Below are 72089 nucleotides of genomic sequence, written 5' to 3'. Positions count from 1 at the left end.
ATAAGCACTCGCTATTACTTGGATTTAGAGCCCAACCCACCCTTTCCCCAGCACTCCGTATCAGGCAACCAAACAGGGTAGACAAGTTAAGCGATTTTATAAGAACCAAGGCCCTGCTCTCAGTTGGAGGAGGCTGCCCACTCTCAGGATAACTGTGCAAGTGTTCGTGTGTGTGCTGGATGTGTGGAAACAGACTCCACGGATCTTTATGGGGGCACAGGTGTTCCCAGGTTAGGGATGTAGTTTAAACACCTCCACAAACCATAGAGAGGTCATCGCAAATACTTGGTTTCGGAGCCCTAACCACACTTTCCCCCGCACTCCTGCCTAGGCTTTCCATCAGGGAAGACAAGCAAAGGGATTCAATTAGAACCCAGGCGCTGCTGTCAGTTGGAGGAACTTCCCTGCACTCAGAATTCCAGAACACATTCTTAGGTGTGGGAGAGATGTGCAGCCCCATTGCACCCAGATGAATGGAGGAAAATATGTTCCGTTTAGGGAGAAGTCCTCTAAGTACTTCCTCAATGGATCAGGGGGCACTCACTGCTACGTGGCCTCCAAGCCCAATCCCCAGCTTTCCCTCATGGCCTGGCCTAAAGGAACACTCAGGGAACAGAAGCTAAGTGATACTAATAGAACCCAGATGCTGCTGTGTGTTTGAGGAACCTCCCCACACTCAGAATACCAGAACACTACTTCGCGTGTGTGCTGGACGTAGGGAAACAGTCAAAGCATCTTTCAGGTGGCACATTTATTCCATGGTTGTGAGTTGTAGGTTAAAAACCCACATCCCATCGATAGGCTCTCGCTAATACTTGGTTTAAAGCCCAACCCCCACTTTCCCCCACTGTCCAGCCTAGGCATGCCATCAGGGAAGACAAGCTAAGGGATTCTTTTAGAACCCAGGCGCTGCTGTCATTTGGATCAGCCTCCCCACAATCAGGATACCTGAGCACGTCTCCGTGTGTGTGCTGGAGGTGGGGAAACAGATTCCACGCATCTTTATGGGGCACAGGTGTTCCAAGGTTGGGGAAGTAGTTTAAAACCCTCCACTACCCACAGAGATGCACTCGCTAATACTTGGCTTTAGAGCCCATCCCCCACCATCGCTTACTGCTAGGCCTAGGAAAACACTTAGAGAAGTCAAGCTAAGGGATTCTATTAAAACCCAGGTACTGCTGTCTGTTGCAGGAACCTCCCCACACTCAGAACCCCAGAACACTTCTTCCTGTGTGTGCTGGACGTGGGGAAACATAGCACACGCATTTTTCAGGGGGCACAGTCATTCCATGGTTGTGGGTTGTAGGTCAAACACCCACATCCCATGGATAGGCTCTCGCTAGTACTTGGTTTAGACCCAAATCCCAACTTTCCCCCGCACACCGGCCTTTTCAATCAATCATGGAAGACAAGTTAACGTATTGTATTAGAACCCAGGCGCTGCTGTTAGCGGGAAAAACCTCCCCACACTCAAGACAACTGAACCCAATGCCGTGTGTGTGCTGGAGGAGGGAAGCAGATTCCACGCATCTTTCTGGGGTCACAGGTGTTCCCAGGTTGGGGATGTAGTTAAACACTTCCACTGCTCATAGATAGGCACTCGTTATTACTTTGGTTTAGTGTCCAACCACACTTTCGCTCACAGCTCGGCCTATGGAAACACTCAGGGACGTCAAGCCAAGTGATTCTATTAGATGTCAGGTGCTGCTGTCATTTGGAGGAGCCTCCCCACACTCAGGATACCAGAAAATTTCTTCATGTGTGTCCTGGAGGTGGGGAAAAAAAGTCCACGTTTATTTATTGGATCACAGGTGTTCCCAGGTTGGGGATGTAGGTAAACACTTCCACTGCTCATAGAGAGGCACTCGCTATTACTTTGGTTTAGTGTCCAACACCACCTTAACTCACATCGCGGCCAAAGGAAACAATCAGGGATATCAATCCAAGAGATTCTATTAGATCCCAGTTGCTGCCATCAGTTTGAGGAGCCTCCCCAAATTTAGGATAGTCGAATAGTTATTTGTGTGTGTGCTGGAGTTGGGGAAACAGATCTACACATCTTGCAAGGGGCACAGGTATTCACAGGTTGGATTGCAGTTTAAAGACCTCCACATCCCGTGGAGAGGCACTCGATTGTACTTGTTTGTCGAGGCTGAACCCCACATTCCCCCGCACTCTGGCATAGACAAGTCATCAGGGAAGGCAAACTTAGGGATTGTATTAGAACCCAGTCGGTGTTGTCAGCTGGAGAATCTTCCCCACACTCAGGATCCGGAATCCAGCCTTTAGTGTGGGGGATGTGTGAAGACCCACCCCACGCAGAAGAATGGGGGCACAGGTGTTCCACTTTAGGGAGAATTCCTCAAAATATTTCCTCAGTCCATTGGAGACACTCGATGCTACTTGGCCTCCAATCCCAACCCCCAACTTTCCCTAGCAGTCCGGCGTACGGAAACACACAGGAAATACAAGCTAATGGGTTTTATTGGAACCCAGGCACTGCTGTCATTTGGGAGATCATCCAAAATCTCAGGATACCTGAACACACTTTCGTGTGTGTGCTGGAGGTGGTGAAAGAGTGTCCACGCATCTTCATGAGGGCACAGGAGTTCCCAGGTTTGGATGTAGTTTAAACACCTCCACAGAACATAGAGAGGCACACGCTAATACTTGGCTTTAGAGCCCAACCCCCACCTAGGCTCAGAGCCCGGCCTAGGAAAACACTGAAGCATGGGAAACATAGGGATTATATTAGATCCCAGGCGCTGCTGTCAGTTGGAGGAACCTCCCCACACTCAGAACCCCAGAACACTTCTTCCTGTGTGTGCTCTGCGTGGGTAAACAGCACACGCATTTTTCAGGGGTCACAGTAATTCCCAAGTTGTGGGTTGTAATTTAAACATCTCCACTGCCCATGAGGAGGCACACGCTAATACTTACTTTTAGATCCCAAATCCCACTTTCAACCACACACTGGCCTAGGCAAACCATCAGGGAAGACAAGCAAAGGGATTCTATTATAACCAAGACGCTGATGTCAGTTGGAGGAACTACCCCACCCTCAGGATACTGGAACCCAACCTTGTGTGGTGGGGAGATTTGAAGCCCCACTCCACGCCGATGAATGGGTGCTCAGATGTTTCCCTTTATGGAGAATTCATCTAAATACTTCCTCAGTCCATCGGGGACACTCGCTACTATTTGGCCTCAAAGCCCAACCCCCAGGTTTCTCTCAGAGTCAGTCCTAGGGAAACACTCAGGGATTACAAGCTAAGGGATTCTATTAGAACCCAGCCGCTTCTGTCACCTGAAATTGCCAGCCCACACTCAGGATAGCAGAAAACTTCTTCATGTGTGTTCTGGCGGTGGGGATACAGAGTCCACGCTTTTTTCAAGGAGCACAGGTATTCCCATGTTGTGGGCTTTTGGTTAATAACCTCCAAATCCCATGGAGAAGCACTCGCTATTACTTGGATTTAGAGCCCAACCCACCCTTTCCCCAGCACTCCGTATCAGGCAACCAAACAGGGTAGACAAGTTAAGCGATTTTATAAGAACCAAGGCCCTGCTCTCAGTTGGAGGAGGCTGCCCACTCTCAGGATAACTGTGCAAGTGTTCGTGTGTGTGCTGGATGTGTGGAAACAGACTCCACGGATCTTTATGGGGGCACAGGTGTTCCCAGGTTAGGGATGTAGTTTAAACACCTCCACAAACCATAGAGAGGTCATCGCAAATACTTGGTTTCGGAGCCCTAACCACACTTTCCCCCGCACTCCTGCCTAGGCTTTCCATCAGGGAAGACAAGCAAAGGGATTCAATTAGAACCCAGGCGCTGCTGTCAGTTGGAGGAACTTCCCTGCACTCAGAATTCCAGAACACATTCTTAGGTGTGGGAGAGATGTGCAGCCCCATTGCACCCAGATGAATGGAGGAAAATATGTTCCGTTTAGGGAGAAGTCCTCTAAGTACTTCCTCAATGGATCAGGGGGCACTCACTGCTACGTGGCCTCCAAGCCCAATCCCCAGCTTTCCCTCATGGCCTGGCCTAAAGGAACACTCAGGGAACAGAAGCTAAGTGATACTAATAGAACCCAGATGCTGCTGTGTGTTTGAGGAACCTCCCCACACTCAGAATACCAGAACACTACTTCGCGTGTGTGCTGGACGTAGGGAAACAGTCAAAGCATCTTTCAGGTGGCACATTTATTCCATGGTTGTGAGTTGTAGGTTAAAAACCCACATCCCATCGATAGGCTCTCGCTAATACTTGGTTTAAAGCCCAACCCCCACTTTCCCCCACTGTCCAGCCTAGGCATGCCATCAGGGAAGACAAGCTAAGGGATTCTTTTAGAACCCAGGCGCTGCTGTCATTTGGATCAGCCTCCCCACAATCAGGATACCTGAGCACGTCTCCGTGTGTGTGCTGGAGGTGGGGAAACAGATTCCACGCATCTTTATGGGGCACAGGTGTTCCAAGGTTGGGGAAGTAGTTTAAAACCCTCCACTACCCACAGAGATGCACTCGCTAATACTTGGCTTTAGAGCCCATCCCCCACCATCGCTTACTGCTAGGCCTAGGAAAACACTTAGAGAAGTCAAGCTAAGGGATTCTATTAAAACCCAGGTACTGCTGTCTGTTGGAGGAACCTCCCCACACTCAGAACCCCAGAACACTTCTTCCTGTGTGTGCTGGACGTGGGGAAACATAGCACACGCATTTTTCAGGGGGCACAGTCATTCCATGGTTGTGGGTTGTAGGTCAAACACCCACATCCCATGGATAGGCTCTCGCTAGTACTTGGTTTAGAGCCAAATCCCAACTTTCCCCCGCACACCGGCCTTTTCAATCAATCATGGAAGACAAGTTAACGTATTGTATTAGAACCCAGGCGCTGCTGTTAGCGGGAAAAACCTCCCCACACTCAAGACAACTGAACCCAATGCCGTGTGTGTGCTGGAGGAGGGAAGCAGATTCCACGCATCTTTCTGGGGTCACAGGTGTTCCCAGGTTGGGGATGTAGTTAAACACTTCCACTGCTCATAGATAGGCACTCGTTATTACTTTGGTTTAGTGTCCAACCACACTTTCGCTCACAGCTCGGCCTATGGAAACACTCAGGGACGTCAAGCCAAGTGATTCTATTAGATGTCAGGTGCTGCTGTCATTTGGAGGAGCCTCCCCACACTCAGGATACCAGAAAATTTCTTCATGTGTGTCCTGGAGGTGGGGAAAAAAAGTCCACGTTTATTTATTGGATCACAGGTGTTCCCAGGTTGGGGATGTAGGTAAACACTTCCACTGCTCATAGAGAGGCACTCGCTATTACTTTGGTTTAGTGTCCAACACCACCTTAACTCACATCGCGGCCAAAGGAAACAATCAGGGATATCAATCCAAGAGATTCTATTAGATCCCAGTTGCTGCCATCAGTTTGAGGAGCCTCCCCAAATTTAGGATAGTCGAATAGTTTTTTGTGTGTGTGCTGGAGTTGGGGAAACAGATCTACACATCTTGCAAGGGGCACAGGTATTCACAGGTTGGATTGCAGTTTAAAGACCTCCACATCCCGTGGAGAGGCACTCGATTGTACTTGTTTGTCGAGGCTGAACCCCACATTCCCCCGCACTCTGGCATAGACAAGTCATCAGGGAAGGCAAACTTAGGGATTGTATTAGAACCCAGTCGGTGTTGTCAGCTGGAGAATCTTCCCCACACTCAGGATCCGGAATCCAGCCTTTAGTGTGGGGGATGTGTGAAGACCCACCCCACGCAGAAGAATGGGGGCACAGGTGTTCCACTTTAGGGAGAATTCCTCAAAATATTTCCTCAGTCCATTGGAGACACTCGATGCTACTTGGCCTCCAATCCCAACCCCCAACTTTCCCTAGCAGTCCGGCGTACGGAAACACACAGGAAATACAAGCTAATGGGTTTTATTGGAACCCAGGCACTGCTGTCATTTGGGAGATCATCCAAAATCTCAGGATACCTGAACACACTTTCGTGTGTGTGCTGGAGGTGGTGAAAGAGTGTCCACGCATCTTCATGAGGGCACAGGAGTTCCCAGGTTTGGATGTAGTTTAAACACCTCCACAGAACATAGAGAGGCACACGCTAATACTTGGCTTTAGAGCCCAACCCCCACCTAGGCTCAGAGCCCGGCCTAGGAAAACACTGAAGCATGGGAAACATAGGGATTATATTAGATCCCAGGCGCTGCTGTCAGTTGGAGGAACCTCCCCACACTCAGAACCCCAGAACACTTCTTCCTGTGTGTGCTCTGCGTGGGTAAACAGCACACGCATTTTTCAGGGGTCACAGTAATTCCCAAGTTGTGGGTTGTAATTTAAACATCTCCACTGCCCATGAGGAGGCACACGCTAATACTTACTTTTAGATCCCAAATCCCACTTTCAACCACACACTGGCCTAGGCAAACCATCAGGGAAGACAAGCAAAGGGATTCTATTATAACCAAGACGCTGATGTCAGTTGGAGGAACTACCCCACCCTCAGGATACTGGAACCCAACCTTGTGTGGTGGGGAGATTTGAAGCCCCACTCCACGCCGATGAATGGGTGCTCAGATGTTTCCCTTTATGGAGAATTCATCTAAATACTTCCTCAGTCCATCGGGGACACTCGCTACTATTTGGCCTCAAAGCCCAACCCCCAGGTTTCTCTCAGAGTCAGTCCTAGGGAAACACTCAGGGATTACAAGCTAAGGGATTCTATTAGAACCCAGCCGCTTCTGTCACCTGAAATTGCCAGCCCACACTCAGGATAGCAGAAAACTTCTTCATGTGTGTTCTGGCGGTGGGGATACAGAGTCCATGCTTTTTTCAAGGAGCACAGGTATTCCCATGTTGTGGGTTTTTGCTTAATAACCTCCAAATCCCATGGAGAAGCACTCGCTAATACTTGGATTTAGAGCCCAACCAACCCTTTCTCCAGCACTCCGTATCAGGCAACCAAACAGGGTAGACAAGTTAAGCGATTTTATAAGAACCAAGGCCCTGCTCTCAGTTGGAGGAGGCTGCCCACTCTCAGGATAACTGTGCAAGTGTTCGTGTGTGTGCTGGAGGTGTGGAAACAGACTCCACGGATCTTTATGGGGGCACAGGTGTTCCCAGGTTAGGGATGTAGTTTAAACACCTCCACAAACCATAGAGAGGTCATCGCAAATACTTGGTTTCGGAGCCCTAACCACACTTTCCCCCGCACTCCTGCCTAGGCTTTCCATCAGGGAAGACAAGCAAAGGGATTCAATTAGAACCCAGGCGCTGCTGTCAGTTGGAGGAACTTCCCTGCACTCAGAATTCCAGAACACATTCTTAGGTGTGGGAGAGATGTGCAGCCCCACTGCACCCAGATGAATGGAGGAAAATATGTTCCGTTTAGGGAGAAGTCCTCTAAGTACTTCCTCAATGGATCAGGGGGCACTCACTGCTACGTGGCCTCCAAGCCCAATCCCCAGCTTTCCCTCATGGCCTGGCCTAAAGGAACACTCAGGGAACAGAAGCTAAGTGATACTAATAGAACCCAGATGCTGCTGTGTGTTTGAGGAACCTCCCTACACTCAGAATACCAGAACACTACTTCGCGTGTGTGCTGGACGTAGGGAAACAGTCAAATCATCTTTCAGGTGGCACATTTATTCCATGGTTGTGAGTTGTAGGTTAAAAACCCACATCCCATCGATAGGCTCTCGCTAATACTTGGTTTAAAGCCCAACCCCCACTTTCCCCCACTGTCCAGCCTAGGCATGCCATCAGGGAAGACAAGCTAAGGGATTCTTTTAGAACCCAGGCGCTGCTGTCATTTGGATCAGCCTCCCCACAATCAGGATACCTGAGCACGTCTCCGTGTGTGTGCTGGAGGTGGGGAAACAGATTCCACGCATCTTTATGGGGCACAGGTGTTCCAAGGTTGGGGAAGTAGTTTAAAACCCTCCACTACCCACAGAGATGCACTCGCTAATACTTGGCTTTAGAGCCCATCCCCCACCATCGCTTACTGCTAGGCCTAGGAAAACACTTAGAGAAGTCAAGCTAAGGGATTCTATTAAAACCCAGGTACTGCTGTCTGTTGGAGGAACCTCCCCACACTCAGAACCCCAGAACACTTCTTCCTGTGTGTGCTGGACGTGGGGAAACATAGCACACGCATTTTTCAGGGGGCACAGTCATTCCATGGTTGTGGGTTGTAGGTCAAACACCCACATCCCATGGATAGGCTCTCGCTAGTACTTGGTTTAGAGCCAAATCCCAACTTTCCCCCGCACACCGGCCTTTTCAATCAATCATGGAAGACAAGTTAACGTATTGTATTAGAACCCAGGCGCTGCTGTTAGCGGGAAAAACCTCCCCACACTCAAGACAACTGAACCCAATGCCGTGTGTGTGCTGGAGGAGGGAAGCAGATTCCACGCATCTTTCTGGGGTCACAGGTGTTCCCAGGTTGGGGATGTAGTTAAACACTTCCACTGCTCATAGATAGGCACTCGTTATTACTTTGGTTTAGTGTCCAACCACACTTTCGCTCACAGCTCGGCCTATGGAAACACTCAGGGACGTCAAGCCAAGTGATTCTATTAGATGTCAGGTGCTGCTGTCATTTGGAGGAGCCTCCCCACACTCAGGATACCAGAAAATTTCTTCATGTGTGTCCTGGAGGTGGGGAAAAAAAGTCCACGTTTATTTATTGGATCACAGGTGTTCCCAGGTTGGGGATGTAGGTAAACACTTCCACTGCTCATAGAGAGGCACTCGCTATTACTTTGGTTTAGTGTCCAACACCACCTTAACTCACATCGCGGCCAAAGGAAACAATCAGGGATATCAATCCAAGAGATTCTATTAGATCCCAGTTGCTGCCATCAGTTTGAGGAGCCTCCCCATATTTAGGATAGTCGAATAGTTTTTTGTGTGTGTGCTGGAGTTGGGGAAACAGATCTACACATCTTGCAAGGGGCACAGGTATTCACAGGTTGGATTGCAGTTTAAAGACCTCCACATCCCGTGGAGAGGCACTCGATTGTACTTGTTTGTCGAGGCTGAACCCCACATTCCCCCGCACTCTGGCATAGACAAGTCATCAGGGAAGGCAAACTTAGGGATTGTATTAGAACCCAGTCGGTGTTGTCAGCTGGAGAATCTTCCCCACACTCAGGATCCGGAATCCAGCCTTTAGTGTGGGGGATGTGTGAAGACCCACCCCACGCAGAAGAATGGGGGCACAGGTGTTCCACTTTAGGGAGAATTCCTCAAAATATTTCCTCAGTCCATTGGAGACACTCGATGCTACTTGGCCTCCAATCCCAACCCCCAACTTTCCCTAGCAGTCCGGCGTACGGAAACACACAGGAAATACAAGCTAATGGGTTTTATTGGAACCCAGGCACTGCTGTCATTTGGGAGATCATCCAAAATCTCAGGATACCTGAACACACTTTCGTGTGTGTGCTGGAGGTGGTGAAAGAGTGTCCACGCATCTTCATGAGGGCACAGGAGTTCCCAGGTTTGGATGTAGTTTAAACACCTCCACAGAACATAGAGAGGCACACGCTAATACTTGGCTTTAGAGCCCAACCCCCACCTAGGCTCAGAGCCCGGCCTAGGAAAACACTGAAGCATGGGAAACATAGGGATTATATTAGATCCCAGGCGCTGCTGTCAGTTGGAGGAACCTCCCCACACTCAGAACCCCAGAACACTTCTTCCTGTGTGTGCTCTGCGTGGGTAAACAGCACACGCATTTTTCAGGGGTCACAGTAATTCCCAAGTTGTGGGTTGTAATTTAAACATCTCCACTGCCCATGAGGAGGCACACGCTAATACTTACTTTTAGATCCCAAATCCCACTTTCAACCACACACTGGCCTAGGCAAACCATCAGGGAAGACAAGCAAAGGGATTCTATTATAACCAAGACGCTGATGTCAGTTGGAGGAACTACCCCACCCACAGGATACTGGAACCCAACCTTGTGTGGTGGGGAGATTTGAAGCCCCACTCCACGCCGATGAATGGGTGCTCAGGTGTTTCCCTTTATGGAGAATTCATCTAAATACTTCCTCAGTCCATCGGGGACACTCGCTACTATTTGGCCTCAAAGCCCAACCCCCAGGTTTCTCTCAGAGTCAGTCCTAGGGAAACACTCAGGGATTACAAGCTAAGGGATTCTATTAGAACCCAGCCGCTTCTGTCACCTGAAATTGCCAGCCCACACTCAGGATAGCAGAAAACTTCTTCATGTGTGTTCTGGCGGTGGGGATACAGAGTCCATGCTTTTTTCAAGGAGCACAGGTATTCCCATGTTGTGGGTTTTTGCTTAATAACCTCCAAATCCCATGGAGAAGCACTCGCTAATACTTGGATTTAGAGCCCAACCAACCCTTTCTCCAGCACTCCGTATCAGGCAACCAAACAGGGTAGACAAGTTAAGCGATTTTATAAGAACCAAGGCCCTGCTCTCAGTTGGAGGAGGCTGCCCACTCTCAGGATAACTGTGCAAGTGTTCGTGTGTGTGCTGGAGGTGTGGAAACAGACTCCACGGATCTTTATGGGGGCACAGGTGTTCCCAGGTTAGGGATGTAGTTTAAACACCTCCACAAACCATAGAGAGGTCATCGCAAATACTTGGTTTCGGAGCCCTAACCACACTTTCCCCCGCACTCCTGCCTAGGCTTTCCATCAGGGAAGACAAGCAAAGGGATTCAATTAGAACCCAGGCGCTGCTGTCACTTGGAGGAACTTCCCTGCACTCAGAATTCCAGAACACATTCTAAGGTGTGGGAGAGATGTGCAGCCCCACTCCACCCAGATGAATGGAGGAAAAGGTGTTCCGTTTAGGGAGAAGTCCTCTAAGTACTTCCTCAGTGGATCAGGGGGCACTCACTGCTACGTGGCCTCCAAGCCCAACCCCCAGCTTTCCCTCATGGCCTGGCCTAAAGGAACACTCAGTTAACAGAAGCTAAGGGATACTAATAGAACCCAGGTTCTGCTGTCAGTTTGAGGAACCTCCCCACACTCAGAATACCAGAACACTTCTTTGCGTGTGTGCTGGAGGTAGGGAAACAGTCAAAGCATCTTTTAGGGGGCACATTTATTCCATGATTATGGGTTGTATGTTAAAACCCCATATCCCATGGATAGGCTCTCGCTAATACTTGGTTTAGAGCCCAACCCCCACTTTCCCCCACTCTCCAGCCTAGGCATGCCATCAGGGAAGACAAGCTAAGGGATTCTATTAGAACCCAGGCGCTGCTGTCATTTTTAGGAGCCTCCCGACTATCAGGATACCTGAGCACGTCTCCGTGTGTGTGCTGGAGGTGGGGAAACAGATTCCACGCATCTTTATGGGGCACAGGTGTTCCAAGGTTGGGGAAGTAGTTTAAAACCCTCCACTACCCACAGAGATGCACTCGCTAATACTTGGCTTTAGAGCCCATCCCCCACCATCGCTTACTGCTAGGCCTAGGAAAACACTTAGGGAAGTCAAGCTAAGGGATTCTATTAAAACCCAGGTGCTGCTGTCTGTTGGAGGAACCTCCCCACACTCAGAACCCCAGAACACTTCTTCCTGTGTGTGCTGGGCGTGGGGAAATAGCACACGCATTTTTCAGGGGTCACAGTAATTCCCAAGTTGTGGGTTGTAGTTTAAACATCTGCACTGCCCATGGGGAGGCACACGCTAATACTTAGTTTTAGATCCCAAATCCCACTTTCAACCACACACTGGGCTAGGCAAACCATCGGGAAGACAAGCAAAGGGATTCTATTAAAACCAAGACGCTGATGTCAGTTGGAGGAACTACCCCACCCTCAGGATACTGGAACCCAACCTTGTGTGGTGGGGAGATTTGAAGCCCCACTCCACGCAGATGAATGGGTGCTCAGGTGTTTCCCTTTATGGAGAATTCATCTAAATACTTCCTCAGTTCTTCGGGGACACTCGCTAATATTTGGCCTCAAAGCCCAACCCCCAGGTTTCTCTCAGAGTCAGTCCTAGGGAAACACTCAGGGATTACAAGCTAAGGGATTCTATTAGAACCCAGCCGCTTCTGTCACCTGAAATTGCCAGCCCACACTCAGGATAGCAGAAAACTTCTTCATGTGTGTTCTTGTGGTGGGGATACAGAGCCCATGCTTTTTTCAAGGAGCACAGGTATTCCCATGTTGTGGGGTTTTGGTTAAAAACCTCCAAACCCCATGGAGAAGCACTCGCTAATACTTGGATTTAGAGCCCAACCCACCCTTCTCCAGCACTCCGTATCAGGCAACCAAACAAGGGAGACAAGTTAAGCGATTTTATAAGAACCAAGGCCCTGCTCTCAGTTGGAGGAGGCTGCCCACCCTCAGGATAACTGTGCAAGTGTTCGTGTGTGTGCTGGAGGTGTGGAAACAGACTCCACGGATCTTTATGGGGGCACAGTTGTTCCCAGGTTAGGGATGTAGTTTAAACACCTCCACAAACCATAGAGAGGTCATCGCAAATACTTGGTTTCGGAGCCCTAACCACACTTTCCCCCGCACTCCTGCCTAGGCTTTCCATCAGGGAAGACAAGCAAAGGGATTCAATTAGAACCCAGGCGCTGCTGTCAGTTGGAGGAACTTCCCTGCACTCAGAATTCCAGAACACATTCTTAGGTGTGGGAGAGATGTGCAGCCCCACTGCACCCAGATGAATGGAGGAAAATATGTTCCGTTTAGGGAGAAGTCCTCTAAGTACTTCCTCAATGGATCAGGGGGCACTCACTGCTACGTGGCCTCCAAGCCCAATCCCCAGCTTTCCCTCATGGCCTGGCCTAAAGGAACACTCAGGGAACAGAAGCTAAGTGATACTAATAGAACCCAGATGCTGCTGTGTGTTTGAGGAACCTCCCCACACTCAGAATACCAGAACACTACTTCGCGTGTGTGCTGGACGTAGGGAAACAGTCAAATCATCTTTCAGGTGGCACATTTATTCCATGGTTGTGAGTTGTAGGTTAAAAACCCACATCCCATCGATAGGCTCTCGCTAATACTTGGTTTAAAGCCCAACCCCCACTTTCCCCCACTGTCCAGCCTAGGCATGCCATCAGGGAAGACAAGCTAAGGGATTCTTTTAGAACCCAGGCGCTGCTGTCATTTGGATCAGCCTCCCCACAATCAGGATACCTGAGCACGTCTCTGTGTGTGTGCTGGAGGTGGGGAAACAGATTCCACGCATCTTTATGGGGCACAGGTGTTCCAAGGTTGGGGAAGTAGTTTAAAACCCTCCACTACCCACAGAGATGCACTCGCTAATACTTGGCTTTAGAGCCCATCCCCCACCATCGCTTACTGCTAGGCCTAGGAAAACACTTAGAGAAGTCAAGCTAAGGGATTCTATTAAAACCCAGGTACTGCTGTCTGTTGGAGGAACCTCCCCACACTCAGAACCCCAGAACACTTCTTCCTGTGTGTGCTGGACGTGGGGAAACATAGCACACGCATTTTTCAGGGGGCACAGTCATTCCATGGTTGTGGGTTGTAGGTCAAACACCCACATCCCATGGATAGGCTCTCGCTAGTACTTGGTTTAGAGCCAAATCCCAACTTTCCCCCGCACACCGGCCTTTTCAATCAATCATGGAAGACAAGTTAACGTATTGTATTAGAACCCAGGCGCTGCTGTTAGCGGGAAAAACCTCCCCACACTCAAGACAACTGAACCCAATGCCGTGTGTGTGCTGGAGGAGGGAAGCAGATTCCACGCATCTTTCTGGGGTCACAGGTGTTCCCAGGTTGGGGATGTAGTTAAACACTTCCACTGCTCATAGATAGGCACTCGTTATTACTTTGGTTTAGTGTCCAACCACACTTTCGCTCACAGCTCGGCCTATGGAAACACTCAGGGACGTCAAGCCAAGTGATTCTATTAGATGTCAGGTGCTGCTGTCATTTGGAGGAGCCTCCCCACACTCAGGATACCAGAAAATTTCTTCATGTGTGTCCTGGAGGTGGGGAAAAAAAGTCCACGTTTATTTATTGGATCACAGGTGTTCCCAGGTTGGGGATGTAGGTAAACACTTCCACTGCTCATAGAGAGGCACTCGCTATTACTTTGGTTTAGTGTCCAACACCACCTTAACTCACATCGCGGCCAAAGGAAACAATCAGGGATATCAATCCAAGAGATTCTATTAGATCCCAGTTGCTGCCATCAGTTTGAGGAGCCTCCCCATATTTAGGATAGTCGAATAGTTTTTTGTGTGTGTGCTGGAGTTGGGGAAACAGATCTACACATCTTGCAAGGGGCACAGGTATTCACAGGTTGGATTGCAGTTTAAAGACCTCCACATCCCGTGGAGAGGCACTCGATTGTACTTGTTTGTCGAGGCTGAACCCCACATTCCCCCGCACTCTGGCATAGACAAGTCATCAGGGAAGGCAAACTTAGGGATTGTATTAGAACCCAGTCGGTGTTGTCAGCTGGAGAATCTTCCCCACACTCAGGATCCGGAATCCAGCCTTTAGTGTGGGGGATGTGTGAAGACCCACCCCACGCAGAAGAATGGGGGCACAGGTGTTCCACTTTAGGGAGAATTCCTCAAAATATTTCCTCAGTCCATTGGAGACACTCGATGCTACTTGGCCTCCAATCCCAACCCCCAACTTTCCCTAGCAGTCCGGCGTACGGAAACACACAGGAAATACAAGCTAATGGGTTTTATTGGAACCCAGGCACTGCTGTCATTTGGGAGATCATCCAAAATCTCAGGATACCTGAACACACTTTCGTGTGTGTGCTGGAGGTGGTGAAAGAGTGTCCACGCATCTTCATGAGGGCACAGGAGTTCCCAGGTTTGGATGTAGTTTAAACACCTCCACAGAACATAGAGAGGCACACGCTAATACTTGGCTTTAGAGCCCAACCCCCACCTAGGCTCAGAGCCCGGCCTAGGAAAACACTGAAGCATGGGAAACATAGGGATTATATTAGATCCCAGGCGCTGCTGTCAGTTGGAGGAACCTCCCCACACTCAGAACCCCAGAACACTTCTTCCTGTGTGTGCTCTGCGTGGGTAAACAGCACACGCATTTTTCAGGGGTCACAGTAATTCCCAAGTTGTGGGTTGTAATTTAAACATCTCCACTGCCCATGAGGAGGCACACGCTAATACTTACTTTTAGATCCCAAATCCCACTTTCAACCACACACTGGCCTAGGCAAACCATCAGGGAAGACAAGCAAAGGGATTCTATTATAACCAAGACGCTGATGTCAGTTGGAGGAACTACCCCACCCACAGGATACTGGAACCCAACCTTGTGTGGTGGGGAGATTTGAAGCCCCACTCCACGCCGATGAATGGGTGCTCAGGTGTTTCCCTTTATGGAGAATTCATCTAAATACTTCCTCAGTCCATCGGGGACACTCGCTACTATTTGGCCTCAAAGCCCAACCCCCAGGTTTCTCTCAGAGTCAGTCCTAGGGAAACACTCAGGGATTACAAGCTAAGGGATTCTATTAGAACCCAGCCGCTTCTGTCACCTGAAATTGCCAGCCCACACTCAGGATAGCAGAAAACTTCTTCATGTGTGTTCTGGCGGTGGGGATACAGAGTCCATGCTTTTTTCAAGGAGCACAGGTATTCCCATGTTGTGGGTTTTTGCTTAATAACCTCCAAATCCCATGGAGAAGCACTCGCTAATACTTGGATTTAGAGCCCAACCAACCCTTTCTCCAGCACTCCGTATCAGGCAACCAAACAGGGTAGACAAGTTAAGCGATTTTATAAGAACCAAGGCCCTGCTCTCAGTTGGAGGAGGCTGCCCACTCTCAGGATAACTGTGCAAGTGTTCGTGTGTGTGCTGGAGGTGTGGAAACAGACTCCACGGATCTTTATGGGGGCACAGGTGTTCCCAGGTTAGGGATGTAGTTTAAACACCTCCACAAACCATAGAGAGGTCATCGCAAATACTTGGTTTCGGAGCCCTAACCACACTTTCCCCCGCACTCCTGCCTAGGCTTTCCATCAGGGAAGACAAGCAAAGGGATTCAATTAGAACCCAGGCGCTGCTGTCACTTGGAGGAACTTCCCTGCACTCAGAATTCCAGAACACATTCTAAGGTGTGGGAGAGATGTGCAGCCCCACTCCACCCAGATGAATGGAGGAAAAGGTGTTCCGTTTAGGGAGAAGTCCTCTAAGTACTTCCTCAGTGGATCAGGGGGCACTCACTGCTACGTGGCCTCCAAGCCCAACCCCCAGCTTTCCCTCATGGCCTGGCCTAAAGGAACACTCAGTTAACAGAAGCTAAGGGATACTAATAGAACCCAGGTTCTGCTGTCAGTTTGAGGAACCTCCCCACACTCAGAATACCAGAACACTTCTTTGCGTGTGTGCTGGAGGTAGGGAAACAGTCAAAGCATCTTTTAGGGGGCACATTTATTCCATGATTATGGGTTGTATGTTAAAACCCCATATCCCATGGATAGGCTCTCGCTAATACTTGGTTTAGAGCCCAACCCCCACTTTCCCCCACTCTCCAGCCTAGGCATGCCATCAGGGAAGACAAGCTAAGGGATTCTATTAGAACCCAGGCGCTGCTGTCATTTTTAGGAGCCTCCCGACTATCAGGATACCTGAGCACGTCTCCGTGTGTGTGCTGGAGGTGGGGAAACAGATTCCACGCATCTTTATGGGGCACAGGTGTTCCAAGGTTGGGGAAGTAGTTTAAAACCCTCCACTACCCACAGAGATGCACTCGCTAATACTTGGCTTTAGAGCCCATCCCCCACCATCGCTTACTGCTAGGCCTAGGAAAACACTTAGGGAAGTCAAGCTAAGGGATTCTATTAAAACCCAGGTGCTGCTGTCTGTTGGAGGAACCTCCCCACACTCAGAACCCCAGAACACTTCTTCCTGTGTGTGCTGGGCGTGGGGAAATAGCACACGCATTTTTCAGGGGTCACAGTAATTCCCAAGTTGTGGGTTGTAGTTTAAACATCTGCACTGCCCATGGGGAGGCACACGCTAATACTTAGTTTTAGATCCCAAATCCCACTTTCAACCACACACTGGGCTAGGCAAACCATCGGGAAGACAAGCAAAGGGATTCTATTAAAACCAAGACGCTGATGTCAGTTGGAGGAACTACCCCACCCTCAGGATACTGGAACCCAACCTTGTGTGGTGGGGAGATTTGAAGCCCCACTCCACGCAGATGAATGGGTGCTCAGGTGTTTCCCTTTATGGAGAATTCATCTAAATACTTCCTCAGTTCTTCGGGGACACTCGCTAATATTTGGCCTCAAAGCCCAACCCCCAGGTTTCTCTCAGAGTCAGTCCTAGGGAAACACTCAGGGATTACAAGCTAAGGGATTCTATTAGAACCCAGCCGCTTCTGTCACCTGAAATTGCCAGCCCACACTCAGGATAGCAGAAAACTTCTTCATGTGTGTTCTTGTGGTGGGGATACAGAGCCCATGCTTTTTTCAAGGAGCACAGGTATTCCCATGTTGTGGGGTTTTGGTTAAAAACCTCCAAACCCCATGGAGAAGCACTCGCTAATACTTGGATTTAGAGCCCAACCCACCCTTCTCCAGCACTCCGTATCAGGCAACCAAACAAGGGAGACAAGTTAAGCGATTTTATAAGAACCAAGGCCCTGCTCTCAGTTGGAGGAGGCTGCCCACCCTCAGGATAACTGTGCAAGTGTTCGTGTGTGTGCTGGAGGTGTGGAAACAGACTCCACGGATCTTTATGGGGGCACAGTTGTTCCCAGGTTAGGGATGTAGTTTAAACACCTCCACAAACCATAGAGAGGTCATCGCAAATACTTGGTTTCGGAGCCCTAACCACACTTTCCCCCGCACTCCCGCCTAGGCTTTCCATCAGGGAAGACAAGCAAAGGGATTCAATTAGAACCCAGGCGCTGCTGTCACTTGGAGGATCTTCCCTGCACTCAGAATTCCAGAACACATTCTTAGGTGTGGGAGAGATGTGCAGCCCCACTGCACCCAGATGAATGGAGGAAAAGGTGTTCCGTTTAGGGAGAAGTCCTCTAAGTACTTCCTCAGTGGATCAGGGGGCACTCACTGCTTCTTGGCCTCCAAGCCCAACCCCCAGCTGTCCCTCATGGCCTGGCCTAAAGGAACACTCAGGGAACAGAAGCTAAGGGATACTAATAGAACCCAGGTGCTGCTGTCAGTTTGAGGAACCTCCCCACACTCAGAATACCAGAACACTTCTTCGCGTGTGTGCTGGATGTAGGGAAAAATTCAAAGCATCTTTCAGGGGGCACATTTATTCCATGGTTGTGGGTTGTAGGTTAAAAACCCACATCCCATGGATAGGCTCTCGCTAATACTTGGTTTAGAGCCCAACCCCCACTTTCCCCCACTCTCCAGCCTAGGCATGCCATCAGGGAAGACAAGCTAAGGGATTCCTTTAGAAGCCAGGCGCTGCTGTCATTTGGAGGAGCCTCCCCACAATCAGGATACCTGAGCACGTCTCCGTGTGTGTGCTGGAGGTGGGGAAACAGATTCCACGCATCTTTATGGGGCACAGGTGTTCCAAGGTTGGGGAAGTAGTTTAAAACCCTCCACTACCCACAGAGATGCACTCGCTAATACTTGGCTTTAGAGCCCATCCCCCACCATCGCTTACTGCTAGGCCTAGGAAAACACTTAGGGAAGTCAAGCTAAGGGATTCTATTAAAACCCAGGTGCTGCTGTCTGTTGGAGGAACCTCCCCACACTCAGAACCCCAGAACACTTCTTCCTGTGTGTGCTGGACGTGGGGAAACATAGCACACGCATTTTTCAGGAGTCACAGTAATTCCCAAGTTGTGGGTTGTAGTTTAAACATCTCCACTGCCCATGAGGAGGCACACGCTAATACTTAGTTTTAGATCCCAAATCCCACTTTCAACCACACACTGGCCTAGGCAAACCATCAGGGAAGACAAGCAAAGGGATTCTATTAAAACCAAGACGCTGATGTCAGTTGGAGGAACTACCCCTCCCTCAGGATACTGGAACCCAACCTTGTGTGGTGGGGAGATTTGAAGCCCCACTCCACGCAGATGAATGGGTGCTCAGGTGTTTCCCTTTATGGAGAATTCATCTAAATACTTCCTCAGTCCATCGGGGACACTCGCTACTATTTGGCCTCAAAGCCCAACCCCCAGGTTTCTCTCAGAGTCAGTCCTAGGGAAACACTCAGGGATTACAAGCTAAGGGATTCTATTAAAACCCAGCCGCTACTGTCACCTGAAATTGCCAGCCCACACTCAGGATAGCAGAAAACTTCTTCATGTGTGTTCTGGTGGTGGGGATACAGAGTCCATGCTTTTTTCAAGGAGCACAGGTATTCCCATGTTGTGGGGTTTTGGTTAATAACCTCCAAATCCCATGGAGAAGCACTCGCTAATACTTGGATTTAGAGCCCAACCCACCCTTTCTCCAGCACTCCGTATCAGGCAACCAAACAGGGTGGACAAGTTAAGCGATTTTATAAGAACCAAGGCCCTGCTCTCAGTTGGAGGAGGCTGCCCACTCTCAGGATAACTGTGCAAGTGTTCGTGTGTGTGCTGGAGGTGTGGAAACAGATTCCACGGATCTTTATGGGGGCACAGGTGTTCCCAGGTTAGGGATGTAGTTTAAACACCTCCACAAACCATAGAGAGGTCATCGCAAATACTTGGTTTCGGAGCCCTAACCACACTTTCCCCCGCACTCCCGCCTAGGCTTTCCATCAGGGAAGACAAGCAAAGGGATTCAATTAGAACCCAGGCGCTGCTGTCAGTTGGAGGAACTTCCCTGCACTCAGAATTCCAGAACACATTCTTAGGTGTGGGAGAGATGTGCAGCCCCACTCCACCCAGATGAATGGAGGAAAAGGTGTTCCGTTTAGGGAGAAGTCCTCTAAGTACTTCCTCAGTGGATCAGGGGGCACTCACTGCCACTTGGCTTCCAAGCCCAACCCCCAGCTTTCCCTCATGGCCTGGCCTAAAGGAACACTAAGGGAACAAATGCTAAGGGATAATAATAGAACCCAGGTGCTGCTGTCAGTTTGAGGAACCTCCCCACACTCAGAATACCAGAACACTTCTTCGCGTGTGTGCTGGATGTAGGGAAACAGTCAAAGCATCTTTCAGGGGGCACATTTATTCCATGGTTGTGGGTTGTAGGTTAAAAACCCACATCCCATGGATAGGCTCTCGCTAATACTTGGTTTAGAGCCCAACCCCCACTTTCCCCCACTCTCCAGCCTAGGCATGCCATCAGGGAAGACAAGCTAAGGGATTCTATTAGAACCCAGGCCCTGCTGTCATTTGGAGGAGCCTCCCGACTATCAGGATACCTGAGCACGTCTCCGTGTGTGTGCTGGAGGTGGGGAAACAGATTCCACGCATCTTTATGGGGCACAGGTGTTCCAAGGTTGGGGAAGTAGTTTAAAACCCTCCACTACCCACAGAGATGCACTCGCTAATACTTGGCTTTAGAGCCCATCCCCCACCATCGCTTACTGCTAGGCCTAGGAAAACACTTAGGGAAGTCAAGCTAAGGGATTCTATTACAACCCAGGTGCTGCTGTCTGTTGGAGGAACCTCCCCGCACTCAGAACCCCAGAACACTTCTTCCTGTGTGTGCTCTGTGTGGGGAAACAGCACACGCATTTTTCAGGGGTCACAGTATTTCCCAAGTTGTGGGTTGTAGTTTAAACATCTCCACTGCCCATGGGGAGGCACACGCTAATACTTAGTTTTAGATCCCAAATCCCACTTTCAACCACACACTGGCCTAGGCAAACCATCAGGGAAGACAAGCAAAGGGATTCTATTTAAACCAAGACGCTGATGTCAGTTGGAGGAACTACCCCACCCTCAGGATACTGGAACCCAACCTTGTGTGGTGGGGAGATTAGAAGCCCCACTCCACGCAGATGAATGAGGGCACAGGTGTTCCACATTAACGTGAAATCCTCTAAGTACTTCCTCAGTAAATCGGGGGGCACTCGTTGCTACTTGGACTTCAAACCCAACCCCCACTTTCCCCCATTCTCCAGCCTAGGCATGCCATCAAGTAAGACAAGCTAAGGGATTCTATTAGAACCCAGGCGCTGCTGTCAGTTGGAGGAGACTCCCCACACTCCGGATACATGAACAAGTCTTTGTGTGTGTGCTGTTGTTGGAGATACAGAGTCCACGCAACTTTATGGGGGCACAGGTGTTCCCAGGGAGGGAATGTACTTTAAAAACCTCCACTGCCCATAGAGAGGCACTCGCTATTACTTGGCTTTAGAGCCCAAACCCCATCTTCGCTCCCATCCCGTCCTTGGAAAACACTCAGGGAAGATAACCTAAGGGATCCTATTAGATCCCAGATGCTGCTGTCAGTGGGAGGTGCCTCCCCACATTCAGGATACTAGAATAATTCTTCATGTGTGTGCTGGAGGTGGGGAAACAGAGTCCACGCATTTTTCAAGGAGCACAGGTATTCCCAGGTTGTGGGATTTTGGTGAATAATTTGCTCTTCCCATGGAGAAGCACTCGCTAATACTTGGATTTAGAGCCCAACCAACCCTTTCTCCAGCACTCCGTATCAGGCAACCAAACAGGGTAGACAAGTTAAGCGATTATATAAGAACCAAGGCCCTGCTCTCAGTTGGAGGAGGCTGCCCACTCTCAGGATAACTGTGCAAGTGTTCGTGTGTGTGCTGGAGGTTTGGAAACAGACTCCACGGATCTTTATGGGGGCACAGGTGTTCCCAGGTTAGGGATGTAGTTTAAACACCTCCACAAACCATAGAGAGGTCATCGCAAATACTTGGTTTCGGAGCCCAAACCACACTGTCCCCCGCACTCCCGCCTAGGCTTTCCATCAGGGAAGACAAGCAAAGGGATTCAATTAGAACCCAGGCGCTGCTGTCAGTTGGAGGAACTTCCCTGCACTCAGAATTCCAGAACACATTCTTAGGTGTGGGAGAGATGTGCAGCCCCACTGCACCCAGATGAATGGAGGAAAAGGTGTTCCGTTTAGGGAGAAGTCCTCTAAGTACTTCCTCATTGGATCAGGGGGCACTCACTGCTACGTGGCCTCCAAGCCCAACCCCCAGCTTTCCCTCATGGCCTGGCCTAAAGGAACACTCAGGGAACAGAAGCTAAGGGATACTAATAGAACCCAGGTGCTGCTGTCTGTTAGAGGAACCTCCCCACACTCAGAACCCCAGAACACTTCTTCCTGTGTGTGCTGGACGTGGGGAAACATAGCACATGCATTTTTCAGGGGTCACAGTATTTCCCAAATTGTGGGTTGTAGTTTAAACATCTCCACTGCCCATGGGGAGGCACACGCTAATACTTAGTTTTAGATCCCAAATCCCACTTTCAACCACACACTGGCCTAGGCAAACCATCAGGGAAGACAAGCAAAGGAATTCTATTAAAATCAAGACGCTGATGTCAGTTGGAGGAACTACCCCACCCTCAGGATACTGGAACCCAACCTTGTGTGGTGGGGAGATTTGAAGCCCCACTCCACGCAGATGAATGGGTGCTCAGGTGTTTCCCTTTATGGAGAATTCATCTAAATACTTCCTCAGTCCATCGGGGACACTCGCTACTATTTGGCCTCAAAGCCCAACCCCCAGGTTTCTCTCAGAGTCAGTCCTAGGGAAACACTCAGGGATTACAAGCTAAGGGATTCTATTAGAACCCAGCCGCTTCTGTCACCTGAAATTGCCAGCCCACACTCAGGATATCAGAAAACTTCTTCATGTGTGTTCTGGTGGTGGGGATACAGAGCCCATGCTTTTTTCAAGGAGCACAGGTATTCCCATGTTGTGGGGTTTTGGTTAATAACCTCCAAATCCCATGGAGAAGCACTCGCTAATACTTGGATTTAGAGCCCAGCCCACCCTTTCTCCAGCACTCCGTATCAGGCAACCAAACAAGGTAGACAAGTTAAGCGATTTTATAAGAACCAAGGCCCTGCTCTCAGTTGGAGGAGGCTGCCCACTCTCAGGATAACTGTGCAAGTGTTCGTGTGTGTGCTGGAGGTGTGGAAACAGACTCCACGGATCTTTATGGGGGCACAGGTGTTCCCAGGTGAGGGAGGTAGTTTAAACACCTCCACAAACCATAGAGTGGTCATCGCAAATACTTGGTTTCGGAGCCCTAACCACACTTTCCCCGCACTCCCGCCTAGGCTTTCCATCAGGGAAGACAAGCAAAGGGATTCAATTAGAACCCAGGCGCTGCTGTCAGTTGGAGGAACTTCCCTGCACTCAGAATTCCAGAACACATTCTTAGGTGTGGGAGAGATGTGCAGCCCCACTCCACCCAGATGAATGGATTAAAAGGTGATCCGTTTAGGGAGAAGTCCTCTAAGTACTTCCTCAGTGGATCAGGGGGCACTCACTGCCACTTGGTCTCCAAGCCCAACCCCCAGCTTTCCCTCATGGCCTGGCCTAAAGGAACACTCAGGGAACAGAAGCTAAGGGATACTAATAGAACCCAGGTGCTGCTGTCAGTTTGAGGAACCTCCCCACACTCAGAATACCAGAACACTTCTTCGCGTGTGTGCTGGATGTAGGGAAACAGTCAAAGCATCTTTCAGGGGGCACATTTATTCCATGGTTGTGGGTTGTAGGTTAAAAACCCACATCCCATGGATAGGCTCTCGCTAATACTTGGTTTAGAGCCCAACCCACACTTTCCCCCACTCTCCAGCCTAGGCATGCCATCAGGGAAGACAAGCTAAGGGATTCCTTTAGAAGCCAGGCGCTGCTGTAATTTGGAGGAGCCTCCCCACAATCAGGATACCTGAGCACGTCTCCGTCTGTGTGCTGGAGGTGGGGAAAGAGACTCCACGCATCTTTATGGGGCACAGGTGTTCCAAGGTTGGGGAAGTAGTTTAAAACACTCCACTACTCATAGAGATGCACTCGCTAATACTTGGCTTTAGAGCCCATCCCCCACCATCGCTTACTGCTAGGCCTAGGAAAACACTTAGGGAAGTCAAGCTAAGGGATTCTATTAAAACCCAGGTGCTGCTGTCTGTTGGAGGAACCTCCCCTCACTCAGAACCCCAGAACACTTCTTCCTGTGTGTGCTCTGCGTGGGGAAACAGCACACGCATTTTTCAGGAGTCACAGTAATTCCCAAGTTGTGGGTTGTAGTTTAAACATCTCCACTGCCCATGAGGAGGCACACGCTAATACTTAGTTTTAGATCCCAAATCCCACTTTCAACCACACACTGGCCTAGGCAAACCATCAGGGAAGACAAGCAAAGGGATTCTATTCAAACCAAGACGCTGATGTCAGTTGGAGGAACTACCCCACCCTCAGGATACTGGAACCCAACCTTGCGTGGTGGGGAGATTTGAAGCCCCACTCCACGCAGATGAATGGGTGCTCAGGTGTTTCCCTTTATGGAGAATTCATCTAAATACTTCCTCAGTCCATCGGGGACACTCGCTACTATTTGGCCTCAAAGCCCAACCCCCAGGTTTCTCTCAGAGTCAGTCCTAGGGAAACACTCAGGGATTACAAGCTAAGGGATTCTATTAGAACCCAGCCGCTTCTGTCACCTGAAATTACCAGCCCACACTCAGGATAGCAGAAAACTTCTTCATGTGTGTTCTGGTGGTGGGGATACAGAGTCCACGCTTTTTTCAAGGAGCACAGGTATTCCCATGTTGTGGGCTTTTGGTTAATAACCTCCAAATCCCATGGAGAAGCACTCGCTAATACTTGGATTTAGAGCCCAACCCACCCTTTCCCCAGCACTCCGTATCAGGCAACCAAACAGGGTAGACAAGTTAAGCGATTTTATAAGAACCAAGGCCCTGCTCTCAGTTGGAGGAGGCTGCCCACTCTCAGGATAACTGTGCAAGTGTTCGTGTGTGTGCTGGATGTGTGGAAACAGACTCCACGGATCTTTATGGGGGCACAGGTGTTCCCAGGTTAGGGATGTAGTTTAAACACCTCCACAAACCATAGAGAGGTCATCGCAAATACTTGGTTTCGGAGCCCAAACCACACTGTCCCCCGCACTCCCGCCTAGGCTTTCCATCAGGGAAGACAAGCAAAGGGATTCAATTAGAACCCAGGCGCTGCTGTCAGTTGGAGGAACTTCCCTGCACTCAGAATTCCAGAACACATTCTTAGGTGTGGGAGAGATGTGCAGCCCCACTCCACCCAGATGAATGGAGGAAAAGGTGTTCCGTTTAGGGAGAAGTCCTCTAAGTACTTCCTCAGAGGATCAGGGGGCACTCACTGCTACGTGGCCTCCAAGCCCAAACCCCAGCTTTCCCTCATGGCCTGGCCTAAAGGAACACTCAGGGAACAGAAGCTAAGGGGTACTAATAGAACCCAGGTGCTGCTGTCAGTTTGAGGAACCTCCCCACACTCAGAATACCAGAACACTTCTTCGCGTGTGTGCTGGATGTAGGGAAACAGTCAAAGCATCTTTCAGGGGGCACATTTATTCCATGGTTGTGGGTTGTAGGTTAAAAACCCACATCCCATGGATAGGCTCTCGCTAATACTCTGTTTAGAGCCCAACCCCCACTTTCCCTCACTCTCCAGCCTAGGCATGCCATCAGGCAAGACAAGCTAAGGGATTCCTTTAGAAGCCAGGCGCTGCTGTCATTTGGAGGAGCCTCCCCACAATCAGGATACCTGAGCACGTCTCCGTGTGTGTGCTGGAGGTGGGGAAACAGATTCCACGCATCTTTATGGGGCACAGGTGTTCCAAGGTTGGGGAAGTAGTTTAAAACCCTCCACTACCCACAGAGATGCACTCGCTAATACTTGGCTTTAGAGCCCATCCCCCACCATCGCTTACTGCTAGGCCTAGGAAAACACTTAGGGAAGTCAAGCTAAGGGATTCTATTAAAACCCAGGTGCTGCTGTCTGTTGGAGGAACCTCCCCACACTCAGAACCCCAGAACACTTCTTCCTGTGTGTGCTCTGTGTGGGGAAACATAGCGCATGCATTTTTCAGGGGTCACAGTATTTCCCAAGTTGTGGGTTGTAGTTTAAACATCTCCACTACCCATGGGGAGGCACACGCTAATACTTAGTTTTAGATCCCAAATCCCACTTTCAACCACACACTGGCCAAGGCAAACCATCAGGGAAGACAAGCAAAGGGATTCTATTAAAACCAAGACGCTGATGTCAGTTGGAGGAACTACCCCACCCTCAGGATACTGGAACCCAACCTTGTGTGGTGGGGAGATTTGAAGCCCCACACCACGCAGATGAATGGGTGCTCAGGTGTTTCCCTTTATGGAGAATTCATCTAAATACTTCCTCAGTCCATCGGGGACACTCACTACTATTTGGCCTCAAAGCCCAACCCCCAGGTTTCTCTCAGAGTCAGTCCTAGGGAAACACTCAGGGATTACAAGCTAAGGGATTCTATTAGAACCCAGCCGCTTCTGTCACCTGAAATTGCCAGCCCACACTCAGGATAACAGAAAACTTCTTCATGTGTGTTCTGGTGGTGGGGATACAGAGCCCATGCTTTTTTCAAGGAGCACAGGTATTCCCATGTTGTGGGGTTTTGTTTAATAACCTCCAAATCCCATGGAGAAGCACTCGCTAATACTTGGATTTAGAGCCCAACCCACCCTTTCCCCAGCACTCCGTATCAGGCAACCAAACAGGGTAGACAAGTTAAGCGATTTTATAAGAACCAAGGCCCTGCTCTCAGTTGGAGGAGGCTGCCCACTCTCAGGATAACTGTGCAAGTGTTCGTGTGTGTGCTGGAGGTGTGGAAACAGACTCCACGGATCTTTATGGGGGCACAGGTGTTCCCAGGTGAGGGAGGAAGTTTAAACACCTCCACAAACCATAGAGTGGTCATCGCAAATACTTGGTTTCGGAGCCCTAACCACACTTTCCCCCGCACTCCCGCCTAGGCTTTCCATCAGGGAAGACAAGCAAAGGGATTCAATTAGAACCCAGGCGCTGCTGTCAGTTGGAGGAACTTCCCTGCACTCAGAATTCCAGAACACATTCTTAGGTGTGGGAGAGTTGTGCAGCCCCACTCCACCCAGATGAATGGATTAAAAGGTGATCCGTTTAGGGAGAAGTCCTCTAAGTACTTCCTCAGTGGATCAGGGGGCACTCACTGCCACTTGGTCTCCAAGCCCAACCCCCAGCTTTCCCTCATGGCCTGGCCTAAAGGAACACTCAGGGAACAGAAGCTAAGGGATACTAATAGAACCCAGGTGCTGCTGTCAGTTTGAGGAACCTCCCCACACTCAGAATACTAGAACACTTTTTCGCGTGTGTGCTGGATGTAGGGAAACAGTCAAAGCATCTTTCAGGGGGCACATTTATTCCATGGTTGTGGGTTGTAGGTTAAAAACCCACATCCCATGGATAGGCTCTCGGTAATACTTGGTTTAGAGCCCAACCCACACTTTCCCCCACTCTCCAGCCTAGGCATGCCATCAGGGAAGACAAGCTAAGGGATCCCTTTAGAAGCCAGGCGCTGCTGTCATTTGGAGGAGCCTCCCCACAATCAGGATACCTGAGCACGTCTCCGTGTGTGTGCTGGAGGTGGGGAAACAGATTCCACGCATCTTTATGGGGCACAGGTGTTCCAAGGTTGGGGAAGTAGTTTAAAACCCTCCACTACTCACAGAGATGCACTCGCTAATACTTGGCTTTAGAGCCCATCCCCCACCATCGCTTACTGCTAGGCCTAGAAAAACACTTGGGGAATTCAAGCTAAGGGATTCTATTAAAACCCAGGTGCTGCTGTCTGTTGGAGGAACCTCCCCACACTCAGAACCCCAGAACACTTCTTCCTGTGTGTGCTGGACGTGGGGAAACATAGCACATGCATTTTTCAGGGGTCACAGTAATTCCCAAGTTGTGGGTTGTAGTTTAAACATCTCCACTGCCCATGGGGAGGCACACGCTAATACTTAGTTTTAGATCCCAAATCCCACTTTCAACCACACACTGGCCTAGGCAAACCATCAGGGAAGACAAGCAAAGGGATTCTATTAAAACCAAGACGCTGATGTCAGTTGGAGGAACTACCCCACCCTCAGGATACTGGAACCCAACCTTGTGTGGTGGGGAGATTTGAAGCCCCACTCCACACAGATGAATGGGGGCACAGGTGTTCCACATTAACGTGAAATCCTCTAAGTACTTCCTCAGTAAATCAGGGGGCACTCGTTGCTACTTGGACTTCAAACCCAACCCCCACGTTCCCCCATTCTCCAGCCTAGGCATGCCATCAGGTAAGACAACCTAAGGGATTCTATTAGAACCCAGGCGCTGCTGTCAGTTGGAGGAGACTCCCCACACTCAGGATTCATGAACAAGTCTTTGTGTGTGTGCTGTTGTTGGAGATACATAGTCCACGCAACTTTATGGGGTCACAGGTGTTCCCAGGGAGGGAATGTACTTTAAAAACCTCCACTGCCCATAGAGAGGCACTCGCTATTACTTGGCTTTAGAGCCCAAACCCCATCTTTGCTCCCATCCCGTCCTTGGAAAACACTCAGGGAAGATTACCTAAGGGATCCTATTAGATTCCAGAAGCTGCTGTCAGTGGGAGGTGCCTCCCCACACTCAGGATACTAGAATAATTCTTCATGTGTGTGCTGGAGGTGGGGAAACAGAGTCCACGCATTTTTCAAGGAGCACAGGTATTCCCAGGTTGTGGGATTTTGGTGAATAATTTCCTCTTCCCATGGAGAAGCACTCGCTAATACTTGGATTTACAGCCCAACCCCCAATTTCCCCCACACACCGCCCTTGTCAAGCCATCACAGAAGACAAGTAAATGTATTGTATTAAAACCCAGGCGCTACTGTTAGATGGAGGAACCTCCCTACACTCAAAACATCTGAGCCAGATATCGTGTGTGTGCTGGAGGAGGGAAAATGAGTCCACACATCTTTATGGGGGCACAGGTATTCCCAGGTTGGGGATGTTCTTTAACCACCTCCACTGCCAAAAGATAGGAACTCGCTAATACTAGGTTTTAGAGCACAACCCAAACATCGCTCAAAACCCGGCCAAGGAAAATACTCAGGGAAGTCAATCTAATGGATCCAATTAGATCCCAGGTGCTATTGTCAGTTGCAGGAGCCTCCCCACACTCAGGATACCAGAAAACGTCGTGTGTGTGCTGGAGGTGGGGAAACAAAGAACACGCATTTTTCAGGGGTCACAGTAATTCCCAAGTTGTGGGTTGTAGTTTAAACATCTCCACTACCCATGGAGAGGTTCACGCTGATACTTAGTTTTAGAGCCCAATTCCCACTTTCAACCACACACTGGCCTAGGCAAACCATCAGGGAAGACAAGCAATGGGATTCTATTAAAACCAAGATGCTGATGTCAGTTGGAGGAAATACCAAACCCTCAGGATACTGGAACCCAACCTTGTGTGGTGGGGAGGTTTGAAGCCCCACTCCACGCAGATGAATGGGTGCTGAGGTGTTTCCCTTTATGGAGAATTCATCTAAATACTTCCTCAGTCCATCGGGGGGCACTCGCTACTATTTGTCCTCAAAGGCCAACCCCCAGGTTTCTCTCAGAGCCAGTCCTAAGTAAATACTCAGGGATTACTAGCAAAGGGTTTCTATTAGAACCCAGCCGCTTCTGTCACCTGAAAGTGCCAGCCCACACTCAGGATACCAGAACACTTCTGCATGTGTATTCTGGGGGTGGGGATACAGAGTCCACGCAATTTCCAAGGAGCACAGGTATTCCCATGTTGTGGGTTTTTGCTTAATAGCCTCCAAATCCCATGGAGAAGCACTCGCTAATACTTGGATTTAGAGCCCAACCCACCCTTTCTCCAGCACTCCGTATCAGGCAAGCAAACAGGGTAGACAAGTTAAGCGATTATATAAGAACCAAGGCCCTGCTCTCAGTTGGAGGAGGCTGCCCACTCTCAGGATAACTGTGGAAGTGTTCGTGTGTGGGCTGGAGGTGTGGAAACAGACTCCACGGATCTTTATGGGGGTACAGGTTTTCCCAGGTTAGGGATGTAGTTTAAACACCTCCACAAACCATAGAGAGGTCATCGCAAATACTTGGTTTCGGAGCCCAAACCACACTTTCCCCCGCACTCCCGTTTAGACTATCCATCAGGGAAGACAAGCAAAGGGATTCAATTAGAACCCAGGCGCTGCTGTAAGTTGAAGGAACTTCCCTGCACTCAGAATTCCAGAACACTTTCTTAGGTATGGGAGAGATGTGCAGCCCCACTCCACCCAGATGAATGGAGGAAAAGGTGTTCCGTTTAGGGAGAAGTCCTCTAATTATTTCCTCAATGGATCAGAGGGCATTCACTGCAACTTGGCCTCCAAGCCCAACCCCCAGCTTTCCCTCATGGCCTGGAATAAAGGAACACTCAGGGAACAGAAGCTAAGGGATACAAATAGAACCCAGGAGCTGCTGTCAGTTTGAGGATCCTCCCCAAACTCAGAATTCCAGAGCAATACTTCGTGTGTGTGCTGGATGTAGGGAAAGGGTCAAAGCATTCTTCAGGGGGCACATTTATTCCATGGTTGTGGGTTGTAGGTTAAAAACCCACATCCCATGTATAGGCTATCGCTAATACTTGGTTAGAGCCCAACCCCCTCTTTCCCCCGCTCTCCAGCCTAGGCATGCCATCAGGGAAGACAAGCTAAGGGATTCTATTAGAACCCAGGCGCTGCTGTCATTTGGAGGAGCCTCCCCACAATCAGGATACCTGAGCACGTCTCCGTGTGTGTGCTGGAGGTGGGGAAACAGATTCCACCCATCTTTATGGGGCACAGGTGTTCCAAGGTTGGGGAAGTTGTTTAAAACCCTCCACTGCCCACAGAGATGCACTCGCTAATACTTGGCTTTAGAGCCCATCCCCCACCATCGCTTACTGCTAGGCCTAGGAAAACAATTAGGGAAGTCAAGCTAAGGGATTCTATTAAAACCCAGGTACTGCTGTTTGTTGGAGGAACCTCCCCACACTCAGAACCCCAGAAGAATTCTTCCTGTGTGTGCTGGAGTTGGGGAAACATAGCACACGCATTTTTCAGGGGGCACAGTTATTCCACGGTTTTGGGTTGTAGGTCAAACTCCCATATCCCATGGATAGGCTCTCGCTAATACTTGGTTTAGAGCCAAATCCCAACTTTCCCCTGCACACCGGCCTTTTCAATCCATCATGGAAGACAAGTTAAGGTATTGTATTAGAACCCAGGCGCTGCTGTTAGTGGGAAGAACCTCCCCACACTCAAGACATCTGAACCCAATGCCGTGTGTGTGCTGGAGGAGGGAAACAGAGTCCACGCATCTTTCTGGGGGCACAGGTTTTCCCAGTTTGGGGATGTATTTAAACACTTCCACTGCTCATAGAGAGGCACTCGCTGTTACTTTGGTTTACTGTCCAACCACACCTTCGCTCACAGCCCGGCCTATGGAAACACTCAGGGTAGTCAAGCCACGTGATTCTATTAGATCCCAGGTGCTGCTGTCAGTTGGAGGAGCCTCCCCACACTCAGGATACCAGAAAAGTTCTTCATGTGTGTCCTGGAGGTGGGGAAACAAAGTCCACGTTTATTTATTGGATCACAGGTTTTCCCAGGTTGGGGATATAGGTAAACATTTCCACTGCTCATAGAGAGGCACTCGCTATTACATTGGTTTAGTGCCCAACCCCACCTTAACTCACATCGTGGCCAAAGGAAACAATCAGGGATGTCAATCCAAAAGATTCTATTAGATCCCAGGTGCTGCCATCAGTTTGAGAAGCCTCCCCACATTTAGGATAGCCGAATAGTTCTCCTTGTGTGTGCTGGAGTTGGGGAAACAGATCTACACATCTTGCAAGGGGCACAGGTATTCACAGGTTGTGGATTGCACTTTAAATTCCTCCACATCCCGTGGAGAGGCACTCGATTGTACTTGTTTGTCGAGGCTGAACCCCACATTCCCCCGCACTCTGGCATAGACAAGTCATCAGGGAAGGCAAACTTAGGGATTGTATTAGAACCCAGTCGCTGTTGTCAGTTGGAGAATCTTCCCCACACTCAGGATCCGGAATCCACCCTTTAGTGTGGGGGATGTGTGGAGACCCACCCCACGCAGAAGAATGGGGGCACAGGTGTTCCACGTTAGGGAGAATTCCTCAAAATATTTCCTCAGTCCATTGGAGGCACTCGATGCTACTTGGCCTCCAATCCCAAACCCCAGCTTTCCCTCGCAGTCCGGCGTAGGGAAACACACAGAAAATACAAGCTAAGGGGTTTTATTGGAACCCAGGCACTGCTGTCATTTGGAAGATCTTCCCCACTCTCAGGATACCTGAACACATTTTCGTGTGTGTGCTGGAGGTGGTGAAAGTGTGTCCACGCATCTTCATGAGGGCACAGGTGTTCCCAGGTTTGGATGTAGTTTAAACACCTCCACTGAACATAGAGAGGCACACGCTAATACTTGGCTTTAGAGCCCAACCCCCACCTAGGCTCAGAGCCCGGCCTAGGGAAACACTGAAGGATGTCAAACATAGGGATTATATTAGATCCCAGGTGCTGCTGTCAGTTGGAGGAGTCTCCCCACACTCAGGATACCAGAACACCACATCGTGTGTGTGCTGAAGGTGGGGAAACAATGTCCTTGCACCTTTCATGGGGCACAGGTATGCCCAAATATTTGGTTGCAGGTTAAACCACCTCAAATCCCGTGGAGAGGCACTCAATAATACTTGGTTTTAGAGCCCAACCCTCACATTCCCCCGCACTCCCGCCTAGGCTAGCCATCAGTGAAGACAAGTTAATGGATTCGAGTAGAACCCAAGCCCTGCTGTCAGTTGTAGGTGCCTCCCCACACTCAGGAAACCTCAACCCGTCTTTGTGTGTGTGCTGGAGTTGGGGAAACAGAGTCGACGCATTTTTGGGGGGGCACAGTTGTTCCAAGTTTGGGGATGTATTTTAAACACCTCCACTGCCCAGAGAGAGGCACTCGCTATTACTAGTCTTTAGTGCCCAACACCCAACTTCGCTCACAGCCTGGCCAATGGAAACACTCAGGGAAAGCAAGCCAAATGATATTATAAGTTCCCAGTTGCTGCTGTCATTTGGAGGTGCCTACCCACACTCAGTATACCAGAACTATTCTTCGTGGGTGTGCTGGAGGTGGGGAAAGAGAGACCACGCATTTATATGGGGGGCAGGTGTTTAAAGGTTAGGGATGTAGTTTTAAAAACCTCCATGCCCATAGAGAGGCACTCGCTAAAACCTAGCTATCGAGACCAAACCCCACATTACATCAAAGCCTGGCCTATGTAAACACTCAGGGAACACAAGCTAAGGGATTCTAATATATCCTAGGTGCTGCTGTAAATTGGAGTAGCCTCCCCATGCTCAGGATTCCAGAAAACTTCTTCGTGTGTGTGCTGTGGTGGAGAAACAGTGTCCACGCATATTCCAGGGGGCAAAGGTATTCCCTTGTTGGGGGTTGTTGGTTAAACACCTCAACTTCCCATGGAGAGGCACTCACTAATACTTGGGTTTAGAGCCCAAATCACACTTTGAACCGCACTCCAGCTTATGCAATCCATCAGGGAAGAGAAGCTTAAGGATTCTACTAGAACACTGGCACTGCTCTCAGTTGGAGGAACTTTCCCACTCTCAGAATTCCGGAAGCCAACCTTGTGTGGCGGGGAGATGTGGAGCCACAATCCAAGTAGATGAATGGGGTCACACTTGTTTCCCATTAGGGAGCAGATTTCTAAATAATTCCATATGCCATCGGGGGGCAGTTGCTGCTACTTGGCCTCCAAGCCAAACTCCCAGATTTCCCTCTCAGCCCGGCATAGGGAAACACTCAAGGAATACAAGCTAAGGGATTCTATTAGAACCCAGGCGCTGCTGTCATTTGGAGGATCCTCCCCAAAATCAGGATACCTGAGCACGTCTCCGTGTGTGTGCTGGAGGTGGGGAATCAGAGTCCACGCATCTTTATGGGGCACAGGTGTTCCAAGGTTGGGGAAGAAATTTCAAATCCTCCACTGCCCACAAAGATGCACTCGCTTATTCTTGGCTTTAGAGCCCATTCCCCACCATCGCTCACTGCTAGGTCTAGGAAAAAACTTAGGGAACTCAAGCTGAGTTATTCTATTAGAACGCAGGCGCTGCTGTCAGTTGGAGGATCTTCCACACACTCAGGATTCCGGATCCCATTCTTGTGTGTGGGGGGGAGTTGTGCAGCCCCACTCCACCCAGATGAATGGGTACAAAGTTGTTCCCTTTAGGGAGAAGTCCTCTAAGTACTTCCTCAATCAATCAGGGGGGATTCAATGCTACTTGACCTCGAAGCCCAACCTCCAGCTTTCCCTCACATCCCGGATCAGGGAAACACTCATATTACAAGCTAAAGGATTCTATTATAACCCAGGCGCTGCTGTCAGTTGGAGGAGGCTGCCAACTCTCAGGATAACTGTGCAAGTGTTAATGTGTTTGCTGGAGGTATTGAAACAGACTCCACGGATCTTTATGGGGGCACATGTGTTCCCAGGTTAGGGATGTATTTAAAACACCTCCACTAACCACAGAGAGGTACTCGCAAATACTTGGTTTTGAAGCCCAAACCACATGTTCCCCTGCACTCCCGCCTAGGAATACCATCAGGGAAGACAAGCAAAGGGATTCAATTAGATCCCAGGCTCTGATGTCAGTTGCAGGATCTTCCCTGCACTCAGGATTCCAGAACACATTCTTCTGTGTGTGGGAGTTGTACAGCCCCACTCCACCCAGATGAATGGCGGCAAATGTGGTCCCTTATGGGAGAAGTCCTCTAAGTACTTCCTCAATTGATCAGTTGGCACCCACTGCTACTTGGACTCGAAGCACAACCCCACGAATTCCGTCACATCCCGGACCACGGAAACACTCTTATTACAAACTAAGGGATTCTATTAGAACCCAGGCGCTGCTGTCATTTGGAGGAGCCTCCCCACAATTAGGATGCCTGAACACGTCTCCGTGTGTGTGCTGGAGGTGGGGAAACATATTCCACAAATCTTTATGGTGGCACAGGTGCACCAAGATTGGAGAAGCAGTTTGAAACACTCCACTGCCCACAGAGATGCACGCGCTAATGCTTGTCAAACCCTAACCCGAACCCGAACCCTAACCTGAACACTAACCCTAACCCTAAACCTAACCGAAAACCGAACCCGAACCCTGACCGTAACCCTAACCCGAAGCCTAAACCGTAACCTAAACACTAACCCTAACCCTATCCCGAACCTGAACACTAACCATAACCCTAACCCTAAAACTAAACCATAACCCTAACACTTAAACTAACCCAAAAACTATCACAAACTCCTAAACCTAACCATAAACCTAACACTAATTCTAACAGTAAACCCTAACCCAAACCCTAATCCTAACCCTAAAGTTAAACACTAAGCCTAACCCCAACCCTAACTCTAACCCTAACTCAAATTCCGATTTGGAGTCAATGGATTCCTAGTCTGTGATATAGACTTGCAAGTTTTCCAACAGGATGAATGAATGCCATATTCTACCCTACGTCAAAGAGAAATGGCATAAGACTATAACAAAATGTAGCTCTGTAAAAGTGCACTAAGAGCAAAAGAGACAGAATGTAAAGTGCACATTGGGGTTGGTTTCATTTCTAGGAATTTCAGCCCCCATGAAACCAATGGATCCATGTCCTGAGAGTGCGGGTGTTTCAGCAGAAATCAGGCGACGCATATGTATTCCGGGTGTACGGATATTATAGGAACATAAGTCTCCTTTAGTGGGTCTCTGTGTACTGTGAACTGTTAGAAAGTTGAAAGACGTGTGAAACCATCAACTGAAAATGGACACACTTCCCTCCGTTGGTACTGTGCATACAGATCTGAAGAAAAGGAAAGAGGGAAGAACAAAGGCACATGGGACACTAGTGTGTAGAATCACATTTAGCTAAGGAACCTCTCGTCGGATGCAGCCCCTCCCCCAACACTGACAAGATGCGGCAGCCATTGGGGATGGCAGTTACCGGTTGGATTCCAGGTGGAATGTTGGTGTGTAACGCGAGGCTTGTTGTGGCCGGTGGATCCTAGGTAACCGGGCAGAGTTCAGTGGGTGGATCAGTGTGATGGAGGGGCTGCCGCCCTCTGTGGAGCTTGGCTTAGGTGTTTGGTCCGGGAAGCTGTGTAAGTTCGAGATAATGCTGCTGCCCAAAGACCTGAGTTCACGGGTCAGTTTCCAGAAGCTGAAAGGGCAGACAGTGAAAGATCTGCCTGTCATCAGCTTACTGGTGAGACTCCGAGGTAATTTCAGACTTGCCCAGTCCTGTTGAAGTCGACTTTATGGGAGACACGAAGAGAAGCTGGCCGAAAACTGGCTGCACGGATTGAGGAGAGATGCGAACACATGGATGAGAGATGTTCTGCTACAAAGGAGAATACTGGCCTGGAGACAGCTGTAGAGTATACCAGGCTCAAAAGACATTCATGAGACGTATTGAACCTCGCTGATACTGGCAGAAACATACGGAGTGCCAACGTGGACTTGAGGAAGTTCCTCAATTCCCTGCTCCAAGAACGGGTCCAAGATCCCTGACGTCTAAAAGAGAAGAGATGGCAGAGGTGATCAAAATGCTCATGTTCTTGGAAGAGTTCTTGAGAATCCACACGTCCCAAGGGGCATTTCCAAGCCATTCAGACCAAAGTGCACCAAGCCCAGGTAAGCCTTTTCCCTGGTATGCGCCAAGCTATCAAGTAAAGCTCTTCCCTCACCTCCACTCAGGCATCCATTTTGAAGGATCAGTACCTGAGCTGCAATGAAGCCAGTACGAGAAGGGCATGCCCCTCCTCGAATCAGAGTTCCCCCAGCTTCACACTCTGTGAACAACAGTGAACTCTTTAAAGTTCAAATAGTCTCGACTGAAATAGATAGGAATTGAATACTTAGCTCACACAAAGAAACGATTGACTTCCGCTAGACTCAGCAAATGCTGGGTTTGTGTCTTCTCTGGGGTGAAGGGAGTGTGGTAAGTGAGGGGAATCTTTGACTGAACTTGAATATGTATCAGGCCTCAGTCTTTCAAGACAGTATAGGTAAATACTATAAGTCAGATAGTGAACTGAACTGTAAAAGTCGCCAATGACATTAAAGACACAGCTTATGTGGACCGTCTTTCACTTGAGTCAAGCCCCCGGGGGCACTATATCATGGGGGTGCAGACTCGGCTGCGTTAAATTGCTTTACCCAACATGATCGGATGATTAAGCGTTCTCATCACTGATAGAAGAACACCTGGTTCTCAATAGCCTAGCATAGTTGCAGCACGGTTCTCAAAGCTATAATGCCTCTAGGTGCTTTTGGATTCAAGCCTAAATGTATATATTTGGTTTGTTTTCTCTTGTATTTTCCTAGAGAGGGATGTTACCCCTTGAAATGCCAACATTGGCCAGTAGGTGTCATTGGGAGTAAAGGGCACCACATGCACAAGTGAATCCAAGGTTGGGGGTTATTTCATGTTTCCAATAGGTATTTCATGATTCCTGTTGGTTTCGGAGGCTTCAACAGGAAAGAGTTGACATGACCCCTTTTACAGTTTGGACTGCTACTTTGCATTCTATCTGTCTATGTTTTCCTTAGAGCTGACAAAATGTTACCGAAATTGACAAGTCTGGATTCTAGGTCGATTTAGTATGTTTCAAAAACTAACTTCATTTTCGTATAGCTCCCAAAACATGGAAATCAAGTCTATTAAACTTTTTAAAGACTGCAAATGAGATGTGAACACAATGTCAAAACTGGAGTCTTTGGACAATCCCTCCCACCACGGCTGTATAGAAACCAAGAGGTAAACAAAAATCACATATCTGGGAAGTGTATCTGGAAAGTGTTGATTCATCGATGCCCAGTTGGCAGAGAAGCAGTGCAAACTGCGCTCACTCGCTCCCATGTACACAGCAATGGAAACATCCACTCACCCAGCCCTTGGCATAGGACACTTGCCGAAGAGAGGTCTGTTACTTCCAAAGACAGGATGAGGCCTCAGAACACCTGGAAGCAGGAGAAGGCAAAGCAGGGAATGGAAACCAGTGCAGGGTCTGACCCCTGGTGATGGAGCAGCAAAGTTGAAACTCTGTTGAACTTGGACGCACACTCTCAAGCAGACAGGAGACATGGGATTGAAGGTGATGCGCTGAGTGTTAGAAGAGTGCACAGCAGATGCTTGGCTGACAGAACTCAAAGAAACCAGCGCAAAATATCCCCACACTTGATTCTGAGACCAAGATCTGAGCTTCCAAATTTGAGGTAGCAGAGTCAGCGGTCAGGGAGGGATAGGGCTACGGATGATGGCACACGCTGTGTCTCAGGGACCTGGAGTGCGTTGTGGGATGTGGTGGGTCCTATCAAGAGAGCAAACCGACCTGTGACCCCAATGAGAAAGCAACCACACTGGCGCGCGAGGTTGAGATTATCGATATGTCCCATGGCCACACCCAGTGCATCTGCAAGACCAGGGAACAATTTGGCATTTTGCAAATAGAGCACGTGTGGGGCTGAATCAGAGATATCGTGCATTTGGTCTGAAGGATCCAGGGGGCCTTGGTTTTGATATCAGAATGAAAAGCCTTAGGATCTGCTACATTCATAACCTGGGCTGGGATTATGGTTTGGTTTGAGGCACAGGATGCACAACAGCTCTGTGGTTGTCTTCGTGCACCTGTGCCACAAGAATGAGAGGACAAGGAAGAGTGGTCCAAGTCCACAGCATGAGAAGTTGAAGCATTTCCTTCAGCATTATCTCCAGAATGAAGCTGCTACATTTTGGATGGCACGGTATGGCACCGAGGACACCAAGGTCGGTCTGCGGGATCATTCCAGCAGGCCCTGATGTGTGACATCCATGGATGTGCTTCCACTGGTGTTTCAGTAGACAGAGAAGCTCTGGGAAGCACTGGTTTCATTGGGACATTCCCGTGGCACTGCAAAGCACAAGCGCACTCTCAGTTTGCTGTTTAGGAAACACTCCAAAGTGACATAGAGAAGAATGCAGAGCTGAGAACTTTTTGAAGCTTCATTTCCACAAGAGAAAGTGTCCTGCGCACGTTCAGAATTGTGAGATAAGCGTAATCAAAATGAGGTTATGCTAATCGAAATAGTACGGGTTGTTCATCACAGCAAAGGCAACACCAGCAATTGGAGATATACCAGACAACACACACAGGAACAGGACATGGCATCAGTGTCTAGGAGAAATTGTCCTCACAGTAATCCCATGGAATTGCATAGAGCCAATGGTCTAAACTTTTCACTTAACAAAGCCCTTGAAGTCTACATTAGATGCCTGATATTACTTGACCAGTTGAAATGTAGAAGTACAGTAAAAGAAACAGGAAGTACCATTTTCAGTTCCATAGGGATTGAAGGCCCAAAAGATAAGCTTTCAAACAACTAGACTGCAAAATGCTACCAGGGCTAGTATTGAAAACGGAGATGAGGGAAACACTGAAGCACAACCGTGTCTCAGAATCACAAAATCAGAATACCAGAAATGTGGAAGATAAAGTCTAAAGACGAGCCAAATTATATCAGAAATCTCAATGGATGGGATAATATCAGGGTTAAATTCAGTCCTAAGTTGACTAGATAATGCAGAGGGACACGTGAATGAATGTGAATACAGGGGAACAGAAATCCCTAAGTCAGAAGCAGACATAGATAAGCAAGTTGAATACAATGAAAACATTGCTGTTGAGTCCTGGGTTAAGTAAAGCATGTAAGACTAGGATTCATAAGAGTCCCAGATGGAAAAGCAAGAGGTAAAAAAAAAAATTCTGAAAAGATATCTGTAGATAAATTTGACTGAACCTTCCTGAAAACCAAGATAGAATCATGTATATGAATTCAGGAAGTACACAGCATCCAACGGAATTGAAATCCCAATAGACTTACCAGCAGCCAGATGATTCTAATCAACAAAGTTCATGAGCATCCATGTGATTTAAAATGCACCTGGAGGAAAAAAAATGAAAAAAATGCACTTTGAGGAAAGCAACATAATCACAAGGGAACCTCCAGAGCGCTTTCAGCTTGTATCTCAGCAGTAATATTTCAGGAAAGGGAGAAGTGCCAGGATTTAGACCATATCCTGAATGGGAAAATGCTGCCATCTAGGGTAGCCTATGCCACATGACCGCCATTTTTAATAACGGCAAAGCTAGAGAATTCCACAGACCGGCACATCTTAAAAGAATTCAGCAGTTCAAAACTTATCCTAAAAGAATGATTGAGAATTCTTCGCTGATTAGAAAAGCAGCAAGATGAAATGGAAAGAAGAAGACTATTATTGGAAATGCAAGAGGCGCATGAGTTGCAGAGAATAAACAAGAAGAAAGCAAGAGGACATCAAAACCCTATATATGGGAGAGTGAAGCAGGAAATCATAGATGATTGTAAGCACTATCTTAAGTGAATCTGCTTATATGACTCTCTTAAGTGAACGGAGTGATGCATGGCCTAATGTGTTTGCAAAACAAACAAGAAACAAACAAACAAACAATCAAACAAACAAACAAGCACCAAAAGGGCACGGTTGGCTGACATAAAACAATGGAACCATGAATATTCTCAAGAAAGTACTCAAGGTGATGTCAAGAATCATTCAGCACTCATCGACCCAATATCACAGCTTGCATGTACTCAACACACTTGTATTCAGAAAACAGATGCGTGCATTAATATTCATAAATATTGATTCATAAGAGCATATCGTGACCTAATTCAAATGCCTATTTGGAATAAAATGGATTTATAGTCCGTGATATAAATTTGCAAGTCTCCCAACAGATTGAATGTATGCCATATTATACCCTACGTAGAGAAGAAATGGCATAAGCCTATAACAAAGACAAGTAGCTCTGCAAAAGTGTTCTAAGGGCAAAAGAGACACACAGTAAATTGCACATTGGGATTGGTTTCATTTGTAGGAATTTCAGCCCCCATGAAATAAATGGATCCATGTCCTGAGAGTGCGGGTGTTTCAGCAGAAATCAGGCGACGCATATGTATTCCGGGTGTACGGATATTATAGGAACATAAGTCTCCTTTAGTGGGTCTCTGTGTACTGTGAACTGTTAGAAAGTTTATAGACGTGTGAAATCATCAACTATAATTGGACACACTTCCCTCCGTTTGTACTGTGCGTACAGATCTGAATAAAAGGAAAGAGGGAAGAGAAAAGCCCATGGGACGCTAGTGGATAGAATCACATTTACCTTTAGAACCTCTTGTCTCATACAGCCCCTCCCCCAACACTGACAAGTTGCAGCCACCTTTGGGGATGGCAGTTGCCGGTTTAATTCCAGGTGGAATGTTCGTTTGTTCCATGAGGTTTGTTGTGGCCTGTGGATCCATGGAAACTGGGCAGAGCCCTGTGGGTGGATCAGTGTGATGGATGGGCTGTCGCCCTCTTTGGAGCTTGGCTTAGGTCTCTTTTTTGGGAAGCTGTGTAAGTTCGAAATCCTGCTGCTGCCCAATGGCCTGTGTTCACGGGTCAGTTTCCAGAACCTTAAAGAGCAGACAGTGGAAGAAATGCGTGTCATCAGCTCACTGGTTAGTCTCGGAGGTACTTTCAGATTTGCCCAATCATTTAGAATTTGACTTTATAGGAGACACGAAGAGAATCTGTCAGAAAAGCTGGCTGCATGGATTGAGGAGAGATGCGAACACATTGATGAGAGTTGTTCTGCTACAATGAAGAATACTGGCATGGAGACAGCTGTAGAGAATACCAAGCTTGGAAGACATTCATCGACATATTGAGCCTCGTTGATACTGTCAATTACATGTGGAATCTGAACGTGCACTTGAGGAAGTTACTGAATTCTCTGCTCCAAGTACGGGTCCAAGATTTCTTCCGTCCAAAACAGAAGAGAAGGTAGAAATGATAGAAGCTCTCATGTTCTTGGAAGATGTCTTGAAATTCCAAACTTCCCACGGGGCATTTATAAACCACTCAGACGACCAAGCACCAAGCCCTGGTAAGCCTTTTCCCAGGGTTGGGCCTTGCTCTGAAGCACTTGCTTTTCCCTCCCCTTCACTCAGTTATCCATTTCAGAGAATCAGCCCTTGAACTGCATTGAAGCCAGTAGGAGCACAGGAAGACCCTCCTAGATTCAGAGTTCCTCCACCTTCACATTTTGTGCACAACAGTGTACTCCTCCATGGTCAACTACTCTGGACTAAAACAGGTTGGTTTGAATTCTTAGTTCACACTGTGAAATGATGACCTTCCCCCAGATTCAGATCATGCTGGGGTTATATCTACTTTGGTGTGAAGGGTGTTTTGTAAGTGAGTGGATTCTTTGCCTGAATTTGAATATTTATTTATCCTCAGTTTTTCAAAACAGTATTTGTAACTATTATAATTCTGTTATTGAAATGAAGTGTAATTGTTGACATAGATATGTAGTGACACATTTTTTGTGGACCATCTTTTCCCTTCAGTCAAGTACCGGGTGCAGGATATAATGTGGTTGCCATATTTGTCGGGTTTAATTGTGTTTCTCAACATAATTGGACGATTAAACATACTCATCTTTCATAGAAGAGCACATGATTCTCAATAGCCTAGCAGAAGTGCAGCAGTGTTCTCATATCTATAATGTCTCTAAGTGCTATTGAAACCAAGCCTATATAAAAATACATTGTTTGGGTTTCTTTGTGCTTTCCTAAATAGTAATGTTGCCCCTTGAATCGCCAACATTGACCAGTATGTGCCATTATTAGGAAAGGGCACCACATGAACAATGGAAACCCATGGTTGTGATTGTTAATGATTCTAAGAACTATTTCATTGTTTTTGTTAGTGTTGGAGGCACCAAGAGAAAAGTGTTGACCTGCCTCCTTCATGACTTTTTACTGCTAATTTGTATTTTTGTTGTATTTTTCTTATTTGGGTATTTCAAGCTGATACCAAAATTTGGCAACTCTGTCTTGTAGTTAGATTTAGTATATTTCTAAAACTATATTTATTTTGATACACTTCCCATAGTATGTAATTCAATTCTGTTAACTATTTGGAAGTCTGCAATGGAGGTATGTACACATTGTCAGACCTGGAGTCTTCGAACACATCCTTCCACCATTGATATAGAGAAAAATAGCTAAACAAGGATCAAGTGCCTGTGAGTTATGCCTGAATTGTGTTAATTTATCCATGCCAAACTGGCAGAGTACCAGTGCAAACTTCGCTCACTCTCTCCCAGGTATACAGCAAATTAAACATCCACTCTCCCGGCCCTTGGCTCAGGATCCCTGCTGAATAATGGCCAAACATCTCTTACTTCAAAAGTCAGAAAGAATTCTCACATAACCTGGAAAGAGTAGAAGGCAAAGTAGAGAATGGAAATCAGTGCAGGACCTGACCTTTGGTGAAGGAGCAGTAAAGGCGAAACTGTGTTTTACTGGGATGCACACTCTAAAGTGGACAGGTCATTTAAGATGGAAGACGATGCGCTGAGGGTTAAAAGAGTGCATAGTGGACGTTTGATTGACATAACTGAAAGCAATAATCACAAAATTTCTCTGCAATTGATTCCCAGACCAAGACTCCATCTGCCAATTTTGAGCTAGGAGTGCCTGTGGAATCTGTGTGTTAGAGCTGTGGCTGATGTCACAAATTTATTCCCAGGGGTTTGGAGATTGTTTTGGGCTGTGGTTGGTACTATCTAGAGAACAGATCTGCCTGGGTCCTCTCTTAATATTAAATCTGCTGGCATATGTGTTGTGGATTAGCTTAGTAACCCAGGGCCTTAGTCACAGCCTTTTCACATCCACAGTATAATTGCTCATTTTCTCCATAAAGGAGAAATGGTCTCAATCAGAGCCATCTTTATCTGGTTTCTAGAATCCAGGGCAATTTCGTGTTGAAATAAGATTCTATAGCCAAAAGATCTGCAACTTTCATAGGCAGGATTGAAATTTCTTATTGTCCAAAGCAGAGGTTTTTGAAATGCTCCATGCTTGCCTTTGAGTTCCCATGCCTTATTGACAAGAGTTCTTGGAGCAGAGATCTGCTGAAAAATAGGAGAATTTGAAGCTTTTCCATCAACCTTGCCTACCACATGCTAATGCAACTATAGTTGTGGTGCTGACCCAGTACTACACTTAGGACCCAATTGTGGCACTGCAGGATTGTTTCAGCAGTTTCTAATGTGTGACATCATTAGATTTGTTTCCACTTTTGTCTTTGTTTGCAGAGAACCTGAGGGAACCCATTATAAAATTTTGACTTTTCCGTGGCAACAGTAAGGACGAATGCACTTTCATGAGTGTATATTGGAAAAATTCCCTTTCCACATATCCAGCCTGCAGCCCAGAAATCATTTGGAAACCTCTATTCCAGCAAAAATTAGTAGTCCCAGCACTGTCAGAGCTATGATAAACATTTAACCAAAATGACACTCTGCTAACTTTACTAGAATAGGTTATATTCACCACAACAAAAACCACGGTAGCAATCATAGATATAACAGGCAACGGACACAGAAGGAATGCATGACATCATTACATACCAAAAACAATCCTCACAGCATTAAAACTAAATGTGCACAGAAATGATTTCACTTACAAAAGCCGTTCAAGTCTATAATAGATAACTGATAATCCTTAACCCATAGCGATAGAGAGATATAATAAAGTTAAAAGAACTATTCCAAATTTTCAAAAGACAGGAGTCTCCTGAAAGAACATCCAATGTATTAGACCCCCAAAATTTACTAGAACATGACTTGAAAAGGGAGGACATAAAAACACTGAAGGAAATCTTGAGTCTATGAATACAAATGCAGGCTAGTATAAATGGAAAGAGAAACACTTTAGATGAGCCAAATATAATCAGAAAACTCAATGGTGAGAATAGCTAAGCTAAAGACAGTCCAAATCAGACTAGATAATGCACAGGAACAAATAAATGACTTAGAAAACAGGATAACCGCAATCACTCAGTCAGAACACGACATAGAAAAGCAAGTGAAAACCAATGCAAGCAATGCAACTGAAACCTGGGATAAGAGAAAACATACCAGTGTATGACTCATAGGGATCCCACATGGAAAAGAATAAAGACAAATGGTTTGAAAAGGTATTTGAAGAAATCAGACTGAAATTTTCTTAAACCAAAGATAGAACCGGCTATCTCAACACAGCAAGCACAGAGCGTCCAAGCATAATGAACCCCAGTAGGCCTACGACAATATATATTCTAATTTAAATGGCAAAAATTGATAATAAGGAAATGATTCTAAATGCACCAAAATAGAAACAAGTGCATTGCAAGAGAACTTTTTAATGTCTTCAGCTGACTTCTCAACAGATAGATTGGTAATTTTTTCTTCCCTCTTTCCTTTTGTGTTGATCTCTATTCCAAGAACTGATGAAAGGCAGAGTCCTTCAGTCTAAACAAGATGAGTTGGCAGAGATTCTAAAAGTGTTCAAGTTCTTGGAAGAGGTCATCAGAATCAACACATCTCAAGGGGCTTTTTCAGACAATACAAGAGACAATGCACTACGCCCTGTTTATCCTTTTCCCAGGAGTGGGCCAATGTATTAAGACTTGCTGTTCCTTCACACTCAACCAGCCATGCAGGTATACCCTCAGTCTGCTACTGCAGGAGAATTAGAGCCAGGTCCAATTTTACCAATACTGTAGGGAGAACCTGAACCTGCTACTGCAGGAGACACAGCACTGTGTCCCATTTCACCAATCTTTCAAGGAGACCCTAAGCCTACTCCTGCAGGAGACTCAGAGCCGAATCACATTCCACCAGCTTTGTAGGAAGACCATCATGCCTTCACTTGCAATGGATCCAGGAATGTGTCCAATTACACTAGCCTTGTAGGGAGACCTTGAGCCTGTTCCTGCAGGAGAAACAGATCTCTGTCATATTCCACCATCCCTCCAGGAAGATGCAGGGCCTCCTCCTGCAGGAGACTCAGGAATTGGTCCAATTTCACCAGTCCTGCAGGAAGACTCTGAGCCAATTCCTGCAGGAGACCCAGGAATGGGTCCCATTCCATCAATCATGCACTAAGACCTTGAATTGGGTCCAATTCCACTAGCCTTGCTGGGTGACCCACAAGCCTGATCCTGCAGGAAAATTAGAGATACGTCATATTCCAGAAGCCCTGCAGGAAGACTGAAAGCCTGCTTCTGCAGGAGACCCAGGAATAGGTCCAAATACGCCAGCCTTGCTGGGAGAGCACAAACCTGATCCTGCAGGTGATACACAGTGAGGTACAATTCCAACAGCCCTGCAGGGATATCCTGAGGCCACTTTGGCAGGAAACACATGACTGGGTCACATTCCAATACCCCAGAAGGGAGACCGTGAGCCTGCTACTCCAGGAAACCCAGAACTTCTTCCCATTCCACCAAACCTGCAGTCCAACACTAAGACTGCATCTGCAGAAAACACAGTGCGGGTCACATAACACCAGCCCTGTAGTGAGACTACAAACCTACTCCTGGGGGAGACCAAGCCATTCACAGAGAATATGAGCCAGCTCCTGCAGAAGAACAAGAGTTGTGTGACATTCTACCAGCTCTGCAGGTAATCCATAGGCTTGCTCCTGCAGGAGACAGACATCCCAGTCCAATTCCATCAGCCTCTCCAGGGAGAACCCCAGCCTCCTCCTGCAGGAGAGCCAGAACTAGATCCCATTCCACCAACCCTGCATGGAAACACTGAGCTTGCTCCTGCAGCATACCCACAGCCAAGTCATATTCCACAAACCCTGCAGGGAGACACTGAGCCTGCAGTTGTAAGAGACCTAGGACTGGGACCAATTCCAACAGCTCTCCAGGGAATCCCTCACCTGCTCCCATAGGAGACTAAGAGCCATCAGTTCTGGTGGGGTCCTTGAGCCTGCATCTGCCAAAGAACCACAGTGTGGAGTCATATTCCACCAGCCCTGCAAAGAGAACAGAACCTGCTACTGCAGGATACACAGGACTAGGTCCCATTCCACCAACCTTGCAGGGATACCCTGAGCCTTGGACCAAGGAATGGGACAAATTCTGCTAACCTTCTAGGGAGACCATGAGCTTCTCCTGCAAGAGAACCAGAGATGGGTCATATTACAGTATTCTTCCAGGAAGACCCAAGGCCTGCTCCTGCAGGAGATGCAAGAACAGGCCCAATTCCACCAGCCTGAAGGCAGAGTCCAAATCTGTTCTGGCAGGTGACCTAGAGAAGGGGCCCATTCCACCAGCCCTACAGGGAGACTCTGAGCCTACTACTACAGGAGACTCAGGAATGGGTCCCACTAAACCAACCCTGAAGGGAGACACAGAATCTACACTTGCAGGAACCACAGAGCCAGGACAAATTTCATCAGCCCTGTAGTGACCCCTGAGCTGGGTCCAATTACACTATCCTTGCAAGGAGAGTCTGTGCCTACTCCTGAAGCAGAACCAGTGATGGGTCATGTTCCAACAGCCCTGTAGGAAGACCTGGAGCTACTTCTGCAGAAGACTCAGGACAGGGTCTGATTCCACCATCCCAGCAGTGAGAAAACTAGCCTGCTCCTGCAAGTGACCAAGGTCTGAGTCATATTCAACTAGCCATGCAGGAAGAACATAAGCCTGCTGTTGCAGGAAACTCAGAACCATGTGCCATTCCAGCAACACTGCAAGGAGACTCTGAGCCTGCCCCTGCAGGAAACAGAAACCCAGTCACATTCCACAAGCCCTGCAGGGATACCAGAGCCTGCACATGCAGGAGACCCAGGCCTGGGCCAATTCTACCAACCCTGTGGAAAGACCCTGAATCAGCTCTAGCATTAGACTAAGAGCCATGTCACATTCCACCAGCCCTACAGGTAATTTATCAGCCTGCAACCTACACCTTCAAAAGACCCAAGAATTGGACCAATTCCAATGGCACTGCAGGGAGACCATGAGCCATGTCCAATTCCACTAGCCCTGCAGGAAGGCCCCGAGCCTACTCTTGCAGGAGAACCTGAGATTGGTCATGTTGCAAGATGAGCCTGCTCCTGCAGAAGACCCAGAACTATGTCCCATCCACCAGCCCTGCAGGGAAACCCTGAGACTGTCCCTTCAGGAGAACCACAACAGAGTCACATTTCACTAGCAATGCAGGGAGACTTAGAGCCTACACCTTCAAGACACCCAAGAATTGGAACAACTCTAGCAGCACTGCAGGGACACCATTAGCCAGGTCCAATTCCTCTAGCCCTGCATGTAGACCCTGAGCATGCTCCTGTAGGAGACCCAGCACTGGGTCTCATTCCACAAGGCTTGCAGGGAGAAACTCTGCCTGTTTCTGCAAGAGACAAACAGCTGAGTCACATTTCACCAGCCCTGAAGGGAGACCCCAGTCCTGCACCTGCAAAGGACCTAAGACTGGAACAAAATCGACTAGCCCTGTAGGGGGACCCTGAGCCTGCTTCTGAAAGAGAATCAGAGATGGGTCATATTCCAACAACCCAGCAGGGACAGTCCAAGCCTGCTCCTGCAGGAGATATAGAGCAGGGTGAAATTGAAAAACCTTGCAGGGACACCCTGAATCTGCTGCTGCAGGAGAAAAATGATGGGGTCTCATTCCACAAGCCTTACAAGGATACCCTGAGCCTGGTCTTGCATGAGATCCTGATCTGGCTCCTGCAGGAGACCCAGGACTGGGTCCCATTCCAACAACCCTGCTGGGGAACCCGAGCCTGCACCTGCAAAACACACAGAACCGTGTCACATCCCACCAGCTCTGCAGACTGTAAGACTAGCCCTACAGGAGACCTAGAGCCAAGTTACATTACCAGTCCTGCAGGGAGACCCTGAGCCTGATCTTGTAGCTCCCCCTGAACCTACACACATACTTCTATGAGACCCAGAGCCATTTCAGGCATCACCACCCTTACGGGCTGAGATGTCTCTGCAACCACCAACACTGTCATCTAATTCTAAGAATCAACCCACTCCCAGACCCGAACTTTACTTCCCTTCTCCTGGCATCATTTTTGTTTGTTTTTTCTGTCATTTCCTTGTTTTCTTTCATGTCATTTAGAGTACCATCTATTTTTATGTTTTAAGTTTACCATAATAAAATTTAGATGTTTTTCCATTTTAAATTGTGCAATTCAGGAGCATTAAGTGCATTCACAATGCTGTGTAACCATCGTCACTGTCTAGTTTCAGACTGTTTCTTTCCTCAAAATAAAACCCCGTATCCAAAGCACACATTCTCTTTTATCCCTCCCCCAACCCCTGACAAGCCCTAATCCTCTTTCTCTCTGTGTGTCTTTCCCTACACTGGATGTTCCCTATCAATGAAATCATACAAAAGGTGGCTGTTTGTGTCTGCTCTCATATTTTAACAAGGGATTGGTGTTTTTTTTTTTACTTGAAGTAGCATTATGGTTATTTCAAAGGGAAATCCAGGTGGATTAAATATGAGATATACAAAATGAATATTTTTAGTAACTATGTGCATAATCTCGAGATAGGCACTGCTATTCTATGTGTGAAACCAGAGCCAGGAGGGAGATGCTTAGCTCTTCCTGTGGCAAAACATAACCTAACAAAATAAAAAAAAATAATAATCAAAATCCATGAAAGACAAACCATAACATGGAAAAATCATTTTTCATAACCTAAAGTCAGAGAAAGGTTTCACATCCCTGTGGTCCAAAAATATCTTGAAACACTGTGTTCTAAACAGAAACAGAACAAACACATGCAATTCCAACAAGTGGCAATGCAGGAGGCCAGTGTATATTAGAGATGCTCGACCTCTCAAGTGAGGATGCATGAAGATGTCCACACTTCGGAGACAGCATTGGTCAACATCACACTGGCAGGCCTTTAGCCTGGAGACAACCAGCTCTAGTGACAACATGAGGAGGCAGAGGCCACAGTAGATCCCCTGGAGGGAAGAGTGAGCAGACTATCCTCTCTGGGAGAACAGTATGCAGAATGCATCACAGTTCCACAAGTGCACCACTTTCCGAGCAGTGCTGATGCTTAGTGTTGATCATACTAAAATTCTTGCACAATTTTTCAAAGATGTCTTTTCAAGGATGTTCATCACAATCCTGGTTAAACTACTAGGGAAATGGAGGCAACACTAATGTTCATGGAGAGGGGGTGGGATTCATCAGTTCTGATTCACATGGAGGAATGATTGTTGTGCAGCTGGAAAAATGAGTGCTAGGTCTTTACCTGATGTCAAGGAAGCCCTCAGTTTGGATGCCTGTTAATCCATCATCTACATCCCAGATGCCATCTCTATAACCACATATGTGTCAAATCATCATAGATGTAAATGAATCTTGTGGTGTGTGAGACACAGAGGCAGAGAGAATGAGAGAGATAGAGACTGAGAGATGTTCACCAAACCATTAATGACGGTCACTTCTGGGAGTGGGATTTGCAAATCTCTGCACTTTTCCTTTAGGCAACATTTCAAGCATTTATAATGTATCTATATTGCTTTACTAATTCTAAGGTATTAAAAGCATATGTTACTTGAGATTCATTCATATTTCATCTATAGAATAAAGTTTATTATTTTTATTTTAAAATATATGTTACAAGTACTATCAGCATTTATGAGAGTAAAATGATAAATTCTAAAGAATTAAGAATCAGATAAAGAACAAAACCTTTTGGTGATTCAGACACAGGCCAGCTAGTTGGCAGTAAATGGCAGGGTGGGACAGGTTTCTCTAGAAGGTTGTGTATGTTCTGAATCAGCATCCAATAGAGGCAAGGAAAAATTACAAGACATGTACGCTGAAAACTACAACAGCTTGTTGAGAGTAATTAAGAAAGAACTAGCCCTATTTTAAAATTTGAAGGAGCCAAAATGGCAGAGTAGACAGACTCACAGCTTGACCTCTCCCACAAATACTCAAAGAATTACATCTACAAAAACATTGATTTGCACAGAAACCTCCTGAACTCTGGTAGAGTGTCTCTTATTTTGAAATACAGGAAGATTCTCACAAAATATGGTAAGGAATAAAAAGAGAAAAGAAAAATTAAGTGCAGGACTGATCCTGCAGGGAAAGAGTAGCATAGGAATAAAGGCACCCTCACACTGGGACACAACCTCTCTAGCTGGGAGATCAGCTAGGAAAGAAGCAGAGCTTCCAAGGTTTGGAGGAGACAGTGGCAACTGCATGGCAGGCAGAACTGGGGAAAACTGACACAGAGGGTCCCTGTGATGACCAGCCCTATACATGAGCTAGAAGGGATGAGCCAGAACAGGCTACTGGAGTCAGTGAAGAGCCCAGGCAGAGGGCTGGGTCACACTGCAGAGAGGCAGCCTCAGGAAACTAGAGGGCAGTGTGAGCTCTGGCTGTGTGTGTGTGTGTGGAACAGAAAAGACTGAAACTCTCATAAAAAAGCACCAATTTTGATATAATGGGGGAGGAATGAAACACAGTTGTGCCAAAGACACTTACTCCACTTGGCTCCATTGCTGGTGTGTTCTCGTGAGAAGAGAAATGGGGCTTGGTGAGAGCCAACACTGCTGAACAAAGGCAGAGCTGAATGTTGACTCCATACCCTGTGCCATTGCAACTTCACAGGCGGGACTGAGATTTGTTTACAGCCCCAGGCAGAGAGGGTGGATTTGCTGTATCTGGTCACTTTGTGGATCCACACCTCTGAGACTTACAGGTAGTGAGTGGAGTTCTTACTCAAGAAGGGTGGCCAGTGAGGGTATTTACAACAGGGTGGTGTATGGTTTCATATGTGAGTGCGGGATTGGGGTTTGAGCTGAACCTGTAGTGGACCACAAATTCATATGTGTGACTGCACACTTGCTAAGGCAGGTCCAAGGGACTGACACTGCTGGATCTGCACTGATGTTTCCTGGGGCTCAGAACCTGAGTGGCACCAGAGTAGGTGGCTGACATTCCCATAGCTAAGGCAGGGATAAAGCCAAAATCAACAAATAGGACTTTGTAAGTCTGCATAACAAGTGACAGGCAACACCACAGAGAGAACTCCCCAGTGAACATCTTCTGCCTATTTTTCTTCACAACTGAAGTGCTCCAACCCTGCCTACTACATGTAAAAGCTCAGAAACGGGTCTAGAAGAAATACATAGAGCCAGAGAAATATAAGTAAAATAAAGAAGCCGAGGAACCACTTTCAATTAAAAGAACAAGACAAATCCCCTGAAAGAACAAGCAGTAAAATAGACTTTGATAGTCTACTAGACTTGAAAAAGGGAATGATCAACTCACTGAAAGAACTAAAAGAGACTATCAATAGAGACAGAAAACTTTAAAATAAAATTTAAACTATAAAGAAGAGCTAGTTAAAAATAGAAAATTCAAATACAGGCAATCAAAAGAAGACTAGATAATGCAGAGGAATGAATAAATGACTTAGGAGACAAGATAAAAGAAATAACCCAAAAAGAACAGCAGACAGAAAAGTCAATAAAAACCAATTAAAGCAAGATAATATAATGTGTGCCAGCCTATGCATAATGGTGAGTCCCAGAAGGAGAAGAAAGAGAAAGGGGGATTGAAAAGTTAGTTAAAGAAATCATGACTGAAAACTTTCCAAACCTTAAGAAGGAAAGAACTATCCAAGTACAGGAGGCACAGAGGGTCCCAAACAAGGAGAAACCAAACACACCTACACCAAGACATATTATAGTTAAAACGGCTAAAGTTAAATAAAATATTCTAAAGGCAGTGAGAGAAAAACAAAGTGTTTGTTACAAGGGAGTCCCATAAGCATTCAGCAGATTTCACTACCTAAAAACTTCTGGCCAGAAGGGAGTGGCAAGATATATTCAAAGTCCTGAATAAGAAAAGGCTGCAAACTAGGATATTCTATCTAGAAAGACTATCCTTTAGAACAGAAAGAGAGAAAGAATTTCACAGACAAGCAAAAACTAAATGAATTCAGCATTACTAAATCTATGCTAAAAAAAAATTTGAAAGTTTTAATCTAAATAAAAAATAAACAGGAAGCTATAGAAATTAAGAAACCATAATTGGAAATGCGATAAATACAGTGAGTTGCAAGGGAAAACATGAGGATATAAATAAGTCAGTAAGTCAATAAAGAAAACAAGAAAGCAAACAAGAAAGAGAGAACAGCAAAATCATAAAAGGTGGAAGAGGAGAGCAAGAGAATATATATTTTTTCTCTTTTTTTTTTCTTTTTTCCCTTTGTCTTCTTTCTTTTTAGGATGCACTTGAGCCCACATGACTATCAACTAAAACCAAACAGATGAAGTAAGGGGTTACCATACTTGAATGACAAGATAACCACAAATCAGAAGTATATAATAGAGTCATAAAACCCAAAAAGAAACCAAGCTAATAGAAAAGGAATTTATCAAACCACAAAAATAAAAATAATTAAAAGAAAGAAACAAATAAATACCAAAATCAACTGGAAAACAAATTTCAAAATGGCAATAAACCCACATCTATAAAATAACTACTATAAATGTCAATGGACTAAATGTTCCAATCAAAAGAAAAAGAGTGAAGGAGGAGGAAAGATGGTGGAGTAAAAAAGATGCTCAGAGCTCACCCTCTCCCACAAATTCACCAAGAGTGACATCCACAGACACACCCACCACCCAGAACACCTGCTGAACTTTGACAGAATATTGGCTTCTTCAAAAGATAAAATTTTCCACAAATCTGGTGGGAGAACAGAAGAAAAGAAGAAAAAGGAAAATAGTTCTGGACCATTCCAATGGGGAGGGAGCTGCAAAGGAGGAATAGCATTAATACACTGGGTCTCCCCAACTCCAATGGCGAGTTCAGCAGGATGGAGATGGAACATCAGAGGTTCAGATCTGTATAGAATAGACTTTGACTGACAGAACTAAGTTAATTGGGCACAAAGGGTCCCAACGATCCCCAGCCCTAGACACGAACCAGCAGGGGTGGGATGGGACAGGCTGTCTGAGTTGAGCAGAGGACTCGGGCTGACTCTACAAAGGAAACCTTGGGGGACTGCAATGTTCTGTGTGCCATGGCTGGGAGAGTATACAGAACAGCCTTGGTCCCCCATAAAATACAAAAAAAAGGCAAAAAACACTGCTGGTGTGCCCTGGGGGGAAGGGGAGCCATAGCCTTTGTGTCCGCAGACCCACAGTACCGTTATTGGAGACTTCTTGGGAGAAGAGAGTCAAGGCTCAGCCATAGCCACCATATTTTCTGGTGCATGGTTCCCAGGTAGAGGAGGGGTTAAAACCCGAATCTCTACCTAGGGGCTCCACAACCTCATAGGTGGGACTGAGATTTGTTTACAGTCCCAAGAAGAAGGGACCATTACACACCTATGCCTCTCTGAGTTGGTTCTTCTAAGAAAAATGCACAAGAATCAGTGTTCTGGAACACAGCAGGGGTGAGGGCTAGTGCAGCTGTTTCCTCTGAGTCCACCTACAAAGCATGGACCTAATGCGGCAGGGGAGCTACCTGCCAACTACCTTGCACAAGTGTGGTCCTGGGACCAGGCATCTGGTGGGGGGTGCAGACCACCCATTTACTGATGCTGGGACACAGACCAGGGGCACGACTAGATGGCCTCTGGAACCAGCAAGTGGAGTTTTCACAGCAGGATATGGGCAGGAGTGTGACAACCACAGGAAAAAAAGTAGCTCCTGCTCAATAGCCAGGGCAGATTCAGGCCACCAGAACACCAGCCACACCACCAAAAAAGGGGATAACAGGCAAAAGGCGTAGAAGGAAGACTTGGCAACCACCCATAGTTAAAAATAACCTTATGACAAAATTATTAAGAGTGTATATTCTTGGAGAAAGGCCAAGATATTGGAGTAGAAGGATGCTTGTATCTTATCCTCTCCAATAAATTCACCAAGACTGACATTCACAGACACACCCATCCACTCAGGGCATCTGCTGAACTTTGATAAAACATTGCCATCTTCAAAAGACAAAATGTGCCACCAATCTGCTAGGAGAAAAGGAAAAAAGAAGGAAGAAAATCCAAAATGGCTTGGGGTTGGTCCTTTGAAGAGGGAGCAGCAAAGGAGGGATAGTGCTGGTTGACTGGGTCTCCCTCTTTCCAACGGAGAGGTCAGCAGGATGGACAGGGAACCTCTGAGGCTCAGATGTGTACAGAACCACCCTTGACTGACAGAATTAAGTTAAATGGGCACAAAGTGTGTCAACAACCCCCAAACCTAGAAGTGAATCAGGGATGGGAAGGGACAGGCTGCTGGATCCAGGCAGACTCTGGTTGACTGTACATAGGTAACCCTGGGGGACTGCAGTGTGCTGTGGAAAACTGCTTGGATTGTATACAGATCAGAACAGCCTGGGCCTCCCATAAAATAAGAAAAAAATAAAGCAAAGCAATATTGCTGGCTTGCCTGGGGGAAGGGGTGTTTCGTCCTTTGTTTCTGCTGACTCACGGCAACATAACTGGTGATTTTTCAGAATAAGAGAGATGAGGCTCAGCCACAGCCATCATACCCACCCAGGCAGACATGGGGTTGAAACCTGAATATGTACCTGGCAGTTCTGCAACCTCATAGGTGGGACTGAGACTTGTTTACATCCCCAGACATATAGGACGTTTCTGTCCTGGTGCCTCTATGAACTCACACCTCTAAGACAAATGAACAAGGAGCAAAGTTCTGGCAAAGAGCAGGGATTAGGGCTGGTGTGGCCATTTGCCTCAAGCCCACCCACAGAGTGTGGAACAGATGTGGTGTGGGGAGTAGCACTGAATATGGGAGCAACCGACCCAACTACTGTGGAGGACTGCTGCACCTGGACACGGCATTGGGAAGGGACACAACCTGTCCACCTACCATGCAGGAGTGCAGCACCAAGATGCAGCACTGTGAGGAGAAGTGACATGTCTACCTACAGGCACTGGGAGAAGCACAGACCAAGGGTGTGACCAGAGGGTCTCTGGAAACAACGAGCTGAGTTCATGAAGCTAGGCAAGGGCAGGAGCTTTGACAACAACAAAACAAAGAGGAGTCCCCATTCAATAGCCAGGGTAGGCTCTGGTTAACAGGTTAATGGCCACATCATTAACCAAAGGGATAACAGACAAAAGGCACAGAAGTAAGACTTGGTAACCACACATGTTTAAGAAGGACCTCTTGATAAAATTACTAAGGGCACACAATCTCCAAGGGAACATACTCTTTTCTTTTTCTGTTCCATTTTCTTTTACTTTTTAAATGTTACTTCTTAAATAATTTTTATATTTCTATTTTAATCCCTTTTAAAATTTTCTTTTAAAATACTTTTATTATTATCTTACAATTTGTCCAATTTCAGTTTTATCCTTGTTTTGTTCTTCTGTTGTGATTATACTCTGTTCTCAAATATTTTTTCTTCCTTTAATATTTTAAAAATTCATCCCAACTCAATTGTTATCTTGTTTCAATATGTTCTTCTGTTATTGATTATACTGCTTTTAAAACTAATTTCTTTGTGCTTAGTTTTATTTCTGCATCCACTTTATATAAATAAATAAACTCTTAAAATACCACAGTAGATAATTGATACTCCATAAGCCATAGTGCCAGAGAGATATAAGCAAGATAAAAAAGCAGAGCAACCTGTCTCAATTAAAAGAACAAGATAAACCCCCTGAAAGAACAATCAATGAAATAGACATTGATAGTCTACTAGATGATTTCAAAAAAGGAGTGATCAAAGTACTGAAGAAACTAAAAGAGATTGTGTATAGAGACAGAGAATATGTCAAATAACGAAACTGAAACTCTAAAGAGGAGCCAGTGAAAATTGGAAAGCTCATTTGCTGAGAGGAGAGTTGAGGTAAAGGCTATAAAATGTAGGCTGGATAATTGAGAGGAATGAATATGTGACTTAGAAGACAGGACAACAAAACAGCTGAAAGACAACAAATAAAAACCAATGAAAGCAATATACGGGACCTTTGGAATAACATAAAGCATGCCAACCTACTCATAATGGGGGTCCCAGAAGGAGAAGAAAGAACAAAGGAGATTGAAGAGATATTTGAAGAAATCATGACTGAAAACTTCCCAAACCTAAAGAAGGAATCAGATATCCAAGTACAGGAAACACAGAGCGTCCCAAACAAGGAGGACCCAAACAGACCCACACCAAGACATATTACAATCAGGATGACCAGGGTTGAGAATGGGAAATGATTCTAAAGGGAGAAAGAGAAAAACAAAGAATGAGATACAAGGGAACCCCCATAAGATTTTCAGCTGATTTCTCTACAAAAACAGTACAGGCCAGAAGGGAGAAGCAAGGTGTATTCAAAGTCCTGAATGAAAAAATGATGCAGCCTAGGATACTTTATCCAGCAAGGGTATCCTTTAGAATAGAAGGAGAGATAAAGAACTTCACAGAGAAGCAAAAACTAAAAGAAGTTAGCAACACTAAACCTATGCTAAAATAAATATTGAAAGACCTACTCTAAATGGAAAAGAAGCAGGATGCTACAAAAAGGAGAAAACCATAATTGGAAAGGTGATTGCTACAATGAATTACAACAGAATAAACATGAAATCATAAAAGAGGGCATCTAAATCATTAAGCGTGGGAGAGGCGAGCAAGAAAATATGCAGGTTTCTCTCTCTCTTTCTCTCTGTCTCTCTCTTTCTCTCTGTCTCTCTCTCTTTTTTGTTCTTGGTAGGATGGGTTTGAGCTTATATTATTATCTGTTTAAAACAAACAGATATAGTAATGGGTTAATATATGTACAAAGTAGGGTAGCCACAAGCCAAAAAGTTACAATAGAGTCACAAAACTAAAAAGACACCAAGATAATAAAAAGGAAAATTATCAAACCACAAAAAGAAAAAGTAAGGAACAAAGAGGAAATACAAAATGAACTGCAAAACAAAGTTCAAATTGTGATAAACACATTTCTATTAATAATTACTATAAATGTCAATGGACTAAATGCTTTAATCAAAGGACATAGAGTGCAGAGTGGATAATAAAGCAAGTATCTACAATACGCTGTATACAAGTGACCCACGTTAGGGAGAAGGAAACACATAGATTGAAAGTGAGAGGATTGAAAAAGATATTCCACACAAATGGAAATCACAAGAAAGCAGGAATATCAACAGTGATTTCAAATAAAATAGACTTTAAAACAAAGATTATAAAGAAAGATTAAGAAGGCCATTTTATAATGATTAAAGGAGTCATAGATGAAGATATTACACTCATTAACATATATGAACACAACATAGGAGCACCTAAATATATAACAGACAAAAAGAGAATACTAACAGATAAAAAGGGAAAATTTGATCGGAATACAATCACGGTAGAAGACTTAAACAATCCATTAACATCACTGGACAGATCTTCCATACATAAAATTAATAAGACAACATAGAAATTAAATGATACAATAGAACAATTTGTTTTGGGTAATATTTTCAGAACTTTATATTTCCCTAAAATAGAACATACATTCTTCTCAAGTGCACATACCACATTTTCTAGGATAGGTCATATACTTTGGCACAAAAGAAGCATTAACAATTTGAAGAAGATAGAAAATATTTGAAGCAACTTTTTCTGACCACAATACCATGAAACTAGAAATTAACTACAGAAAAATAAAGGAGAAATAAATGACAGTATGGAGGTTAAACAACATACTACTTTAAAAAAAAATGGGTGGATGATGAAATCAAAGAAGCAATAAAAAACACATTGGGACAAATGATGATGAAAACACAATCACACAGAACCTATGGGATCCAGAAAAGGCAGTGCTTAGAGGGAAGTTTATAGCGAGAGAATCAGGTCTACCTCAAAAACGAGGAACAACTGCAATAAACAATCAAACTTACCACCTAAAAGAATTAGAAAAAGAAGAGCAAAAATAACAAAAGTAAGCAGAAGGAAGGAAATAATAAAAATCAGGGAGGAAAAAAATAAAATAGAGATATAAGGAACATTTGAAAAAATCAAGCCAAGAGATGGTTTCTTGAAAGAGTAAACACAATTGACAAAATTATGTTCTATGCTGGAAATTGACACAACAATGCAAACTGACTATAACTCAATAAAATAAAAATTAAAAAATAAATATATTAACAAAAGAAAAAAGAAAAGGTAGTTTCTACTCACCAGACTGGAGGAGGGGACTGCAACCTATGCGGGGTCACACCACATGGGAAAGCCTGGGGTCAGGATCGGAGGAGCAGGGTGCTGTGGACATGATCTGTCACAGGGTTTCTGCAGGAGGGGAGTGTGAGGCATGTGAGCAGGCTGAGGACTGGCCATTTGAGTAAGTTCATGGGCTCTGGAGTGGAGGGGCTCCCCCAAGTGTCTGGACTTGACTCTGGGTGAGTTGGGCAGGTGGACAGTGGCTCAGTGTGAGTCCAAGTCCAGTGGAGGAGGTAGTGAGTTAGATCTAGAAGGACTCCTTCTGGGGTGGGAGGGCCCAAAAGGCAGGCAGGAGGCCAAGTCCAGGTGACTGAGAACAGGGTGTGTCCTGCATAGGGCTGCAGGGCAGATGAAAGCATCCAGTCTACAGAAGGTGGAAACACGGTCCATACAAGGGCTCAGCTCAGATGTCACCTCCTCAGAGGAGCCTTCTCTGCCTGCACAGTCTACAGGGACAGCCTCCTCCACGCACATCTCCCCAGCAGACACCTGCTCCATTTCCTGCATAGCACTCAGGAACTGGGCCCCTGCTCCGTACCCAGCCATTGTTCCGCTGCCTTGAGGAAAAGCTCTCACAGGAGCCATAAAGCCCTGCACGACCTGGGCCCCACCTCTCTTTCTCCTCTGGCACCACTGTCTCCACCTGGCCCTCTTCTCCTCCACTCCTGCACTCCTGACTTCCCCCAGCCCTGTGTGGTCTCCAGAGCACATGTCCCTCCTAACATGCTGTGTGTGCTCACTGTGTCTAATCCACTGCATGCCTCCCACCCAGGTCAGTATCCAGCACACAGTAGGGCTCAGTAAGTAGAGAATGAATGACTCTTACCATGACTGCTGGGAAGACTTTTGTCTGTGGCCTACAGTGATCACACACCCGTCACACAATTTCTGAGGTCCTACTGTGTGTTGGGTGGGTTCCAGATACCGGGCACAGCAGGTAGTGAAGCAGTCAGTTCTCCATCCTCATGCAGCAGACAGCCTGGTGTGGGACACAGAGAAAATTAAGTAAAATATACACAATGTCCAGAGGTGATATGTTCCATGGAGAAAAATAAGGTCAGGGAGGACATTTGAGCAGATTCCTGGAGGTGTTTAAGAAGCAGGCAGAGAGAGATCCTGGCTGGAAGAGCAGCCATCGCAAAGGCCCTAAGGGCAAAGTGGGATGTATGTGGAGGGTCTTAGTTATCCATGTGAGTTCTTAGTCCTGTGTTGAGTATGTATGTTGCTTTTATTTGTAAACCTTGATTTCAGCTTTATAGCAAATTAACCTGCATCATCAATCTGCATAATTTAGCCAACTCTGTTTCAGGTGTTGTGGGCACAATGGCAGGCTAATTACTTGGGTTGGTAAAGAAATACCAGCGTCTGAGAAGGGTTTAGGAAAGTTCAATAGGGACACTGCTATAGACAACATCAGGCCACACAGGTAAGAGGTGCCTACACGAGCGCAAAGGTTGAGTGTGTGGGGTCTGTTATTGGGGGGGTGCTGTGCACACAAGGAGGAGGGGGCTGCATGATCAATTCATGCACAGGTACCTGGTTGGTTATGAGATCTGACAGGGGCTTCTCTGAACAAAAGGCTTTACCACTTTAATAAGGGAAGGATGTGAGGCCTCTCTTCCTGGGGCAATGAGGTTTCATAGGGTAAACACACAGCAAGAGAAGATGTTTTATAGCTTGTGGAAATGCAGGTGTGCAAAGGGTCCTGCAGTGGGGAGTGGGAGGTAAGGGGCCACTGGGCTCTAGGCACACAGAGAGCCCAGGGGTGAGGGTGTATGACTCTGAAGAGTGCCTGCTGGCTTCACACCAGGGACTTTATGTGGAAAGAGGAGAATCTAGGTTATCGGCACGTGTCTACTCAGTGACCTCCCTAAGCCTAACTCTGTCAGGCACCAGGTGGCTGTGAAATGAACATGAAGGTCCCCACCCTGAGGACCCCAATGAATGAACATCTTGATATCCTCAAGCCCCTTCCCCTGCACCACCGCCCCACCTCATCTGGGTCTTAGGATTTGACCCTGACATCAGTGGCATCTTCGTTCCCTACATCCAGCTCCTCTGGACGTCTCTGTGATGAGCTGTTCCATGTCAGCAAGCCCCAAACTGAGCTCTGCCTTTTCCCCATGATTGCTTCCTCCCTGTGAAGCCCCTCGTGAAGGAGCCACCACTAGCAGGATCCTACAGCTCTGAGGCTCTGCCTTCCCCACCCCTCCGATGACTCCCAGCCCATGATCCCCTCTGGAGGTCCCTATTATCCTCTCCCTCCCACTTCAGTCTTGGGCTGCACACCAAATCCCTCTTCAAAATCTCTCACAAGACAGGTCCAGGTCCACTTGGGGACACTGAGGTGACACAGGCGGGTGTTCCTCGGAATGAAGAGCAGGGGAATGAAGAGCAGGATACTGAAGCAGAGGAGAGAAAAGGGCTCCCAATCCACCAGAACACACGCTAAAGTGGTGGCAAGACACCCATAAAGGGTGAGGCAGGCATCACACTGCAGCCACGCCCTCTGCTCCCCCAGGGTGCCCTGTGTTTCCTGCTTTGGCCTAGGGGACTCCCCCCTCACTCTCTGTCAGAGGGGTGCCCATTCATTCATTCACACCCTCATTAACCATGTACATGGGTCCTGCTCAGTGTCAGGCCTCAGCTAGATGACAGCTCATCCTTGGGGACACAGCTCAGATCTCACCTCCTCCATGAAGCAGTTCTGGATTCCCACCCCCCCGAAGCTCCTTTGGCCTCAATTGGGACCACTAGGGCTGTGACCACACTCTGATTACATCCCAAGTCTGTGATCTCTGTGAAAGCCCTGGGCCCAATGTAGAAAGAGACTCAGAAAAATGGGGCCAAAACGGGTTAAGAGAAATGTTACTATTCTCTATTACAGAGAATGGCACTGAGCAGAGGGAGGGCAGTGTCCAACCAAAGCCACAGAGGAGGGTCTCAGTGAGCCCTCCCATGGCCCTGTTACTAGTTCTCTGTTACAGATGAGGACACTGAGCCACAGAGAGGGAGCAGAGCCCTGTTATAGCCTTGGCCCCACGGCCTGTGTCCTTTATGACTAGGTCCATGCTGCCAGCAGGGATGTAGGCCTGGAATGGACATTGAAAGCAGCCTGACCCCCAGGCCCCCTTCATACACAAAGTCAGTCTCAGGAAACACCCCTCAAGACCTACCTTATACCCCTGGGATTGGGACCTGATTGCTGTTCCTGGAAGCTGGCTGGGCTTCCCTGTGAATTGCCCCAGGAGATGCTTGGGACAGCCACAGGGCCCCTGAGGCTTCCTGTCCCCAGCTGAGCATCTCTGGTCCCCGTGACTGTCCCTGGCCCAGGCCTGATTACACGGGGTTTTGGCCGGGTAGCCAACTGTGGAGATGAGGAAATGGGGGCAACATGCAGGTACATGCAGAGGTTCAGGTATTCACTCAACAATCACTGATTCAGGCTTTGCAGTGTGGCTGGCCTGGGCCCAGGCCTGGGTGTCCAGTAGTGAATACAGTCAACCCCTTGAGCCTTCTGGGAAAGCAGTCCTCAGAGAAACGGGCCCTCAGTGCACCCATCCTGCTCCCCATGAACAATCACACTGAGATGAGGCTGCGGCCATGGGTCCCAGTGGTGGATGAAGGGAGGAGGAAAACCCAGAGTGGGCACTGACCATGAGCCTGGACACTGGAACCAGATGACCTGGGCTCTGTAATCTGGGGTGGTCACCTCAGCTGTTCTCTCTGTGCCTCAGTTACTTCTGCAGAAATGGGTGATAATGCCTGTCCCTGCCCCACAGATTTTCGTGAGGAGTCAGTGAGCTTCTCTAAGGCGTGTAGGACAGTTCCTGGCTATGGGTCAGGATCCTGCTCACCTCACAAGAGTCTGTCCCACTTTAAAGATGATAAAACCAAAGCTAAGGGGGTTATGAGACCAGCCTGGGCTAGCCCCCTTCTCATGGTCTGCTGTCCAGGTCTCCTGCTTTTACATCATACCTCTGCCCCCATATCCACCCAGCAAAGTAGGTGCTGAGAATCTGAGCAAATCAGAGTATGAATGGAGGCACACCCTCTCCCCATCTTGGGCTCTTGGGGTGGTGGGCAGGTTGGGGATATCGGTCTCCTCCAGACTGTCCAGGAGGCCCAGCATGTCGGTCACCTCATTTCCACTCAACACGGAGTAGGTGTGTGTCCAAGGGCCAGAGGGCGCTGGAGTAACCCAGGGTGGGTGGATGCTAGGTAGGTGTGGGAGGCACAGAGTGGCCCCTGGAAGACAGTGTCTAGGCAGCCAAGGTGCGATGAATGAGGGTCCCCAAAAGGGGCAGAGGACAGAGTCCAGCCTGGACACCACCCCGTGCTGGACCCTGATCTGGGGTGAGAATTGGGACAAGCCAGGGCCCCGCTGGGACTCTACATCCAGCAAAGAGGTGAGGAAAAGTTAAGGAGACCGTGCTCCCTGTGTGAGGGTGCTGCTTCCAGGATCCTGGAGGTTCCTTAGACCCTTGTGAAGTGGCTGCTGTTTCCAGCCCCATGTGGGCAGAAGAACTGAGGCAGGGAGGACAGAGTGACTCAGGACAGAGCTAGGATTCATCCAAGAGTGTGTGCTGAGCCTCTTGCTAAGAGCAGCCTCTGGGCATCATGGACTCAGGAAGTGCCTTGTTGTCCCTCTTAAGGCTCCTTGCATGTTAGGCAGGAAAGGTCCCAGTGCCCATACCTGGGCCTCTCTGGGTGATTCTGACATGTGGGATCATGATGGTCCTGGGAAAGGAGAGAGAATGTGGGCTGGGCGTCAGGTCTGCATCAGACCCTAATGATGCGCCTAATGTTGTGTGACCTGGAAACTCCCTGACCTCTCTGTGCCTGGCTTTCCAGCCCTGACTCAGAGGACTGCTGTGCTTGACACACAGTAGGACCTCAATCAAAGGAAAAAGCCAGCCCTTCCCCAGTAACCTCTCCTCTTACATTCCCAAAGCTAAGCCCATGTTCCACAAATCACCAGAGCTGAAACTTGACACACAGGGCAAGTGAAATCCAGCAACTCCTCCCTCCTGCCTGAGGCCCTTCGCTCCTCAGTGACAGTGGCTCAGAGCAGGTCTCTGCACCCCAGAAGTCTGAACTGAGCCTTGTGACCTGGAGGATTCCCTGTTCCACACAACTTTGTTTCCAGGTCCTTCCAACAAGACACAAGAGCACCTGGTCTGTGTCTTAGCTGCAAGGTCCTCCCTTTGCAAATTGCCCCATCACATCCGGGCTAGTTGGTGTGAGTTCCAGAGCACATGACCATCCAAATGATGACTTCTGGGAAACATCCCTGCCCACACTGCACTCTTCAGAGCCCACCTTCTAAAATAAGGGGTAGTGACCCACGGTTGTGCACACTTTTATCAGAACACAGCCCTCACCCAACCAACATTGGAAACACGTGAGAAGCAGAGATTCCTAAGTGCCTGGACCCCTGTCATCCAGAAAGCAGAGGGTAGGGTAACAGACAGAAGGGGAGAAAGTACTTTCAGACTATATATCTGATAAGGGGTTAACACTCAAAACATATAAAGAACTCTTACAATTCAACAGCAAAAAAAAAAAGCAATGTGATTTAAAAAGTGGGCAGAGGAACTGAATAGACATTTTTCCAAAGAAGGCACACAGATGTCTAACAGGTACATGAAAAGGTGCTCAACATCACTCACCATCAGGGAAATGCAAATCAAAACCACAATGAGATACCCCCTCTCACCTGTCAGGGTGGGTGTCATCAAAATATAAGAGATAACAAGTGATGGTGGTGGTGTGAAGAAAAGGGAAACTTGTGCAATGTTGGTGGGAATGTAAATTGGTGCCATCACTCGGGAAAAGAGTAAGAAGGCTCCCCCAAAATTTAAAATTAGAACTTCCATATGATCCAGCAAGTCCACTGCAGGGAATATATCCAAAGGAAATGAAATCACTATGTCAATGAGACAACTGCACCCTCATGTTCACTGTATCATTATCTACAATAACCAAGATATGTAAACAACCTAAGTGTCCATCAGCAGATGAATGGGTACAGAAAACATGATGCATATATATGTATATAAAATGGAATCTTATTCAGACATTAAAAAAGTGAAATCCTGCCATTTGTGACAACTTGGGAGGACCTTCAGGGTATTATGCTAAGTGAAATAAATAAGACAGAAAGACAAATACCTATGATCTCATTTATATGTGGAATCTACAAAATAAACCGAAACACATAGAAACAGATATCAGGTTGGTGGTTGCCAGAGGTGAGTCAGGGGATGATTGAAATTCGGAAAGATAATCAAAATGTACAAACTTCCAGTTAGAAGATAAACAAGTCCTGGGGACATAATGTACTGCAAGGTGACTGTAGTTAATAGCACTGCGTTGTGCATTTGATAGTTAAGAGAGTACCTCTTAAAATTTCTCATCACAAGGAAAATAGTGTGTGACTTTGGGTGATGACAGACGTCAGGTAAACTTAATGCACTGATCATTTCACAATATGCACATGTAACAAGTCATTATGCTGCACACCTAAAGCCAACAAAGTTATGTGAAAATTGTATCTCAGGAATACTTATGTCAGGAAGCGGGGGTGCGAGACTGGACTACCTACTGCAGGAGCTGTCTTTGCCCTCCAACAGCAGAGGGTGGTAGTTGTGACAGGGACTGTAGGTCCCTCAAAGCCTAGAATGTTTACTGTCTGGACCTTCACAGGGAGAGAGTGCAGACCCTGCCCTGGAAGACAGTGGTCATGGCAGCAACAACGGCCTGCCTGTATGCAGGCTCAGCCCAGACAGCTCCTGTGCTCTGCTGTCACCGCATTTACTTCCCTCCACACCCTCAGAGGGAGAGGCTTCAAAGTTCTCATTTTACACATGAGAAAACTGAGGCTCATTTGCTTTGAATTATTGACTAAGTGGTGGGGGAAGCTTTGAACTCCAGTGTTCTGACTTCAGAGCCACATCTCAGTCCTGATTTTTAGAAGGTGGAGGTCCAGGCACTGGGGACCCTCCACCTTCCTCACTTGTAGTCGTACTCCAGGGCTGCCACCCCCAAGGCGTCTGGGTGAACACAGTTAATCCACTTATTCTGCACCAGCTGAGCCCTTGGCTGCCAGTCTGTTGTCACTGCCTGAAACCAGCTGAGGTTTTGCAAGTGAACCATCACCCCCTGCCAGCCCACCTGCCCTGCCATGTGGGGCAGACCCCTCCTAGCCTGGACATTCTAAACCCTTAGATCACACATTTGCACAACTGCATCAAAAGGGCCCTACTCCCTGAGTGGAGATATCGACAAGGGGAAGGGAGGGGAGTTTGGGGTGGCCGCTTACTGTGAAGGTGACACATGAAAGGGACATGTTCATGTCCATAATGACACTCAATTTGAAGTTAAGGACATGGTCACAGCGAGGGGTAAAAGCTGAGTGGCTACAAGGCTGCCTAGAAAGGGGCTTGAATATTGAATTGTAAATGTGTAATTTAATTTAAAAATTAGCCCCCTGGGTGATAAGAATTTGCCCCTAAGGCCAGAATTGGCCAACTGACCCCTGGGAACCCCTCAATTCCAGGATGTAATCATCTGAGCAAGGAGGGGCTTAAATTGGAGTGTTGTCCTCTCAGTCATGGTGCACCTGCCCACGTGTGCACCCATGATCTGCAGTGCTCACACATCAAGGAGGTCCAGGTCATAAGGAAGGGATGACAGACTGTGAGGTCACACGTGTGCCCGTGCAGGGGTGAATGTTGTATAGAGAAGAGCCCCCCACTCTCACCTCCAGGAGGGGTGCTGGAGGAAGCAGGACTCCTGAGCCCCTAGGCTTAGCAAGCATCCTGGCTGAGGGTGGGGAGGCTGTCCACTCTGAAGTCATAGGTCAGAAGGTAGATTGGGGTCCCACCCCCACATCTCACCAGTGAGACCGTCTAGTCTGTTTTCTCTGTAAACTGGAACCCAGTCACCCTCACCCTCAGAACTGGGGGCAGCCTGTGTAAATTACTACACAAAGCCCTGGGCTGTTTCAGGTGCCCGGGGGTGTCCAGCCCCCCTAGGCCCGGCAGGTGGGAGAGGAGAGGTGTGGGTTAGCAGGTGTGACAGCAGAGCTGAGACTTGGCTGAGTGCATGCACTCTAATATCCAGGAACTGGGAGCTACCAGTAGCAAATCTGTTCACTGAGGCCATGTGTACTCTCCCTTGTCATTTACAATCCCCTGTTTGAACAGACGTCTCTGGACTCTATTAGCCACATTGTTGCCTGTCACCTCACTGTTGCAGTTCCAGGGTCTCCATTTAGCCAGCTTGAAGGAATAGTCAAACTTTTTCTTAAAACCAGTGACAGAAAACCAAAGTGGCTTAATGAAGCAAACAGGGCAGGAGAGAATGACTAACTGAGACGTCCACAGGGAGATAGCTTCAGGCAGGTCTGTACCTGGTGCTCAGTGACATCAACAGAAGTCATCCTTCCCCACCTCTGGGCTCTGCCACTGGTGTCATCTTCACATGGCTCTGCCTTTATGTAAGCAAGATGGTCACCAACTGCCACAGGCTGACATCACCACCCCTCAACTCCCAACTGAAATAGAACTTCTCTGCTCCCAGGATTCCAGCAACTAGGCCTGACCTCCGTGGAGCCTGATTGGGCTGGTGCCCAGCCCTGAGCCAATCACAGTGGCCAGGGAGGATGGAAAATGCTGATCGGCCAGATCAAGGCCATGTGACCATCCTCTCCAGGAAACCTGTGAGCTGTTCACGTGTTTCCAACTTGGGAGAGTGTGATGTCTCCCAGAGGATCCTGCTTCTAGCACAACCTGCTGGTGGCACAATGAGCTGGAATGAGCCTGTCTGCTTGGTGACAAGTGACAGGTCACTTAGTGGTTCCTTGCTCCAGGGAGGGAGGCATGTCCACACAGTATTGGGGCTTCAGAGCCAGAATGTAGTAGAAAAGCCTCCTGGTCTCCCAAAAGGTGGGAAAGTGAGCAGTGACACTGGAAAGGCACTCCTCTCTGTGGCCCTTGGCTTTCTCCTTGTTACAGTGGAGAGTGCAGTGCTGCCCCTGACAGCCCACTTCCCTGCTGGGAGGCCTTTGCAACAGGTGGAGAGTGCTTGGAAAAGCCCATTTATTCTGAGGAACTGTTATTGCTCCTGGTGGGATCATTATTTTCATGTCACTTGTGAGGTGGGCCCTGAGGGGTCCCTGATCTGGGGGCACAGACACCCACACAAACTTGGCCCAGTATTGCTGTTCATTCAACAATGTCTTACCAAGCACCTACTGTGTGCCAGATTCCCAGGGTAGAGCAGTGATGTTGACAGCACAGGTCCCTGCCTCACCTCATCTCTGCATCCCAGGTGGGGTCACCAGAGTGGGAGTTCAGGAAGCAGAGGACGTGGCCGAAGCCTTGTGGGAACCCCTGGGTTTTTCTCTGTGCTGAGGGCACTAGCAGCACACCGATTGTGGGACTCAGTACCCGCAGGACCCAGCATTGATGGGTAAAGGAGAGGGGCATTTCTACAAGCCCATCCTCACTAACCCCAGTCTCTGAAGAGCAGCTCCAGTCTGCTCAAACCCAGGGGGCATCTGCCGCCATCCTGATCACCCTCTGGTATTACTCCCCGCTAAGATGCAATTTTCCCTGTGGCAGCTACACTCAGAATATGTGTTTGTTTCTCTCCCATGTGGTTAAGTGGACTTCAGATGCATGATAGCGATTGAGTGGCTAAGCCTCTGGGCAGATTGCTGGGTGACCCGCGGAACTTGCTGCACATGGTGAGCTCCCTTCTGCCAACCAATGGGCCAGGCCCCACCACTGTTCTGTCTGTTCTACCTCACTTAATCTGCACAGACACTCTGTGCGGGACATCCTGTTATCCCCCATCTCTGCTGACCTTGGGTGGACAAAGCTTGGGTTTGAGAAAGTTGCCCAGGTCACATGGTTGACAAGTGGGGAGCTGGGGATTTGCACCCTGGTCCCAGGGGTCTGGATCATGGAAAGGCCTGGGTGGGGCAGCTTATTGCAAAGGGAAGTCCTGCCCAAGCCCCTCCCATGAGAGCCCACCCAACAGCATATCTAGCAGAGTCAGCATTTCCTGGACAAGATGGACAGAACCTCAAAACTTCTTTGCAGATTGTTTCCATGTTCTTTTGCAAGCACAGAAAGGCCGCAGGCCAGGGAAGAATAAGGCCAAGAGTGTTTTCATTGGGAAGAGTGAAGGACAAGTGTGAAGACACACAGCACTCCCAGCAGCCCTCTCGGCAGAGAATGCCACTGGGTGAGCAGCTACCGTGACTACCTACCATAACCCTGTGAGGTTCATGCCTGTACAACTCTGCCTGTGAGAAGAGCAAAGTGAAGCTCAGAGAGGTGTGGGGACATTCCAAAAACAAACAGATAAGGTGGGATCATCACCACCATGCCATGCTGGGACAGACAGTCACCTGTCACACTGCTCAGGCATGGCCTGCTGGGAGTAGTGAAGGCCTGATAGGAGCACAGGAACACTGTGGTGAAGGTGACGTTTCTACCTGGGACAGCTGGTACCGGGGACTCTAGCTGGTTCTTCATTGTGCCTGCTTTGAGTGTCAGCATGTTGCAGCCTCATGTAGGGGAAGGGCTGTCTCCTTTCCACACCAGTGCAAAAGGAAGAGCATGTACACAATGGCATCACCATAGACCACCGGCAGGATCAGGATCTGGAGCTCAGAGCAGAAACTGCCAACACCTCAGGAACTGGTGCAAGAGGAGGACCTGAGTGCCCCCTGAAACATTTCTAGATTTAAAAACATACTTCATTAGGGGGAAGTGATAAACTGTTGATCCCTTCAAAATATTCTGTTATCCAAGGAACAATAGCACATCAGCATTGTAAGAGGATTAACTCAGTCGTCAATAACCATCACTATAGGTATGAGAAAACAGAGTGTTAGGAGTTACAAAAGGGTCTCAAGATCATGCAGGTCAGAACTGAGAACCATTCAAAGCATGTGCTGCATGATAGCCTCTCTAAGCTACCTGAGGCTTGGTCTGCTCCTGACACAGGGCAGATGGTTCTGAGAAAACCACACTCCTCAGGGGACCCCAGGGAGTTGACAGAGTTGAGTTTGGGTTCCTGGTCATCTTCTAAGTCTGGAATTTTGAGATTCTTCTGCACCTGTCCTTCCTCCAGAACAGAATCTGATTCAGGCAGGATTCCAAGGACTGAGGCATGTGCCAGGCAAGAGAGCAGGCATAGCTGGATGAGAGCATCACCAGTGCCATTAAAAAAGAGGCCAGGGCACTGAGATTTCCAGTGATTTAGCATCATGGCTGGGAGGGGTCATGTGTTCTACAATGAGTTCCGAGTATCCTGCACCGTCCTCGAGGACCTGCAGGGGGTGCACGAAGCCAGCGTGTCTTAGGTGGCGGTGCGCATGCGCAGTCCGCGTCAGCAGCCAGCGTCTTCCCTGGGGGCGGAGCTTGCTTTCCTCAGGGCTGAGAGGGCGGCGCCAAGGAGGCTCCAGGACATCGCTGCCTGCGTGTCTGCGGGAGGATGCTCCCCGCTCTCTGTCTGAAGTTACGCTGGTTTCCCACGGCCTAAGCCCGCTTCCCGCCGGGGTGTGTGTGGACCTGACCGAGCTGGGGCCCCGGCCAGCAGGGCAGGAGGAGACGGGTGCGCTGGCGGGCCCGCTTCGACTATTCTCCTCGCCCGCCGGGAGCGGGTGAGTGTCCGTGTCCATCGGGGCCGCTGGGGTGTCCGCGCCCCTGGTCCTCACCGCCCGGGTCCCCCCTTCCTCCGTGTGAACGGAGGTGTGTGCACCAAGGGTCAGGAGCGGGGACGCGGGTGTAATGGGAAAGGGGCTGAGAAAGTACTGAGAGTTAAAGAGAAGTGTGTAAAATTACATTATGTTAATTTTTATATTTTAAGTGTGTCAAAGTCAGAGTTTATCATGCTTTTACTTTCTTGTCTTTAAAGGAGTGCTATCATTTAGTTTATACTTAAAATATGCTTCTCAGCTTATCTCATTTTCAAGTCAAAATACTGCCACGGTTGACATTTTCTCATAATACAGTGACAATCTTAAACATTTGTGAATATAAACTCTTTGAAAAAATCTTGCAGTATTCCATGATGAGTTGTCTTGTTAAAAATAATATCCAGGCCATTACTAAATTATTACAAAAATATAAATTTTTTGAAGCACTTTTAGAAGTTCCACACACAGTGGTATTTTTAAAACACCAACCAGTGCATAGTGCTTAAGATCATTTAAGATGAAATATATTCAAACCTAAAACTTTAGAATACTCAAAAGGCAGGGTAATGGCTGCTTTTTCATTGCAAATACATTTTTTTCTTCATAAGTGCAAAATACGAAGGTATTCAGCTAAATTTTGTATATCTTTATTCAAAAGGTGAAATTAGAATATAATCTCCTTATTTTTGATTTTAAGGCTATTTCCCATAAAAATTAGTATTTTTATCTGTAGGACCTTAATTGTCTATTCGTTTTTTTCTTTTCGTTTATTTTCTTTAACAGAGAGTGCATTCTTGTGTCTTGTTAGAGTTTTTAATTCTCCTAACTTATTCCAAGACTTTCTGACACTGATAGTAAATAATGGGAGAGGCCTTATAGTAACTGTGCATCTTTTCATGTAGTCAGGATTTTTTTTTTTTGGATAACTATTTTTTTTTACAATTTCCACTTGGTTCACAATATTATCCCATTATGACAACTCAATAAAAAATTGTAATCTGTTTACACCAAGACACTTATGTCAGCAAAGTGCTTTTGCTGATATGATTTTACGTTAGATTATAATATTTGATTTGATTTACATATAGACTAATACCTATTTTATATATTTACACACATATATGAATATCTGCTAAATGCCATTAATTTGCATGGGGTGGTAGCTGATAATATGTGATCTGTCTGACCACTGGCTATTCTTA

At 47.4% G+C, this 72089-nt stretch overlaps 2 long non-coding RNA genes across 2 annotated transcripts; one reads left to right on the top strand and one right to left on the bottom strand.

Annotated features, from left to right (window-relative positions):
- Window positions 1-36365: 36365 nt before the first annotated feature.
- On the bottom strand, window positions 36366-59263 carry LOC140693322 (uncharacterized). The gene is made up of 3 exons (XR_012069042.1): window positions 59130-59263; window positions 39942-40001; window positions 36366-36593 (listed from the first exon to the last, which is right to left on the bottom strand). It is a non-coding gene; the product is annotated as an uncharacterized lncRNA (long non-coding RNA).
- Window positions 41806-44325, top strand: LOC140693323 (uncharacterized). The gene is made up of 3 exons (XR_012069043.1): window positions 41806-42028; window positions 42106-42238; window positions 44249-44325. It is a non-coding gene; the product is annotated as an uncharacterized lncRNA (long non-coding RNA).
- Window positions 59264-72089: the final 12826 nt, after the last annotated feature.

This window comes from Vicugna pacos, unplaced genomic scaffold (assembly GCF_048564905.1).
Source record: "Vicugna pacos unplaced genomic scaffold, VicPac4 scaffold_19, whole genome shotgun sequence".
Taxonomy (NCBI): Eukaryota; Metazoa; Chordata; class Mammalia; order Artiodactyla; family Camelidae; genus Vicugna; species Vicugna pacos.
The sequence above is the reverse complement of the archived record's forward strand: the minus strand, read 5'-3'. Positions and strand labels throughout refer to the sequence as shown.